The sequence below is a fragment of the Lontra canadensis genome, unplaced genomic scaffold, assembly GCF_010015895.1.
Source record: "Lontra canadensis isolate GAN:19392208 unplaced genomic scaffold, GSC_riverotter_1.0 scaffold2, whole genome shotgun sequence".
NCBI lineage: Eukaryota > Metazoa > Chordata > Mammalia > Carnivora > Mustelidae > Lontra > Lontra canadensis.
Window position 1 is genome coordinate 4399029 of NW_022630996.1, and position 61955 is coordinate 4460983.

Below are 61955 nucleotides of genomic sequence, written 5' to 3' on the forward strand. Positions count from 1 at the left end.
AAAAACCAAAAAACAGTAGAAGGAGAAAGGGAGAGTGATGATGATGGTGGTGATAGATTGATATGTAGATAGGCAGACAGACTTATCTACATCTATGTCTACTTATTTCCTCATGAGTTTCCTAAAGCCAGAATGCTATGTACACCCTGCTTCTAGGACCCCAGAAAGACAGAGAAGGCACCAAGTAGGAAAGCATCTGAAAGGATAAAATCAAGAGGGGAGAGGTTTGCTTGGTAGCCCATCAATAGTGAAAAAGAGAGATAAGAGAAAAATGCTTTTCAGGCTTTTTGTGCACAGTGTTCTGAGCTAGTAACTCTCGGAACCCACACAACACCCCTCCTTTGTTAACCTCAGCTAACAGTGAGGAGGCAAGACTTTGGAAGTGTTAAATAACTTGTCCTCACCCCAAGTCAAACTCAGCAAATAACAAAGCAAAAATTTACACTGGGGAGACTCTTCCTTATTTCACAGAGGATTTAAAAAAGGAAAAAACAAAAACAAAAAACTTTTTGAATATATAGTATGTATTTTTCCTAAAAGGAAGCACTGGAAGAAAACAGATTTCAGAACAATTTGTATCAATTCATAGACCAGAGGCCCATGACAGATTATTAAATCAAGCTAGGGAAATACATGCATATTTATAATTTTCTATATTTAAGTCCGCGGGAGACAATGATCTGATTTTTCTGTGACCTCTCCTGTGGTGCTTTTGTAAACAATAATACTAGATCAGTGGGCTTGGGTCTACTCTGGAAGACAATTCTGGCAGAAACAGAACCATCAACCAGGAGTTGTAAGACCTAGGCTCTGGTCTTGCTCTGCTGCCAACAGATAGCAGTGAGGCCCCAGGCTGGTTATGTGACCTCTCTGGGCCTCACCCTCTATAACAGGAGGATGTGGACCTTTGACCTCTCAGCTCCAGTCCAGTTCCACATTCTATGGAATCCTCACAACCCAGAGGGGCCTGACCTGTCTGCCTCTCAAATCTCTCACTGTCCAACCTCTTTTTAGAAGTGCTTTGACTATTAAAATGACTCTTCAAAACATCATTATTACAGATCATTTTCATTATTCTGCACAGCAAAAATCAAATCCCAGATCTGTATCCCCAGCCCAGTGAGGCTTCCAGTCACATCCAGATGTCCTGGGCCACCAGCCAGCCATTACTCTGTGGGTGCTCTGTGGAGCCTTATACAATTAGGAAAGCAGATCAGCCAGAACAGTAACAATACCAGCGATGAATGTCAAAGCTAAGGAGAAATTATTTTTAGATTTGTTATCTGAGCTTATCTGTATTACTGCTCACATCTACATGTCCTCAAGAGAAATGTCAGCAAAGGGAAATCTGAGGACAGAAATGCCTAGGAGAGTGTAGGCAATTTCTAGGCAAGGGACAGTGGGAGATATGGGGAAAGGGGTTGGGTATGTCTTATGTGTAGAGGATTTTTTTTAGGAGAGGTATAAATATGGAAGACTGTATAGTGGATAAGACCATGAACTATGAGAGGTTAGGTTGTTTGAACATAAAGCCTGCCGTTAGCACTAACCAGCTACATGACATTTAATTCCTTTAGGCCTCAATTTACTTGTTGGTAAGATGGGAATGCTAAGAGTTCACCTACCTCATCATGAGCATACTAAGAGTCACTAGAATTGAGTGAGTTAAATGTGTAAAGTCCCTCTGAGCACGGACCTACCAGTCTCTTACATGTAGCTGTTATTGTCGGTGTTATTAATCACCTGGAAATGAGAATATCTGCCCTTCTGCCCCTGGGGAGAAAGGTGGCTCACACAGGCCTTGCAGTGTTTTCCCTCTACAGCTTCTACTAGGGTGGAGCTGGACTTTCAATCAAATCACTGAAGTTTGGAAAGTGTCTCTTCCCCAACCCCCATCCAGCTCCTGGATAAAAGACATTTCTAACATACATTCCTAGGGTTTATGATAAATGCTCCTAAATATACTAAACTAAGTAGAAACATTCCTCAGTCGACATTTGATTGGATTGACCTACCTGGCTTGCTTTCCACAGCCTTGTTTGTAAAGCATGACGCACCTTGAATCTGTAGTTACTGGTGTCCCCGCCCAACCTTTCTTGTCATTTCTGTGCAGTGCAAACATGAAGGAAAAAGAACTGGATTGCTTCTGTCTCTCTGGCCCCCTCCCTGCTTCTTTAAGGAGATGAAAAGAAGGAAGTAGAGAAAGGGCAAGCTGAGGCAGAGTGAAGAAGGCCATGGTGGGTACTTCTTCAGTTTCACCCTGAGTCTCCAGGACAGCCAGGCTTCTCCCTCTTGTCCCCACCTACAGCTACAACACTCAAAACTTGATACATGACACTTGGCAAGGAAGAGGCACCCAACACAGGTTTGTTAAATTGGCTTAACAGATAAATACCAGCCAAAACAAACAAACAAACAACAACAACAAATGTGAAGGCTCTCAAATAGTTGGGAAGTGACTCTCCTCTTTGCACCCATGCCAAACCCCACCCAGCTCCTCCTCTGTAAGACTCCAAACTTGTGTTTGAAGGTGCTCCCCTCAGATGACAAGAAAGAACATGGAATGATACTGAAATATATAAACCACCAGATTTCTCCTCTCAAAAAGGAGCATTAGATAGCAAAAATCAAGCTCTTCCCACCCCTTCAGTTCTTCCACTGATTTACGTGTTGTCCTTAAACTGGCTTTATTGCTCTTGCGTTCTATGGTATAATAACCATGCACAAATACCACTTCCAACATTGGTCATCAACAGTGACTCAGAGGCACTAAGAGGAAATAATAGTTGAGCTTACAATTAAAGTTAATAAAAAAGAGATAAGGAAATAAAAAGAGATGTCATTAATAACTACTGGAAAGTCAAACACCATCCTCCAATTTGCCTCAAAGTCCTTATCAGCTCATGTTCCCCACTGCAGAGGTTTGCCACAATTGCAGCCAACCTACACACTCTCAAAGTTTTCCAAATGTTGCCTGCAAATGAGTCACCGGGTAATGCTGAGAAAGAAACTGTATTCAGTCAGCAAATTTGGAATGTACTGCTAACTCTGAAAGGCAAGTTAGAACAGATACGCATCACTTTTTCTCATGTTGAGAGAATATTAATAAAAATGTCAGGGACATTTTGTTCCTGATGCAACCAGAGAGACCTTCCCACTACTCATTCCCTGCTGCCTAAGTGTCTGCCTCAGCACCTGCAACAGAACTGGGTCTCTATTTAAGGCTAAATCAATACAGATTGACTAACTCATCCCAGTGACTTTTTTTTTTTTTTTTTTTTTTTTTGGCTACTTATGGGATCATGGGAAGTTCTACATTCAGCCTCAGGATTGCAGATTCTGTTCCTAGCTTTCTGTGAGCGGTTAAGCCTTCCCTAGACATGTCCCACCAGCTTTATTTTCCTTTCTAAAATCATGAGGTTGTATGAGATTATCACTAAGGTCTTCATCTGTATCTTGTTTTTGTGATTCTGTGACACACCACAGAAAGCAGCTCAAAGTGATAGAGTAGGGCAGGGAGGAGGAAACTGAAACAGGATATAAAGACACACTCACTGCCTTGAGGAGCTGAGGCTGAGAGCAGCATAATACTCCTGGCAATACAGGACCCAACAAATAACAACTAGGGTCTGAAAGCAGGGAATCCTTTGTAAGTGGAGGTCAAGAGTGATACACTGTAAGGAAAGGGCCTAAATTTAAGGCTTCTTTGGAAAAAGCATGTTGAGAATTCTAGTCCAGGAGGCAGGCAAAACTACACAAGTTAATAAAAGGCCAATATGAAGTGTGTGGGGGTGGGAAGGAGTGTCAGGGAGGCTGGTAATGCACCTAGGAACCATACCCCCTCTCTGCAGCCACTACTTCCTCCCACCCTCTAAATTCCATCTAGCCTTTCCTCAACCCGTGGGGCGGAGGAGCTATACCTTCAAGCTCTCCCTGTCCCCATTTCTTTCCCTACAGGTACCTCTGGGCAAGCCAGTGCATGGACAGCTCCAGAAATGCCACCATGCCCTGTGGCTTTCTCCTTCAAGGCTTCTCTGAGTTCCCGCACCTGAGGCCAGTGCTCTTCTTGCTGCTACTGGCCGTGCACCTAGCCACCCTGGGCGGGAACCTGCTCATCCTTGTGGCCGTGGCCTCAGTGCCCAGCCGGCCGCCCATGCTGCTCTTCCTGTGCCAGCTGTCAGCCATCGAGCTCTGTTACACTCTGGTGGTGGTGCCCCGCTCCCTGGCCGACCTGGCCGCACCAGGCCCTGGCGGGGGCAGCCCCATCTCCTTTCTTGGCTGCGCTGTTCAGATGCAGATGTTCGTGGCTCTGGGTGGGGCCGAGTGCTTCCTGCTGGCCACCATGGCCTACGATCGCTACGTAGCTATTTGCCACCCGCTGCGTTACACTGCAGTAGTGACCCCAGGGCTATGCACAAGGTTGGCCCTGGCCTGTTGCCTTGGGGGACTGGCAGTGTCCGTGGGGCTCACGGTGGCTATCTTCCACCTGCCCTTCTGTGGCTCCCGCCTGCTGGTGCATTTCTTCTGCGACATCACGGCACTGTTGGACCTGGCTTGCACACGGAGCTACGTTGACGAGCTTCCCCTGCTGGGCACCTGCCTGGTGCTCCTGCTGCTGCCCTCACTGCTCATCCTGTCCTCTTACGGCGCCATCGCTGCTGCCTTGCACCGCCTGCGCTCCCCTGGGGGCCGGCGCAAGGCTGCCTCCACCTGCGCCTCGCACCTGGCTGTCACCTTCTTGCACTATGGCTGTGCCACCTTCATGTATGTGCGGCCCAAGTCCAGCTACTCCCCGCAGCGGGACCGCACACTTGCACTTGTCTACACCAATGTCACGCCACTATTGTACCCACTCATCTACAGCCTGCGCAACCGCGAAATCACTGCTGCCATCCGCAGGGTGCTGGGGCGCGGGCAGCAGGGACAAGGTCTGTGTGGGCCCTGACAGCAGGCAGGGACCAGGCCAGAGGGGGCAGCTCTGCTCCTTAAAGTTTTCTCTGTCAGGAGGTGTCTGTGTCAGGAACGCCACCAGGGGGGACTCAAGGACTGGATTGGGGAAAGAGAACCTGGAAAAGTGTCCACAAAAGAAGAGTCTCCCAGCAGGTGATCCATCCTCCAGCCCCTCCTTTGAGGAATGGCCAAAGACAGTGAGGTATAGACCCTAGACCTAAAGACAGTGGCCCCATCAGCACTTGCTGGTTCTCGCCATGCACTGGGCCCTGTGCAGGGTGATGGGCTCACAGTGATGAAGAAGGCACAACTCTTGGCCACTGGGGCTCACAGATGGGAACAGAAAGGGTGAAGAGGCAGTGGATGGAATGGCTCCTGAGGATGAGTCCTGTGGTAGACTTTTTGAGAGGAGAGGGAGTCAGGGAAAACTTCTTGTAAAACAAGGGTAACTAAGTGGAGAACTGGAAGTTGAGTCGAGGCCAATCAGAAGAGGAGGATAAAGAATGGCCCAAGCTACAAGGGTCCAACAGGGGCGGGGACATTGGGGGAAAGACCCTGTAAACAGTGGAAAGAAGTGAATTCCCAGAGTGAGCTGTTGACTTGCTGTTCCTGTGTCCTCCCTCTGGCCACAGTATGGAGAAGGATCCAGGCACGTGGAGGCCTGTCTGGGGAGCTCTGCCCTATTACAGGAGAAAGGTGATGGAGTCTGGACAAGGTGATGGAGTCTGGACCAGAGGACTGACGCATGGGATTAGGGACATGGAGTCAAGAGATATGCAAGACGTGGAAACTACAGAACCTTGACTGGATATGGAGGCGTGAAAGAAAAGGGAGTTAAGGAGCACTTCTAATCTGGGTCACTGGGTACATGGTGGTGCCATTTGCTGAAAAAGAGAACACAGGAGCAGGAGCAAGTTGGAAAGGTGGTGATGGAGGCTTCTGGGTTGAACTTGTGGGGCTGAAATGATGCCAGGACAAACCTGTGAAGATGCTGATTGAGGCAGGTCCAGTAATCCAGAACACAGGCTCCAGAGGAGGGTAGACTTGAGTTTACAGATGTACACTGGGACCATGAAGTAGGTGATGTCACTCACCAAAATGTTAATAACTGTTCTCTATATGATGAGATTTGGATCATTTTTATTTTCTTGACTGTGTATCTTCCAGATTTCTAATCATTCTCAATGGATGTTACTTTTATACAGAAACAATTGTTACTTAAGAACAAGCATTTTGGGGGCCTGTTCATTGAATCATAGAGACTTCTTACCCTCCATCATGGAGATAAAGGCCTGCACCCGCTTGGCTAAAAACTGTCTCCTCACTAACAGTTTGTGAGTAGAGAGGAACTAGAGCAAGCTTTGCAAGGACAGGTCCAGTGTGTGGTACAGGGTAGAAATGTACCAAGGAACTTTAATCCACCCATGGTCTGGAGGAAATACTGCTGTCAAAGAAACGGGGAGGAGACACTGAAAGGAAGAACTACTAATTTAGAATTAATTACTAAAGAATTACTAATCTACATTGTGATGTAAAACCAACAAAAAAGATAAAGTCCCTTGATGTGACTGTTTCTAAACAATGTTACATTCGAATATCTTGGCATATTAAAGGGGAAAAACTGGCACAAAACCCTAAGTACAAATGTTAGGGTACACTGGGAAAATCCCAGAAGTTATTCATTTATCCATATGCGTAATAAATAGCTGTTTATTGAGTGATGGTTCCATGCCAAGAACTTAACAGTTAAGGATTCAACTGTGATCAAAATGCCAAGGATTTTGAGCACCTCAACCCAAATTACTGAAGGAATGAAGATGAAGCCCATGTGTAATTTGAAATCTATAGGGGACTCAGGCAAATAAATATGCATTGCAATATTATGTGACAGGTACCATGATGGGAAAAATATAAGACCCTGTGGGAAGAAATTAGCCTAGAGTTGGGGTGGTAGGGGCATCAGGAAAAGGTTATGATTAAGTGATATGTTAGGACCTAAGTGCAAGAAGGGATAGCTGAGCCAAACAAAGACAGCTGGGAAAGGAACATCGAGGCAGAGGAAAAGCATGTACAAATGCACCAAGTCAAAAGAGACCATTATACATTCCAGGAGCTTATTGATGGGACTGACTCTAATTGGTAAGAATGGGTGGTTGGAGGGCTAAGTATTTCAAGTATTAAGAGATTATGCTAGAGGCACTGGAGCACACAAGCCTTTCAAGCCATACTAAAAGTTTGGGCTTCACTCTAAAGAAAAAAGAGGAGAAAAGAGAAGGGGTGGGTGGGCAGGGAAGAGGTAAAGAAGGAAAAGCAGTAAGATGTTCAAAGGGGAAAGTGATATGATCCAATCTGAACACTGACTACTGTGTTAAGAAGGAACTGGGAAGGACATGACAAAAAATATATTTTCTAGGAAGCCTGGATAGAAGCACAGGTTGGAGATAATGTTGGCCCATTTTAGGCAAGTGGTACTAGAAATGGAGGACAGTGAACAGGGTAGAGAAAGATTTAGAAGGTAGCTATAACAGAATTTAGTGCAAATTGCTTAGGGATAAAAAAGAAAGAGGAGTCAGGGATGACACAGATTACCTGGAGAAGATGGCAGACCGGGCCCCCTGAGATGGAACGCAAAGAAAGAATAACTAGGTTGAGGGCCAGACAAGGTGGAGATGGTGAATTCAGTATGGATAATGTTGACATGGGGTATGGAGCTATATGGTTGGCAGGTGGGTATAAATGAGGAGAATGTGGGCTAGAGAAACATATTTGGAATTCACCGGCTTAGTAGCAACTGACACGGCTGTGAAGAACAGAAGAGACAGGAGGATCAGAGCAGTTCCAACAAAAGGACCGTGAGGAACAGTGGCACTGAAGGATGGACTGACTAAGCATGACACAAAACACATAATTTGTTAACTAGATGTAAAACAGCTTGATTCATGGGACACTACCTTAAACAAAATGAAACAAGAGATGAACTTCCATATCTAACATATGGAAGAGGCCCATTTCATAAATGCATAAGGAATTCTTGCCAACTGGTAAGAAAAAGATGAAGAATCACAAAGAAGAAATGGGCAAAGGGTATGGATAGACTGTCACAGAAAAGGAGAAGCAAGTGGTTTTTACTCATAGGAAAAGAGTTTCTACCTCATTCATGAGAGAAGTTCAAAATAAAATTTTAAAATGCTATTTGGAGCATTTATTTAGATGATACTCGAAGGGCAAACACACAATTTAAGGGTGAAATATGGACTCCCATACCTTGTTGCTGAAAGTACACAGTTGTTCAATTCTATAGAGGGCAACTGGACACATCAATTAAATATCAATTAGAATTAAAGGCACATATCATTTGTTCCTATCACTCTACTTCCCGGGTATGTCCTTACCAATGTATCTGTCTTACGGGCAAATATGTATATTCAAAAATATTCCTGTCAAAATTGCTTGGATCCAAAAAAAAAAAAATTTAAATAATAATATGTGACCAGTTAAGTACATTATGGTTTATCCATTTAATGGAATCCTATACAGTTGCTGAAAAGAAAAAGCAGTTTAAACAGTGACAGACATGGAGCCATCTCTTCCGTGTTGTCAAGTGAAAAAGCAAGGTGAATAGTATACATTGCAGTCATCCTTGATTCTGGCCTTTTTACTTGTGATTTCCACTCCTGGGCTCTTCCCTCAATTTTCAGAGACTGGCTCCTTGTCATTCAGATGCTGTCTGGACTCAAATACTAATTCCTTGTAGAAGGCTTCACTGATCATGCCATATAATATTGCCTCTCTGTCTTCCACCACATTATCATGCTTTAATTTCTAATCATCTCTCATTGTTTGAAATGATGTTTCTTTCTTTTTAATGTTTTAATTACCTGTCCCTCCCAGCAGAATATAAACTCTATGAAAATGGGTCTACTCACAACAGTATTTCCTGTTCCTAGACAGTGTCTGGCATGTTTAGCTTCTAGTACATTGTTGAATGAAAGAGTGAATAAGTCAGTGTTACGGTATGATAGCATTTATTTATAAAAACACATAGAATGTGCGCATGTACATATCATGTGTCTGCATATGTCCTGTATGTTTTACACATACATACACTATTGTAACCAAATTAAAAGTCTGAGGAACTGGAGCATAGGGTGGGACAGACCTTTACTCTTCATTGAATACCCTTCTTGCATACATATATTTTACTTATTCAATAAATGGTTTCAAAATAAAAATAAAGGCTAGGCAGAGAAGGTGGAATGCACAGATAATTTTTTTTTTTTAAGAGCAAGCAGGAGAGTAGAAGAGAATCAAAGAGAGTGTGGTGTCATGAAAGTCAAGGAAAGAGCATTTCAAGGATGGAGTGGTTAACAGTGCCAAATGATACTACTATTTCTAGAATAACATGGTACTGGCACCAGAGATGTCTTTAAGGATGTCTAATCCAGCCCATAGAGCACCAAATTCACCTGTACAAACCTCAGCAAAGGCCTCAGCACGTGCAAGTCCTGGAAGGCAAACAACAAACCCCACATCTAGAAATGCCGTCTACTCAGGGATCGTGCAATGTCTCCCAGGCCTCAGCCAACACGAAGAAATATGGAGAACCAAATCAAACCATGTTTAATCGCCTGCTGGAGTGGGAAGTAACAGTGGATTTCAAATGCTTCAAGATTTGCACCTGGGATTTTTTTTTCATCCGATACAGTAAGGTAACAGAGAGAGAGACAACTAGCCCTTGACAGTAGGAGTTTATTAGTTACAATTCCCAAGAGAAGGGATGCATCACACCATGAAGGACCACATGGGAAAGCATGGGTCAGTCGGGAGGCAGAAAGAAGGGAAAGCAGGGCCTTGAGACTTTCTTGTGATTTCTGTGGGAAAGAATGGGCAAGGCAAGGTAGGAAAGCTTGAGCTTTCCTTATTCAAGTTTAATTGGATAGTTTGAATAATTTCAGGGGGCTCTGATATATCAGAGGGGTCTCTAGCTGTCTGGTTTAGCTGACCTGGCCCTGGGGTTACAGGACAGGCAACTTGCTGGTTTGGTACAGGAAGAGTAAGATGAAGGGTGTAGTTGAGGATCTGGGTTTGGGACTGGTCAGTTTGCATATGAAAGGCACAGTCACAGGAAGCTGGTTTGGTATCTCAAGGAATTAGCTAGCTCTGGGAGGGGCAGGAGGCCTATCCTCAACCAGCAAGGCCCCCAAGAAGTCAGAACATAAAGTATAGAAAATAAAAGACACAGACTCTAAGACAGCATGTGTAACTTCTCAAATACAGATCTGTGAGCACTTAGAACTGCTGAAGAAGCTCTCACAGCTCTTCACATTGGTGCCACTGGAATTTTAACAGATTTAGACTCAGCCAGAAATTATCCTCCAACCACAAATACATCGATTTCAGTGGGTCCCTCACTTGGCTGCACACTGAAATCACTGGAAGTCCTTTAAAAATATTGCTGTCTGGAACCTGATACTAGGGATTCTGACTGAATTGGTCTTGTGAAGGTCAGGCATTGGAATTTTTAAAAGCTGCCCCCTAGGTAATTGTGAGGTGCAGCGAAGATTGAGAACTCCTGCTCCTCAATATGAGTGACTGCAGGCCTTCAGAGAGGTTGTCCCCCTCTCACTTAAATGTAATTCTTCCGCCTGAGTTCCAGGTCCCATTTCAAACACTCATACATTTCTTACTGCTACTCTCTGCCATGGCTTAAACTCGAGCATATAAACATCTTTAAGATAGGAAAATTCCCACTTCTCTGATGGCAAGAGGTCTTACCCTTGAAGTGGACAGTTCTAAGTGAGGGGAGGTGGCTAGATCACTAAGAATCACAGTTTGCTGTCAGTGAACATTTCCACAAGCTAGGCAGATACCAGGACAAGCAGGTTAGAAGAGGCAGAGGGGAGAGAATTAGAATGTGGTCATGCAGACTGGATAAAAGGAGGTGACGTAAACATGGAATATGCTGATTTACCTTTAATGAAATTCCTCTGCATGTGAAACTGTTTCCTACATCTAGTTTTAAGGCCCACTTACAGAACTAATACTCGTGTAGCTCTGTGGGGGCCACAAGTCTTCAAGAAATTTGAGACATAGATAACAGTTTAGCCATTCTATTAATGACTTAAATCTTTAGCTAGAGTTTCTGACATTCCAGTTCCACATGGTAGACAACTAAGATGTCTATGCCTCCTGACAATGGGTAAAAGCACCTTATTCATCTCATAATGATAGGAGAAGGCCTCACAGCCATATAATCTTCCTTAATCATCAGGTATTCACATCCCCTATAGGGTCGGTTTCCTCTTCTGGCTGTTGCTGGTGTGTTAGTCTTAGGGCCTTATCACAGAGGTCCACATTGCCTCCAAACTTCAGCTGCTCCCTATAGGAGTCACTATCCTTGTGGGAAACATCAAAGGAAACGAGCTTAATCCATTCTATCATTACAATTGAACACATATCCATGAAGAGGAAAGTTAAGCCTTTCACCGGAGCATTCCTGGAACATGGCAGCTATAGAGGCAAGGTAGACCCTCTTGGAGAAAAGTGGCAGCGCTATGACCATCACTGGGACATTGTGCCAGGCTACTTATGTCTGAATTCTGGGCCCCTGAATTCCTAACTGTGACCTTGGACAAGTTACTCTAACCTCCCTGGACCTGTGTGTCTTCACTGGATAATCTGGAATTGATATTAGTACCTATCTCACATCACCTGATGTAAAAATTAAAGTTAATACAGGAAATGTGCTAAAACAGTGTCTGCCATTAAAGCATCATTAATGGGGGATATCTTCTGACGGCAGGACTGAACACTGAAGTCCCAAAGTTGTTCTAGGCAAAGAACATCTGTACCCTTACACCTCAAGCCCTATACCCTGAAACGGCATACGCATATTAGAGGAAAGAGGGTGTATATGTAGTAGAGCATGGGCAAGGGGGTTGCTGGTTGGGATTACAGGAAAAGGAGAAAGCAGGCTGCATTCTACCCTTTTCATCTCTACTTGGGTATATCTTGGGTAGGTCTGTCTACAAGCTCTTGTATATTTGCTCTCATTTTTTGTCATTGTTTTTCCTGGATGAACTGAGAAGCAGTTTTTGTTTTTCTGGACTGCTTTCTGCCTCTCTCCTTACATAATAAGGGAGTTCTGAGGTAAGAAGCCTAGTAAAGTGAAATGTCTGAAAAGACTGAGACCTGGCTTATGGATTGAGGTTGAGATCAACAGGTAGATCAGTAAGCATTTTGGTTGCACTAAAAAAAATAATAACAATCCACTACTGTAATTTAAGCAATTTAAGCAAAAAAAAAATCATTTGTTATGGCTATTGAAAGACCTGTAGAATCCCTAGGAGGGCTGTAAAGTTGGGTATGTTGTCAGTGAAGCCAGAAACCTACCTACACCACACAGCAGACTGCTTTGGTGAAGACTGCAAGCCTCTGCTTCTAGGATAGACCACGTATGATGCTGGGCACTGGATACCAGACCTGTCCTGAGAACCTGGATCCTTCCATCATCTCCTTCTCTACATGGGATGCCTGCTTCTTCACACTGCTCTTTCCAGAAACAAACTAATACATGGGCATCTGGCTGAGGAAGCCTAGGCTATGGGGAAAGAGGTAGCTATAATGGGGAAAGGGATTTCAAGGAAAAAAATCAAAGGACATTTAGGGTGATTTTTAGAAAGGCTTGCTGTGTGACATATGAGGTAGCCCTCACTTCCTCAATTTATCACACTCTACAGTGAAATCAATCACCTGTCAGTGCACTGGGATTTACAGTTCATGTGGTGGATGCAATCCTTAGAAAAGGAAGTCTAAGGAGTTTCAGGTATGGTGTGATTATATTTGCAAAATATGGGCTTATTTCAGCTTTGTCTAATGTCACTTCTAAAACTGAAACTAACTTATCATCGATAAAAATGTTTTTGCTGCATGAGTAGTTGAAATTAAAAGCTTCAGCAGAAGAAATTCACACTTAACTATTTCAAAAAATATTTACCTATGATATTCCTGGCAATTTACATCTTCAGGTGGTGTATCATGCTATAAATTACATTTTCCTAAAAGAACAGTATTATCAGCAGATAATTCTCTATCCAAAAATTGTCACTAAATTAGTCCTCTATGTGGCCAAAAATGGATCATAAAATAAAAATAAACAAATAATTAATTAAAAATAAATAAAATAATTTACTTAAAAATTTTTATAATTCATAATTTTATTATTATATATGATGCATAATACACACAATTATTTTATAATTTAATATATTCTATGTAATATAATAAATACAAAATTTATAATATAATAATAAGATAAATAATAAGTAAATAAATAAAAATAAAAAATAAACTTTCTAAACAATTTGATGTGGTGAAATAAATATTCTAAAGTCTTATTAAATGGGTATAAACCGTCCCTAATTTGAATGTAAGGCTCCCAACCATAAAAGGCACATATAGATAATTTAAAAAACATAACTTATGTGACATACTTGATTTTTAAAAATAATATGGTAGCTTTAATAGTGTTTAATAAACAGTCTTGTTGTTTTTCTTGGAAAGAAATTTGGAGTAAATATTTGGACAATCTAGGTATCTTAAAATTGCTTTTCAAGGGTGTTCAAAATAGGTATCTTTTTTTTTCTTTAAATGAGTATCTTTTTCGTAAGCAGAAGCCTTCAAAATCATTCCACCGATCTTATTGCTACCTCAAACTGGTAGTGTAGGATTTTAAACATGTTTGATGGTGTGGTGGTAATAATGATTATAGTACTGCTCCCACTAGATTCTTAAAAGAGCCAACCTACGTCCATCAGTAGAAGGACAGATAAAGAAGATATGAGGTAGATATAATGGAATGTTACTCGGCCATGAAAAAGAATGAAAAAAAAAAAGAATGAGACCTTGACATTTGAGACAACATGGGTGTACTTAGAAGTTATTATGCTATGAAATAAGTCAGAGAAAGACAAATACCATATGATTTCACCTATATGTAGAATCTAAAAAATAAAAAAAATATTAACAAACAAAAAAGCAGAAACAGATCCATAAATACAGAGAACAAAATGATGGGGGGATGGACAAAAATGAGTAGAGAGCGGGAGGTACAGGCTTTCAGTTATGGAATGAGTAAGTCATGGGGATGAGAGGTACCCCATAGGAAACATAGTGTTATTGTAATAGCATTGTATGGTGACAGATGGTGTCTACACTTGTGGTGAAAAAAGTATAACGTACAGAGCTGTGGAATCACAACACTGAACACCTGAAACTGCATAACACGGTGTGTCAACTATACTTCAACTTAAAAAGAAAAGAATAGACTTTTCCTAGATGGTTGGATTTGGCCATTAATAAATGCAAAGATCCAATCGAATGTAAGCTGGAGTCAGAACCCTTGGAGTCAGATTTAGGAAATATTTGACCCTGGAAAAATTTATATAGCCCAATTCAGCCTCGATTTCTCCTTCCCCAGTGAGATAGTGCTGATGAAATTCCTGGAAAATAATTCAATACAATGCAAACGAAGTTTTTTCCTTTTTTATGATGAGGAGAAGTTGAACCCCCATCTGCAAGAACGGAGTAAGAAAGTCAGGTGACTTTCTTATGGCAGCTGAGGGAATTCCTTTGGATATTTTTCGCCCACTGGACTTGGAGATAGATGGAGAGAGGGAAGAAGTCTATAAGGCAGTTTCTAAGACAGACCCTTCCATCTCCATCCTTTATGACACCAGCAGTAAGTTCACTGTTAATAGGAGCAGGGGCGAGATGAGAAGGGGTTCTTATCTCTGTGGATAGCTTCTGGACCCATATTTGCTCTTTGATAATCATTCCCAGCCCCTATACTCATTTTCTTTTATAACTTCCCTGATGCCTCAATGTCCCCATACCCACCTCACCTGGCTGGAAGAAGGCTTCCTGAGCTGGAATCTAGCCTCTGCTTGTGGGCTAGACCCAGCTGCCCTCCACAGCTCCATGAGCCAGGAGTTCTGAAGCTTTCTGCACTTAATGCAAAGTTTGAGGGGTAACAAAGCCATGGAAGCCATGGAAGCTTCTAAAAAGATACTTCCAAAATGTCTCACAAAATCCCAAACTCAGCATAAAACACTTTGATTTTGATACAGAGAACTGTTGGAACAGCTTGTATTTTGCAAAAGGGAAAACTAGAAAAAATTGAGTTTACAAGGCTCAACAGGATAGAAGTAAATGTGCGAAGGAAAAATTTTACTTTCTATTTGTAGCACTAGTTTGACTAGCACCTTTCTTCTAAAGTGTTGGTGGTAATTTTTCACAGAGCTAGAACAAACAATCCTGAAATTTGTGCAGAACTACAAAAGACCCCAAATAGCCAAAACAATCCTGAAAAAGCAAAGCAAAGCTGTAGACATCACAATTCTGGACTTCATGCTATATTACAAAGCTGTAGTCACCAAGACAGTATGGTACTGGCACAAAAACAGACAAATGAAGTAATGAAATGGAATAGAAAAGCCAGAAATGGACCTACAACTGTATGATTAATCTTTGACAAGCAGAATAAAATATCCAATAGAAAAAAGACAGTCTTTTCAACAAATGGTGCTGGGAAAACTGAACAACAACATGTAGAAGAATGAAACTGGACCAGTTTCTTACACCATACCCCAAAATAAATTCAAAATGGATTAAAGACCTAAATGTGAGACAGAAATCCATCAAAATCCTAGAGAAGAACACAGGCAATAACCTCTTTGACCTTGGCCATAGCAACTTCTGCTACATATATGCTGCCAGAAACAAGAGAAACAAAAGCAAAAATGAGCTATTGGGACTTCACTGAGATAAAAAGCTTCCAGGGGCACATGGGTAGCTCAGTCGATTAAATGTCTGCCTTCAGTTCAGGTCATGATCTCAGGGTCCTGAGATGGAGCCCCACGTTGAGTTCCCTGCTCAATGGGGAGTTTGCTTCTCCCTCTCTTTTTGTCCCACCCCCTCCATCTCGTGTTCTCTCTTTCAAATAAATAAATTAAATCTTAAAAAAAAAAAAACATAAAAACCTTCTAGGCAGGGAAGGAAACAATCAACAAAATTAAAAGGCAGCCTACAGAATGGGACAAGATATTTCCAAATGTCTTATCAGATAAAGAGCTAGTATCCAAAATCAATAAAGAACTTATCAAACTCAACACCCAAGAAACAAATAATCTAGCCAAGAAATGGGCAGAAGACATGAATAGACACTTTTCCAAAGACATCCAGATGGCTAATAGACACAAGAAAAGATGCTCAACATCACTCAGCATCAGGGAAATGCAAATCAAAACCAAGATGAGATAGCACCTCACCCTGTCAGAATGGCTAAAATTAACAACACGGGAAACAACAGATGTTTGTGAGTATGTGGAAAAGGGGGAAACTTCTTACACTGCTGTGGGAATGCAAACAGGTGCAGCCGCACTAGAAAACAGTATGAAGGTTCCTTAAAAGTTAAAAATAGAACACCCTGGAACCCAGAAATTGCATACAAGGTATTTACCTAAAAGATACAAAAATACAGATTAGACAGGGTACAGGCACCCTGATATTTATAGCAGCCTTATCAACAATAGCCAAACTATGGAAAGAGCCTGAGTGTACACTGACTGATGAATGGATAAAGAAAATGTGGTGTGTGTATGTGTATATGTGTGTATGCATGTATGTGTATGTATACACATACATACACATACACACACACACACACAATGGAATACTACTCAGCCATCAAAAGAATGAAATCTTGCCATTTGCAGTGACACGGCTGGAGCTAGAGTGCATTATGCTAAGCAAAATAAGTCAGTCTGAGAAAAACAAATACCACATGATTTCACTCATGTGGAATTTCGGAAACAAAACAGATGAATATATGGGAAGGGAAAAGCAAAAGAGAGAGAGGGAAGCAAACCATAGATTCTTAACAAACTGAGGGTGGAGGTGAGCAGGGACTGGGCTAAATGAGTGATGGGCATTAAGGAGGGCACTTGTTAGGATGAGCACAGGGTGTTATATGCAAGTGATGAATAAATTCTACTTCTGAAACCAATATTAAACTGTATGTTAACTAACTTGAATTTAAATAAAAATTTGGAAGAAAAATTTAAATATGAAGTGTAGGCAGTATTTCAAACATAAAAATATCTCACATTTGTTGAGGGTTCACCATAGACTAGACACCGTGCTCAGTGCTTTACATGGACTACCTCGTTTAATCCTCACGAAAGCCCCACAGTCATGCAATGGCTGCCAGGTCCCAGCCAATAGTGAAAAAATGTGGAGAACCAACTCAAATCATGTTTAATCACCTGCTGGAGTGGAAGTAACACTGGCTTTCATTTTATCATTCTTTCCTTTTGACATCTGAGGAAACTGAGGCAATAGAGACTTTAACTTGTCAAATGTCATAAATGTACTGGAGGAGAGCCAAGATTTAAATGTATGCATTCAGAGTTTAGAACTTATGCCTTTAGTCAGCAGGCATTGGTACCTCAGCCAGGCCTCGGTCTGCTAAGTAAATAAAACAACCTTGGCTACACAGAGTCTCTCTGAGCCTGAAACAGGTTTGATAGTCTTGGGAAAAGGTCATGGCCAAGATGGAATTCCAAGCTTCAAACCACAAGATCTCAAGTCTATCATATTCTGGAAACTAAGAAATGGTTAACTGAACATGCTGAATTCTCAGGGTATAAGCCAACTAACTTTATTCCTTTTGACCCCCATACTCTCAAACCTACACCATGGGGATAGTTCTTCCCCCATTCCTGAACCAAATCCACAACATGGAGCATTGATGCCCTGGCTCCTCTTGGAAAGTTAAAAAGCTTTCCAGGTGCTTTCAGTCCCCAAAATATTATCATTTCAGTATTAAAAGTAGCTTTTTATAAAGATAGATAGATAGATAGATAGATAGATAGATATAATACAAAACATAATAAAATAAATATGACTCTCATTCCAAGTCGACACTTCTCTTCACCCTCAACTCCAGAAGCCTACATTAGGAGGGTCTGCTTCTTCCTCTTCTCTAGACTTCTTCCTCACTTCTGTCCCCTGACTGGTCTTCACTAGACTGCTCCTGACTTTTCCTAGGCTGGAGCAGGGGAAAGATACCAGTAAGAGGGGGAAAAGTCTTTCTTGACCAGCAATGGTGCCCTTTGAGAGCAGATTCCCAAAGTCAGCTGTATTCAAAAGCACCTTCACAATTTCCTCAGAGATTCTTCTCTGGGCTCACTGCAGTTCCCTTGATGTCCTCAAAGCTTCTGCTCTCCCCAACAAACATTTCCCCCTTCTCCCCCAGCTCTGGTGACCACATACAGTCTCTCCCTAAATCTCTGGGTATCTGAAGGTCCATCCTTCTGTTAGGGTCACATTTCCTCTCCAAGTAGTCTCTTGGGAAAGAATCAAAGTGATACCTGGCTGACTCACTTCCACGGAGCCCACTTCTGATCTACAAGAAACCCTCAACCATCCCTGTTGTACCTTCAGGTGAGAGCCCATCTACTGCCCTGCAGCCCTCTTCCTTTTCTGCTTTGCCTTCTCTAGCTTCTCTAGCCATGGCTCCTCTTACCAGTCCTTAGCTTCCCAAACTCAAGGGGTACAGATTAACAGGTATAAGACAATGAATGGCCTCAAGTGGGAGGGAAACCCTCCCATTCTTTATGCATGGAGGTTAGGGATGACAAACACTAACAAATACCAACTCTCTCCAAGAAACTCTTTTCTTCAATCTTTTCTCCCTCCTCTTCAATTTCAACCCTTTCATACTGGGCTGGGGGGATGGGACAAGAGCCACCAGTTGATTTTAGAAATCCTCTCTGAAATCTCTGCAAAAGCAAGAAAGCACTTCTCTTTGGAAAGTATGGACATAAAGCACTGATCTGGTTGTTCTCACACAGAGGCAAAACAGAAATGGAATCCATTTTACTGTTCTTTTATACAAGTTGCAAAGCCTTTGGAAAAACAGGAGGAAGCAGCTGGGGTCTTCATAAGTAGCTAAGATGATGTAAAATGCCTCTGGGACTCAGAGAGTCAATAAGTCCTTGAGCTATTGTGACTTGTGTCCTGAAACAACCCAGATCAGTGGCAAAGGAGGCAAGAAGCTGAGCACAGACATGCCTGCACTCCACACTTACCACATGAAAGGCAGGAAGATTGAAGTCAGAAAAAGATGTGTTGATAGAAACAAGAGTCAGAAGTGATATGAGGAAGCAGTCACGAGTCAAGGAAGGCAGGTGGCCTCTAAAAAAGGCAAGGAAAGTGTTCTCTTCTGAAGTCTCCAAAAGGAACAAGCCTTGCCAACAGCTTGACCTGAGCCCAGTAAAATTGGTTTTGGACTTCTGACACTCAGAACTGTAAGATAATAAATTTGTTTTGTTTTAAACCACTAAATGTGTGGTCATTTGTTTTAGCGGCAATAGGAATCGAATACAGATTCTCATCTCTTTCCTAACTCTTCATCCCCAGGTTCCCCTGCCATTAATTCACAATTAATAATGTTTCTGATTTGTTCTCCATACCTTGCCTTGTCTTCTTACATCTGACCTTCTGCCTCTCCATCTTTGTCCCTCAGACTGCAGACTCTGTTTGTGGAATTTTCTGATCATCTTGTCCCCCAACAGACAGTACAAGTTAGGAATTCTGCTTTCCTCAGAATAGGTGATTCCTCTGCCAGTCTTAGTTCACGTTGAGGGACACTTCTTGCTGCCTCAGTTGAGAAGGGGCTCTAGCATCTAGTGATAATATGGGGATATTCAGGACCATCCCAGATAATCTCCCCATCTCCGAATTCTTAACTTAATCACTTAACTCCTCTGCCATAGAAGGTAAAATTCATAGGCTCCAGAAATCAGGATGTAGACATTAGTGGGGAGATGGGGGCATTATTTAGCCTACCACAGGATCCAAAGTGTTAAGGCAAAATTGAGGCAAATGTTTAGGCCTAGAAGTGAGTCAGAAGACTTCAAAGGAAAAAAAAACAAGTCAGTTTCCTCGTATAAAGGCCAGGAAGCAACCATATCTAAGAGTAGCAGGAAACACCCAGTCAGAAACATTTTCCCTGCTCCTTTTGAGTATGAAGAGATATGGTTTAGCTTAATTGGGACATGGAAAAGATTCTGAAGCAGAAAGATACTGCCTCCCCTTCTGCATATCTCTATGTAGAGAATTTCAGAATGTCAGAGCATCAAGAGACCTCCACATTCTTCCATTTGCAACCACGTCATTTTAGAAAGGGAGGAATGGTGGAGGCAGTATGGTCTAGTAAAAAAAAAAGCGTAAGATTTGACATCAGACATATATTGATTCTCATCTGCACTGGTTCTTTACCAATTATCCAGCTCTGGCCAGGTCTGTGCTTACCTGAATTTGACAGATTAATGTTTCCCTCTCTCATTCCTTAGGACACGGCACATACCCAGTCCCCAAGCTGGGGCCAACCCCATATCAAGCAAGGGGAACTGAGAAGGGCCTCTCAAGAAGATTCAAACAGGGTCTTTTAGCAAAATATTTCACATACCTTTTGCTTAGTGATCACAATCTGATTGTCATGTTGTTGCTTAGTCCTGCAGTCAGATATGTTGTGGCCACATCCCTCCATCCCCTCCACCCATATGGTCCATGGGCCCAGTCAGTTGTAAACATGGAAGAACAGAATGGAACAGAATGGCTGGCAACCCAGGCCAAAGACCAAGAAGAAACTGTATTCTAGATCATAGCTGGGATGCATATGGAGCACAAAGACTAAAAGAGCCCATGGGGAGAGAAGTGAGGAGAATATCCTCAATGGAAACTGAGGGAGTTGAAAATGAAGATCCAACTTGTCCAGTGGGGGCAGGTGTGATGAGCTGAACAGAGAACAGAAGAGGTACCTGATTCCTCCTGAAAGATGGGCACTATGTGAAAAATAGTGGGTATAACAAATAATACTTTGGCATTATTAGTTTTTTGTTTTTTGTTTTTTGTAAGAGGGGCAGAGGGAGAGGGAGACAGAATCTCAAGGAGACTCCACACTCAGCATGGAGTCTGACGTACTGGGCCTCATCCTACAACCCTGAGATCCCGACCTGAGCCAAAATCAAGAATCAGACACTTAATCAACTGAACCACCCAGGCACCTGGGTATATCAGATTAATATAGTTTAATCTTTATTAATTCCACACTCCTTATTGTCCTGAAGCACCCAACGTCTTTGGATTTGAATTATCAAACTGAGATTTTGATAAACTAAGAGCACGGGGAATTCAGGATAGGATATAGGGGGTGTCCCTACATTCCTTAGAGGAGAAAAACCTTTCCCTCTGACACAGGTATGGGAAGAAATAAAGGAAGAAAAAATTAATGGAAGCAGAAGTCTAATATATGTGTCCTGACCATATCTCTGAGGGACAAGTTCCCCAAGGATAGAGAAGTGATAGGTGAGGAGAGGGTCAAGAGTGGAAATACTTTCCTGATCCCCCACTGGAGACCTGTCAAGACATGATTGTTAGAGGTAGCTCAGAAACTCCAAAGAGGTCAAGGGATTTCAGAGCAGCAGTGGAGGAGCACACCAAATAGGTCAATCTGAGACATGTTCCTGGCAACTATGTTGCAGGATATATGTACCAATTCTGCATGCCTCCAATGTGAGGTATAGAATGAGACAACCTGCTAAGGAAGGATCAGCATTTTAGAAAGGAGGGGCAAAAAAGTGAAGTTCCTTAGCCAGGGCCCCAGAAGGAATTGGAGTCGGTTCTTGGAGGGGGGTGCTGGTGTGGTGTGTGTGTGTGTGTGTGTGTGTGTATGGGGGAATCGCATCAGAAAACCCTGATGGGGGACCATTTCAACACAAAGATTGCCACTGAGCCCTGACAATGCCACAGACTTCCAACAGTGATGTCAAGGGCAAGATTTGGATTCTCAACAGAAAGGCTATGTACATATTCATAGATAAGAGTAAACGCCCAACTACAAAGAGAAGCACCAGTATGAGCATGAGATAAGAGTGATTCTACACCCCCAACCCAAGTCCTGCCATATTCCATAGTATCAGTTTTCTCTTCTACACAAAAGTCACCTCAAGAAAAGGAGAAAAAGAAATAAACCATTCTGATCAAAGGTTAAATTTTGAATTAATTAAATATTTACTTGGAAAAATTATTTTAAGTTAAAAGAGTCTGCACTGAAGGAAACTAAGATATTTTTAATTGGTATGCTATATTGTTTGCTTCCCCCCCCTTTCCATACTACCCATCAGGATGTAGACTTAGATAAGATCATTACTGAAAACAAGGAAGGTATATTTTCAGTGAACATCCAAGAAGAATGTATTTAAATTTGTTACCCCAACAAAAGGCAAGCTGATCCTTTTTTTTTTTTTTTTGGCGAGTTGATCTTGAAATAAAGGTTGTCTGGACGTCCTGTGTGCTTTCAATCTATTAAGGAAAGACTTCTTTTCCAGACAGGAGCTGTACTGTACCTGTCCAATGTCAATACACAGTAAGGAAATTATATAAAGTTCCAAGGAGATGCTTCTTTTTTCTTTTTTAGGATTTTATTCATTTATTTGACAGAGATCACAAGTAGGCAGAGAAACAGGCAGAAAGAGAGGAGGAAGCAGGCTCCCTGCTGAGCAGAGAGCCCGATGCGGGGCTCGATCCCAGGACCCTGGGATCATGACCTGAGCTGAAGGCAGAGGCTTTAACCCACTGAGCCACCCAGGCGTCCCCAAGGAGATGCTTCTTATACAGTGTTTGGTACTCATTAAATATTAGTTGCCAAATCTTCCTTTCTCATCACATCTCCCCCCCACCCAACTTAAGGGGTTTTCCCCAAGTTGCATATTTGCTTAGGCACAGAGAGAAGATCAAAGCACAGAAATACCATTTAAGCAATGTTACTGGGGTGCCCCTAGGTGGTTCAATCAGTTAAGCAACCCACTTCTGATTCTGGCTCAGGTCATGACCTCCTAGGTCCTGGGATCAGGCCCACCTCAGGCTCCACTCTCAGTGGGGAGTCTGCTTGAGATTCTCTCCCTCTTCCTTTGCCCAACCCCCACTCAGGCAAGAGTTCTTTCTCTCTCTCTAATAAGTAAATCTTTTTAAAAGTGTTTTGCTAGTGTGTAGAGAGGTAGGACACTAAAGAGTATTCAGACCCTCTCATGACAGCTAATTAGTGATAAGCTGTATCCAAGGCTATTAAAACTGCCATCAAGTACAGCAGTCATCAGCGTTCCTGTCAAGGTGCCTCTTGACATTTCACTGGGGAAAGACGGGAAAAAGCTAATTCTGGTAAAAAACAAAGAAAATAAGACCAACCAAGTGGAAAGAAATGAATGGGAAATGTGCATAACTGAAAACCAGATATAGTAGTTCAATGGAAGTGAATAAACTATTCATAGCAACAGGAAATTCTTGTGGCAAGGAGATACTGGGTGGAGAAGTAGGGGATAGGGAAGTGGGTGAGGGTAGTGCAATTCCAAAAGAGTAAAGAGAAAGATCTGACAAGCAGCAGGTCTGGAGCTACATAGACAGTGCAGGAAGTGAATTATCTCCAAGGGCTAGGAGTCCCAATAGTATATAAAATACTGATTGCCAATGAAACTCCTGGTGGGGATCAGGCTCAAAGGAGATAATTACTCCTAGCTCCTCAAGACCATAGTCTGGAACCCACAGCAGCCTATTCCAGCCTCAGGCCCCATATCCAGGATGAAAGCAGAATACTATCATGTCCACACTAGTAAAGAGACTTCTAGAACTGCAGGATCCTTAGCAGTCTAATACAATCCCTGTTTCACAAATGATGAAACTGAGATCCAGGGAGTTAAAATGACATGCCCAAAGTCACAGAGCAATTTATACCGAAGCCAGAGCAAAAAACAATTGTCCTGTCCCTGGTCCAGAGTGTCTACCACAATAGGCTATTTATAAATCCAACTTACATGGTCTAAATTACATAAAACCTGCCATCATATCTACTTTCCTGAGACAGAATTATAGTGATACCTTCCTTCTACCATAATACTCACCCATGTTACTCAAAGGCCACTCAATACTGGTAGACTTGAGCCAGTGAACTGATTTCCCAGCATTCCTGTCTCATTAAGCTACACCTATATCAATAATAATCTTTAAAACATCACTGAGATTCTTATTAGAAAAAATATTACGTTTATTGTAGACATTTTTCAAAATACAGATGAACAAAAATAAAAATACCTGCAAACCTATTACCAGAGATAACTTGTTAATATTTTTGATCATGCTTCCAGTTCTTTTGCATTTCTAACTTTAAATACATCAAACTGTATCTATATTATTTTATACAATATAGGATCATACTGAACCTATAATTTTCTAACCTTATTTTTTTTCATCCAGTTACAGACACCTGTGTTCAGAAAAGTAAGAAAGATGCATTTTTATTTTGCCAGCAAGGAGATATTTTCTTTAGATGACCATACACTATGTCATCTGGGGAAGATGGTATCCAAAAGTTCTTTTCCTTTATGCTTAGCTCCTCTACATCAGACCATATTGAGTCTACCTTTGATGTGCATCACAAGGCCCACCTGGCAGGGGTCACTCTCTCTTCTCCCTCATGGTATCCTCAGACTTCTACCTCTGTCATCCTCCTCAACTTTTGGCCACAGCTCTCAGACAGAAGGTCACATCAGCTTTTGCTCTCAATGGACCTTAAGGTTAGGGCAGCTTCAGGTCCTTAGTGTTCTGAGCTTTGCTGTGTGATAGGAGGAGCAGAGGTGAACCTGAGGGAAGAAGAAATAAAAGTACCGTCTCCCAGCCTATTGTCATTAGAGTAACAAATCTTCAAAATAATTAAGTCTTTATCTTGTGGATATTGATTATTGTAGAAAAATTCTAATGAGTTACTTGCTAATAACTTCTCTGTTTAAAAAAATTTTTTTTAAATGTGTTTTTTGTTCCTATCTTCTCAAAGACTTATGTTCTATTGCACAGAACCAATAGGTAAGTACTGGGAATAAAACCCCATCCTGACCCATTGTTTTCTCTGCTCCTTCTAAGTAATTTCAGTAAAGAAATTAAAACTTTGTGGAAGATGATAAAAAACCAGGAAATCAAGCTTAGTGAGACGTAGGAAAACTTCTGGTGGTATGAAAATATGCAAAGGAAACACAACTTGACAGAAACGTGATACTGGAGACCACTGAGGAGTCTACAGAAATATTTTCATGACTGTGAACTTGGAACTTCTCAGTGGCTTCAAGGCCACAGACATGGTGGTTTTACTGTGCAATCTTACTCACCACTCCCTGGTCACTAAAACTAGGTATGTGGAAAGAGGGGAGAAGGTGCACTCATCTTCTTCCCTTAGAAAGACCGAGCTCTGAAATTTTAGCTCCTCTTCTCTTTCCCAATTAATTTCAGTGCCTTACCATCAACTCAGAGTAACTGTTTTTGTCTCCTGACTCATCAAAAGTCCTCAACAATGCCATAGCCTTGAAGGGCAGTGAATGATCCAAAAGTCAGAGAAGGAAGGGCTCATTAGTCTGAGAATTAGAAGGACAATTAAAAATGGAGATAAAATGTGTTCAGAATGTTTATCCCATAGGGAACTAAGAAGAGTGGGGAGCTGTGGTTGCAGGGAAGTAGCTGGGGGCAGGGGCGAATAAAGGTACACACCAAGAACAAGTAATTGGCCTCTGGGGATTCTCATGTTCTAAAAAGTTACCAGCTTAGACTGAGAAAGTAAAAAGTCCATCCCCAGAAGAGAATGGACTACTGCTTCAAGGCTTTCTAAGAAATGTGCCACTTCCTCATTCAAAAGGAATTATGTACATGAGATGAGCACTGAACCTCGGTGAGTCCCCTACAGGAAGGTTGAGAGGAGGTGGTGAGAAAGGAGCCCAAATTCCTGGGAGCAGTTAGGACTGCCCTGGGATCCTCCCTTATGTTTTTCTCACTATTATAGTTGGAGGCTCTTTGATTTTTCCCATGACCCAGAAAATGCAGCTCATTGTTTTCCAGCCCCTCAACGGAGTCCCGGGTCTTGGTCAGTCACCCAATCAACAGTATAAACTGAAGTGCTCAGTATATACAGAGACACATTCAAAACACTCAAGAGTGGAGGTCCAAAGGGATATGTCTCTTTTCTTAACCTCAAGACATTTGCATATGTTGGAGATAAGAAGGAATGCAAAAGGGCTGAGCTTCATTACTATAAGAACCAAACTTAGACATAAGCTTATCTTTTTTTGAAAAAGAGGAAGGTGAATATTCTTATCCATTAAGAAGCATAATGCTTTGGGGAAGGAAGGTAGGTATGTTAGGGGTCATCCTACTCTGGGAATTCCCTGGGTCCAGCTTTGGAAAGAAGCTTTGACCCAAGCGGATATTCCATTTCTGTCTACAAGGCTCCTTCCCTATTTCCTGTTCTGGTTTTCAAGTCAACCTGATCCCATTCAGTGGCACTTTCCCCAACAGTTACTTGTGATATGAATGCTTTGATCCCCAAACCCAGTAACCTATAATATCTTAGTGCCCACAGCCTCACTAGCTATGCATTCTTAGAGTAATCAAAGACTGAAGGATTTCTTTTCCCCTCTTACAATGCTTTAAAGTATAGCTTACATATATTCACTTTCTGCAGACCTTTAGAGCTGGAGAAATCTTGGTGTCCACCTTACTTGCTCATTCTGCAGATGAAGAAAATATGCTTCATAAAGGTAGGGATCTACAATGATATCTAGAGGGTTTGTTGATACAGGTAGAAACCCAAGCCTCCTTACTACCAGTCTACATGAGCCTTAAACTGCAACTACTTTTTCAAAAAGCAAATGTACTGGTTGTTTCTTTGCTTCAACTTTATTATTTCTACATATCTGCCTGGTTACTTACATAGTCTGACTTTATGTCTCCAATTACCAGACTTGGTAGCTTCCTTTGAAAACTCTGGTAAGTCATGATAACTCACCCTCTCTATCCTTTGGCCAGGCTGAATTCTTGGAGAGGGAGACAAGGCTGCAGTGATCTTGTTACCCAGCACCTGCCACTGGACCAGGCATTATTTGGGGCTCAGTAAATGTTCTCTAAGTAAATCTAAGTGGAATGAAATTCTCTAATCCCAGAAAGCTGAGAACAAGACCATCTATTAGTAAATAATAGTTTATAGCCATCTAAAAACAGCATATTTCAAATTTTATTGGGAAAAAATACATTGAGTTCATACTGCTTGTAGAGCACAGTACTACCCACTGGGTATAAACAAACTCACTACCTTAGTTCTTTGCTTATTGGAACAGGGTCTCTATAAGTAAGTTATTTAGGCACTAGAATGTATTGCAAAGGGGATTTATAGTTATTTATATACTGTTAACTTTCTGGCCTCTACAACACATATTCATACTGTTTCTTGTCTCTGTATCACTGGGAAGAATTTACTCCAGTGAAATTGACTTGCTGAGTATAACAATAGCCAGTTATGTTTACTTAGTACTTTACAAAACACATTCGTGATCATTTCTTCATCTAATCTTACTCAAAATATTGTGAGGTAGGCATTATTATTATTCCCACATCTCAAATGAAGAAACTGAAGCTCAGGGAGGTCAAGTAACTAGCCCAGGACACTTAGCAGGTTAATGGAAGAGGCAAATTAGAACTTGGATGCCTTGACTTCTCATCCAGAGCTTTTCCCACTCACTACACAGTATTTCTCTACATGGCAAGATAGCTGTGCTGGGCCTCTAATCTAAGATTCCTCAGGTGTCTCCCTTCCTAGTCCATATCCTTCCACAACTCCTTCCCACCCCTCACTATGGGGCTTAGTGGGAGCTGAGAATGTGCCATGCACACTTAAAACTTGGCACCAGCTTGGTTCCCAGGAAGATATGACACATGGGCCAACCACCTTACTCCTGTTCTTTGGTTTCCTCATCTATACAATGAAATGAATGGAGTATGTGATCTGTATGGCTCCTTTCGCTTCTCACATACTTGATTTTCTTATATAGTAACCAGGCTCTTATGAAGAGAATCTGAATCCATGACAGTAACTCTGAAGGGTTGAATTCTGGATGCTTGGCAGAGCATCTGATCATAGAAGATCAGAGTGGAGCTATTTCCTCTGGCTGATACAAGGACTTGGCTTTTGGGGCAGCCAAAGTCTCCCTGGGGTAGTATTCAAAACCCAGCCACCAACCACCATCTTCTGGTGAATGGGGCCTCCAAACCTGAGAATCTAGTGTTAATTTCTATTTTTTTGTTTCCGCAGTGATGCCCTCTGGCCACTGCAGGACCAGAGCTGAAGGGAAAGTGAGAGATGCCTGCTCCTCCCAGGTTCTCTGCTCTCCACAGGCCACTGTTACCAGCCAGAAGAAATCTCAATCAGATTACCCTTTTCAGTTCTATTGTACTTGATTCTGTGGATCTACTCTGGTTTCCTTAATGTTGATGTATTCCTTTTGTCCTTTCTTTGGCTGACTCATTTGACAGTCACAGATTTTATTTTAAAGTTTCTTATTTGATTCTTTTGCACTGTTGATTTTCTAAACATAAGTTCCTAACATTGAGAGGCATTATATGCTAGAAGTTGGATGAAAGCATAGTGCCTCATAGACTCAAATATTTTTACTAAATGAATTAATTTATTAACTGTTTTAAGAGCAGAAAATACACCTTGAGATTATATTCTATTAAGAAAAACTGGTGGCATTTAATTCTATTTTTATTGTGGGCTGGTGAACATGTTGGAAGGGAGATAATCCAACACAATCCTAGCTAAGAAAGTAGAATTCATTCCCTCTGAAAGATTCAGTGGATTTCAGTTAGTTCATATTCAGTAGTAATATGATCATTGGTTTCCAAAAGCCCTCATTGCATTATTTTGTTAATCATTTATTTAAGCATCTAAATAAATATCTGCAGCTTATTCTGTAAATTGCACATTATTGAGAAGTAAGACATAACCAGTGGTAATTTAATTATAGCCACAAATTTAATTAAACTAGTAACCTTGTTCTTCTCTTTCAAAATACTTAGCACAATTATACTTAATTAATTTTTGTAATTATTAATTTAATCTTGGTGTTGATTAAATTACAAGAACCAAGAAAGCAGGACTCACACTTCCATCTTTCTTGTTCCCAGGCAGGTGTCTGATATCTAGCATAGGCCCTAGCATGCACAGAGACTAAACAGATGCGGGCTTCAAACCAGATCTGCCTTTCTTCCCTATCTTCCACTTCCCTCCTTTTCTGATGTCCAAACTTTCTTCCTTAGTTTTTCTTTGTTTTTTAACTTTCTTTCTTGTCTTTCCTTCTTTCCTTTCTCTACCACTTTTTTTTCTTTCCTTGTACTGTGAATGATTACCTCCTCTGTAATTATAACCATGCTGGGTCCTAGCCACAAAAGGATGACCAGAACAGGGACTTTGTCCTTAAGAATCTCAATCTAGTTGAGAGTCCAGCTGTCCCTTCCTCCTAAAGCGAGACCTTTACTTACCCCTCTCTGCCTTTGCTCCTCTCCTGGCAGCCTGACCCACCTGCTCCATGAGGAGGGACAACCTGACCTGGGAAAGTGAGTTTGTCCTCCTGGGGCTCTCCAGTGACAGGCAGACCCAGGCTGGACTGTTTGTCCTATTTGGGGCCATCTATCTGTTGACACTGCTGGGCAATGGGCTCATCATCCTCCTGATCGGACTGGATGCACGACTGCACCTGCCCATGTACTTCTTCCTCTGCAACCTCTCAGTGGTGGACATTTGCTACACCTCTAGCGGGGTCCCCCAGATGCTGGTACACTTCCTGCTGGAAAAGAAGACCATCTCCTTCACCCGGTGTGGGACCCAACTCTTCTTCTCGCTGGCCCTGGGGGGTACTGAGTTCTTGCTGCTGGCTGCTATGGCCTATGACCGCTATATGGCTATCTGTGACCCCTTGCGCTATGTGGCAGTGATGAGCCCAAGGTGCTGCATTGGGCTGGCAGCTGTCTCTTGGTTTGTAGGCGTGGTGAATTCTGTGGTGGAGACAGTGGTCACCATGCGCCTGCCTACCTGTGGACACCACGTGCTGAACCATGTGGCCTGTGAGACACTGGCATTCGTCCGCTTGGCCTGCGTTGACATCACCCTCAACCAGGTGGTCATATTGGCCTCCAGCGTGGTGGTGCTGCTGGTGCCCTGCTGCCTGGTCTCACTGTCCTATGCCTACATTGTGGCAGCCATTCTGTGGATCCACTCTACTGGGGGACGCCGCAAAGCCTTTGGGACCTGTGCCTCCCACCTCACTGTGGTTTCCATGTCTTACGGGATGGCCCTGGTTACCTACATGCAGCCCTACTCCACAGCCTTGGCTGAGCAGGACAAGGTGGTGGTGCTCTTCTATGGTGTGGTGACCCCCATGCTGAATCCACTCATCTACAGTTTACGGAACAAAGAGATGAAGGCCGCCCTGAGTCGAGTTCTGCTGAGCAGTTCTGAATCAAAACTTTAGTATGCAACTTTGTCTTAAGAGGCCTCACTCTGAAGACCATAGATCTTGGAGTGTGTGTCCTCAGCATAATGTATGCATGTGTCTGTGCATGGGCATGGTGTAAGGGAGCAGGTAGGAGGACCACAGTCTGTTCCACTCACTATCGTTTGAGGTAACAGGGAAATGGATTATATCCCTGGGCTCTATTTTTGGTCCCTGACTTACTCAGAAAATGTGAATTACAATTTACAAATACATACACACTACAGAAACTAAAAAAAAAAAAAAAAAAAAGATACCCCAGCATATATGAATTAGAAAAGAAGATCAAATCAGAAGTCAGGTCAATGCACAAAACTTATGCCAGGAAAGTATATTTCCTTCAAAAATCTACAACTATATGTTTAAGCTTTCCTGTAATCAATGAGAAGAGAGAGGGAAGGCAGGAGCTGTAATTTACAAAATTCACTGTGCCCAAGGGATGGAACAGGCATTGAGCCAGAGGTGCAAAGGTCACCCATGTGACTCACACATGGTCCAGCCCAGCTCAGCAGGGTGGGGAATTCACACAGGGACATGGAGCCAAGGACAGTAATAATCCGCACAGCCCTGATGAACAGGACTGGACTGTGCATGAGTCATCTGCACATCAGTCTGCATGCCTCCACGCTCTCGGGCTTGCAGTGGTGGCAAATGGCTGGCCAAAAAGTCAAGCCTTCAGAACCTCAAACACATACTTTCTACACACTCAGGTCTAAGGATGTACCCTTCTGAAAAAAGAGATGTGTTCAGAATTCACAGTTGACTATCATGCCACACACCATCAGAGGTGAGCCAAGTGAGCTACCCAGCAAGGAATCTGTTTCCAAGTTTGCTCTACTCTGGTAACACACAATGAGTGACTGAGCACTAAACATTCTAATCCGGAAAGTGAAATAGAGATAATTTTGTCCAGAAAAATATTTAGAACATTTAAAAATTAAAGTATCTCTTACCTAAATATTACAGATATCTGGTTTGTCTTCCCATAAATAAATAAAAAAACATAAATTGAGGGGCGTCTGGGGTGGCTCAGTCCAATAAGCGACTGCCTTCGTATCAGGTCATGATCCCAAGGTCCTAGAATGACAGCCCCACAACAGCATCTGGCGACCTACCCAGCAGGGAGTCTCCTTCTCCCTCTCTCCCCTCACCCCACTAATGTTCTCTCTCACTCTGCTCTCTAAGAAATAAATAAAATATTTTAAAATTTTTTTAAAAAAAACATAAATTGAGAGTAATTCAAACTTCTAATCAATCTGCTGAGAAAAGTCCAAAAGTTTGTGGAGGAAGAAATGGAGTATCTTTTTATTTTTTTATTATTTTTACTTTTTTAAGTAGGCTCCATGCACAACATGGAGCCCAATGTGGAGCCCAACACGGGGCTTAAACTCAAGACCTGAGCTGAGATCAAGGGTCAGACGCTTAACCCACTAAGCCACCCACGTGCCCCTGGAGCACCTTTTTAAATTCTAGTAAAACCTTTTTTTTTTTTCATCAAGATAAAATTCACGTAACATATGAGTCATGATTCTTACCATTTTAAAGTGTACAACTTGGTGGCATTTAGTATATTCACCATGTTGTTCAACCTTATGTCTCTCTAGTTCCAAAACATTTTCATCACTCCAAAAGGGCACCTCGTACCCTTTAAGCAGAACTTCTCCATTCCTCCCTTCACCCAGACACTGGCAACCCTGATCCGCTTTCTGCCTTTATGGATTTGCCTGTTTTCGATACTTAACAGAAATGGATTCAATGCCCTTCATCCCTTCATCAGCCTCCCTTCCTCCCTGCTCCCGCTCCCATTGAAGGCACTCAGCCCCATCTCCAGTCAAAATGTTTTAACTCATCATCACTTTTAGATTCTTCTGGAACTATTAAGTTCTCTTCCCAAGTCAACAAATTATCTTTTCCTTTCTCTAGTGCCTCCGTGTTTACGTGTTTGTCTGCTCTTTGCCCAGGGTCTGCATTTTGCACAGCAAGGAAACCTCAGTTTTTCTCTTTAGTTAGTAAGGAAGAACAAATCACAAGCTCTTACAGTTTAATGTATTCTCTTTTATCTTCATCACATACCAATGGAACATCTAGCACCGAGCAGTGTGATACCCTAGCCTACGATAAAATGGAAGGAGGTCAGGTATCTAATGAATGGGGCCCCCAGGCGGCCGGCCTCTCCAAACCACTCTTCAGCCAGTTTCCTTGCATCACTTTGCAGCAGCTCCAAGTCCCCCCAGAGCAGCATCTTAAGCACTACCCCTTTCCCGACATCACCCTCCCCCCCACAAAAATCAAACCTGTCACACAAATCATTTTGTGGGTGTGCTGCTCCCCACCACCTGCTGTGATACACACACACATGATGTAGCAGGAAGTGATCACACACATGATGTAGCAGGAAGAACATGGAATAGGGTCCTCTGATTCCAGACCCAGTTCCAGCTCTGAGCCTAGCTGGCAAAACCACCTCAAAGAATCACTCCTGCTCCCTGAACCTCAGTTTCCTCATTCTGTAAAATGACAAGGTGGACATGAAGATCCCAAAAGTTCCTTCCAGCTTGTTTTCCCTTCTGTACTCATTTTGCATTTCATTCTCTTCCCTGGTGAGAATTTCAGTTAATGGTGTTCTGGACACTCAGGAGCCACATTTGGGAAGTAAAGTTTGGCTACTTACTGCAGTGTTGAAGGAAATAGGTTCAGGGGGAATGGGGCTCCATCCCAGGTGCAGGGCTCAGAAAATCAGTGGGGTACCCTGCCAAAGCCAGTCTATTCTTAGCATTTTCTACAGTGACACCTTCTGGACACAGAAGGACTGAAAGGAGGGAAAGCATGGGTTCCAAGTAGCTAGACAGAGGTGTGTCTAGGGATTCCGTGCTCTTCACCCCCAACCAGCCATGAGCCTAATCTTTGAGTCAGAAAGAGAGCCTGGTTAGAAAAACTTGGGTTGAATTGTTTTCATTTCCATATCATTGGATTCTGTGACTCATCTCTCATTATCTTTCATACAGATCCTTCTCATTTAGATAATGCTCTGAAATTTATGAGGGCTTTCTCACACACAATCTCACTTGATATTTACTACTTCTTCCCAGGGTCTAAGATACTCTGAAACATTGTTTTTGGGCAAGACCTAAGAAAGTAAGACTAAGGGAAGACCCAACACACACACAAAAAGGCAACATATCAAGGATCACTTTTTCACTGATTCAGTGGAATTTCAGGCAAATCATTGAAACTCTCTTGGCCTCAACTTTTTCTAACAAAGAATGAGAAGTTTAGCCCAAAAGATCGTTCCTCCACAAAAGCTTTCCAGGTTTATCTCAAAACATATTCCTCTCCCAAAAAGAATATGTCTTGAATCTTCAAAAATAAGATTAAAAGGTTCTGTCTAAAGCAGTGGGTCTCAAACTTAGCTTCACATTTTAATTGTTTGGGAAATGTTAAAAGTTACAAATATACTAATATCTGTGTGTCACTCACCTGAGACTGTGACTTAATTGCTCTGGAGTTTTTTCCAGGCTTCTGGAGTCTTCAAAGCGTGCCAGGTGGTCCTACTGTGTAGCTACTGTGACAGGCACTGCCTTGGTGTCCACCATGGGTTGTGTGGGATTTTCATAGGCAAATCCTAATATGTATAGTTTTTTCCTTCCATCTCAAGCTTCCCTAGTGAGCATCCAAATGGGCTTTTCCAGCAGTCAGACTCTTCTCCATGTCTCTGCGGTCTCTCCTTATTCCTAAACTAGCCAATAATGCTATCTCCTCCCACCATGTTGCAAAGACACACAATGTAAATATGGCAATGGAGCTAGGGGGACTTGCTATTAATATATAGATAAACAAAGATTATAAAATTGCTTAGTACATTTGTACTGAGAGAAAATATGACATCTTATCCTTTGGTAGAGGCTAAAGACCAGCAAAGTAAACAGGGAGGTGTACCAAGGGCAAACCCGCCTCTGCTATGACAGAAGGATTTACACATAACAAAGCTCAAAGGGTTTCAGAGGCACTCCCTTACTGACTCCATCTGTGGGCACCTTCAGGTTCCAAATGCTATCACTGCAAATAAGTGATGTATGCATTCACCTTTTATAAATCACTTACTTTACCATTCAAATAAATGCCAGCATTTCACCAAGGAAATAGCATAATCACAAGAAGTTGGGACATAATTACAGTTAATGTAATTAAGGCCCTGATCTTATCAACCCAGGAATAAGCCTTATTAATCAGTACACTGAGAACAAAGTTGAGCGATTTTCTCTGTCACTGACCTAGCCTGGCTTATGGGAGGAACAGGAAGAACCATGAGCTCCAGTGTGAGCAGTAAGGACAAGGAGGAAGTCCAGAACATAAGTCCTATATCTTAGGATCAGAGAATAATCCTCAAGGCCACTGCTTTTAACTTTTTTTTTTTTAATTTGTGTACTCAACAAAAATTTTATTGTGAAACATTTGTTAGGAATCTTTGCATACAAAGAAAAATCAGAAGGGCATCTGGGTGGCTCAGTTAAGCCTCCAAATCTTGATTTTGACTCAGGTTATGATCTCAGAGTCCTGAGATTAAGCCGTGGGTGGGACTCCATGCTGGGTATGGAGCCTGCTTAAGGTTCTCTCTCCTTCTCCCTCTGCCCCACCTCCACCCTGCATGCACTCTCTCTGTGCCTCTCTCAAAAAAAAAAAAAAAAAAAAAAAAGAGAGAGAGAGAGAAAGAAAGAAAAAAAGAAAAGAAAAGAGAAAATCACAAAAGATCCCTGGTTTCAAGAGGCTCAGAGTCTAAGAGAGAAAACATTCAAGTTCTTGCAGTTCTGCTTAAAGTCCTTTGTTCAGGCGCAGACTGAATTCTGATTGATTCTGGCCTCTCTGAGCTACCTTCTCTTGCTGGCCACCTACCCCACCTGCTTCATGAGGAGGGACAACCTGACCTGTGAGTTTGTCCTCCTGGGGCTCTCCAGTGACAGGCAGACCCAGGCTGGACTGTTTGTCCTATTTGGGGCCGCCTATCTGCTGACCCTGCTGGGCAATGGGCTCATTGTCCTCCTGCACCTGCCCATGTACTTCTTCCTCTGCAACCACTTGGTGGTGGACATTTGCTACACCTCTAGCGGGGTCCCCCAGATGCTGGTGCACTTCCTGCTGGAAAAGAAGACCATCTCCTTCACCCAGTGTGGGACCCAGCTCTTCTTCTCAGGGGCCCTGGGGAGTAATGAGTTCCTGCTACTGGCTGCTATGGCCTATGACTGCTACATGGCTATCGGTGACCACTTGTGCTACATGGAAGCTGTCTCTTGCCTTATAAACCTGGTGACTTCTATGGTGGAGACAGTGGTCACCATGTGCCTGCACACCTGGGGACACCACGTGCTGAACCATGTGGCCTGCGAGTGTCACACACACACAGTTGTAATGGTGGCTCCAGTGTTGTGGTGCTGGTGGGGACCAGAGCTGAATGCTGGGCGGAAGTTAGTTGTGTTAACAGAGAAATATAGGCAAGCTGAGAAGGGGAAAGAGAAGGCTGCTTCCTAAGGACAGTGAAACTTGTACTAAGGGAAACAGTATTTGTGCAACTGTGCACATGTGCGTGTGTGAAAAATGTACTCTTTGTTTTTGAAGAATATAAATAATGACAAGTTCTGAAATCTTTGTAGCTCTGACTAGTTCTCATCAAGACTCAAAAGCAGTTTACACCAATCAGAAATGTTAAACATTTGTTGACTGGATGAACATCAAAATAATCCCCACAACCATTTTTACCCTTGCCCTAAATGTCAACTTCATCTTTACAGTCAATCACCAAATACCACATTTAATGAACACCTCTTCTGTGCCCAGCCGGAAGCCCTTCCTCACCTCAGTTATCATCCCGACACCCTCCTCCCAGATTCTAGGAGTATGATGGACCTGGCACACCATTCAGGTCTTAGAAAGAAATATCAATCAGTAAAAAGATTTGTGTGCAATACACCACTCCAGGTACCATAAGAGACACACAAAGTTGGATAGGAGATCCTTCCCAACAACCTGGAGACTGTTTAAAAAGATAAAAGATAAGTGCCAAAAAAGAAAAAATAACTTAAAACATAATCTAACAATGCAAAAAGTTAAATAAGGGGATATTTGGTTAATTACTAAATACAGGATATACATTAAAAACCCCCACTGAACTCATGAAATTCTCCCATGAAGGGGAAAAATCTGGATAGTTTGCAAAGGGATTAAAGGAGGAACACCTTGGTGACTCAGTTGGTTAAGTGTCTGCCTTCTACTCAGGTCATGATCCCTGAGTCTGGGAATCCCCAGGATGAAGCCCACGTCTGCTTCCCCCTCTAACCCTCCCTGCTCTCATGCTCTCTCTCTCAAATAAATAAATTCTTTAAAGGGGGGGAAGATTAAAGAAGAAGAAGAAACTATTTGGGGCCTTAGAAAATGGTCAGATTTGGACAGTTGAGGGAGTTGAGAGAGAGATCTATTCTTGCAGAGCGGGGGAAACAACACAAATGAAGTGAGGAGGTTGGAAAAACTGAGGTTTGTCTGGGAAAGAGTGAGCAAACCAGTTTGGTTAGCACAAAGTCTTCATTCTGAGGATTTATGAGACAGAAGTAAGGCTGGAAAGAGGGGGTGGACTTCGTAGGGGTCTGAAAACTAGGCCAAATAATTAGTTTTAGAGGCCCTGGCATAGGAGAGTTTTTGATATGGGAAAGTAACACATCTTACAGGGTGTTCCAGAAGCTGTCCTGTTTCTCTAGAGCAGGACTGTTAGACTAACTAGACAAAAACAAGTAGCACAGACTTTTTCTTCCCTTAGTCCAACAAATTCTCTATTTCATGCTTAACTAGAGGGAGTAAGTGAAACGGCTATTCATAATTCAACTTCCTCTAATTAGGGCAGACTTTGTAGAGCAGGTAGATAAGGTTTCAAAGACCTAGAGTTTGGAAGAATATAGACTAGAAATTATTTAAGAGATAGGGAAATGTTAAAAGTAAAAGTGAACAGATCTTGAAGTTGAGACTGAACAGAGGGTGTAACTACAAAGTGCCTTCTACTTACCTTTTTTTTTTCTTTAAATGCAAAGTTAGCCATTCCATCTGATTAACACTCTGAAGCCTGAGTAAAAATAAAGAGTTTATTTGGTGTTTTTGTAAGTGGTGACAACCCTGTTTTTTCTGATCTCATGCCATATCTCAAGAGGTAACACTCTGGTTAGACAAGTCCCACTCTGGTTAAGGAGGGATCTGGAGTCTGCTTTTCTAATATTGATTCACAAAACGGGTCTGAGTCTCGCCAAAAGCACTAGCCTGGCAAAGTCTTCATACTTTTATCTTTTCTCATGGAGAATAAGCCAATGTGTGAAGAATAGGAGAAAAAAACTCAGGTCTGAGCTGGGAACTATATATTAGGGGAGTATTTCTAGAGTCACCCAGAGACAAAGGAAGGAGTAAATGGGCATGTGGGAACGTTGTTCCGTGGCCATCCTGAACAGACCGGGGAATTTCATGGTAGAGGATCCCTGATAGTAAGACCTCCCTGCTTTGTCAGGAAAGCACACATCCCGTCTCTTCCATGCAGAACAAATTCACCTACTACTAAAGCACTCTTTGCTTCACACTATCACACAGCCAAGATACCACCAGAGAGAATGCTTCCCAGACTGGAATTCACTGACGGGTTTCCAGGTCTACAAGCACCTGGAATTGTGTGTTCTTAAATGTCATCTCATCCACAATGTTATCACCTGCTGAAGCATTTGTAGTGATATGCTCATTTGTATGACTAGACACTTTGCCGGGCTCTCCACGAGACTATAAACACTATGGGGATAGAAACACCATCTGTAATGTCCAGTACTTTATCCTCAGCACAGGGCGTGTCTACAGATAGACACCCCAAAAATATCTGCTCACCAAATACATTCTCAAACAATCTGTGGCCCTCTACATTGTTAACACATCGTGACTTATATATTGTTTTGCATTATGTTTTTAAATTTTACAAAATGTTTTCTGTGAAACTTTTGGCAGTGATCTGTGATATTTGTCATGGATCGATAAAGACAGGGATTTTAGTTAAGCTTTCCTGACACCACAGAACTGAATTTGCCATTAGGAAATTTGCTACCAGAAGAGGGCTGAGGAAGGTCTAGCACATGGTCCAAAGTCCACCAATCAATCTGATTTCCCGCTGGTTTAATCTCCAATACATTTTCTCAGCCTTTTCATTTCTTTTCTCAACAGCTCAATATAGTGACATGACAATGCATAATATAGAACATAGTTTAAAGACAGCTAGATAATGTTTAGTAACTCTTACTATTCCTATCTGGTTTTTTCCTTTCTCTTTTATGTCTTCAAAGAAAAAACACAACTCTTAGTTCTTTCTTTCTCTCCCTTAGCTGATGTCAAAAGCTATTGAAGTGCTAAGCAAAATAAGTCAGTCAGAGAAAGACAAATACCATATGATTTCACTCCTATGTGGAATTTAAGAAACAAAACAAATGATCAGGGGTGCCTGGGTGGCTCAGTCAGTTAAACTTCCAACTCTTGATTTCAGCGCAGATCTTGATCTCAGGGTCATGAATTCAAGCCCTGTATAGGGGCTTGGAAAAAATTTTAATGAAAAAAGGGGAAAAGAGAGAGAGAGAGAGACAAACCGAGAAACAAGACTCTTACTACAGAGAGCAAACATGATTAGCAGAAGGGAGATGGGTGGGGGGATAGGCAAAAGAGGTGATGAAGATGAAGGAGTGCACTTGTTGTGATGAGTACTAGATAATGTATAGAAGTGTTGAATCACTATATTGTATACCCAAGACTAATATTACACTATATCCTAACTAACTAGAATTTAAACAATTTTTTTCAAGCTGCTTAAGTGAATTGTTTTCTGAGAGTCACCCACCCAGTGAGTCTCCAGTGACCTCCTCAGCATCAGAATCCCTTCTCAGTGATTCCTTACCCACCACAAGTGGTTTTTCTTTGTCTCACTCATATTTAACATATTGTCCTGATTTAGTAGTTGAAAAAATTAAAAGAATGGGGAAAAAAACAAGAGGAGTTAAAAAAAAAAAAACAAAAAAAAACAAAAAACACTAATTTTTCCTGGTGTCTAGAAAGGTCCTCACCATACTTGGGTTTCTCAACTTTCTTCATACTGATGCAGATACAGAAAATAATTTTTAAAAATAATATTAACTATCTAATACTATAATTATTATTGTTAATAATATGAAGAACACTAACATGTCATGCACATATATTACCTACTTTAGTCTTTGCAATTACTTCGAGACAATTGTTATTACCTCAGTGAATATGCCAGGAAACTAAGGCATAAAGGGTTAATTATACATAAGAATTCACATCACATCATGTAAAAGGTATGTATTTTAAAAAATTACAACACTACTGAAAGTAATAAAAGAAATCATGACTAAATGGAAAAGCATAACATATTTTTGAACAGAAAGATGTAACATCACGGATATGTATGACTCCTTATGTTGAATTATACATTTAGTTATATCCAACTTAATTTTCCTAAAAAGGAATTTTTGTTTGGGACCAGACACTATTATATTTTAAATAATGGCCAAGAAAGTTAGAAAGGAAGATTAATGAAGAAAGACTAGTTTACCAGTCACTGAAACATCATAAGCCTAAAATAGGCAAAATGCTGTAGTACTGGCACAGGACTAGTGCACATCAAGGTAGCAAAACAGAATAGAAAGTCTGGAAATAAACCAACATGTATAGGAATTTAGTAATAATAAAATGTAGGATTTTAAATCAATCAAGAAAAAAATTATATAATAAAAAGTGTTAAGGCAACCATTAAATGGTTAAGCTAAGCATTTTGGGGAAAAAAATTATGCATATAGTATATCTTGTATCAGAATACATCCCAGAAGGGTCAAGTATTTAAATATAAAAATGAAAGCACTAGAAGAAACCAAAAGGCAATTTTTTTAATATCACAGTGAGGAATACCTTCAAACTATGAGACAAAATGCCAGCCTTCATTATTGTTTTAAATAAATTCAGCAAGGGATGCCTGGATGACTCAGTCAGTTAAGCATCTGCCTTCTGCTTGGGTCATGATCTCAGGGTCCTGGGATTGAGTCCCACATTCAGCTCTTTTCTCAGTGGGGAGCCTGCTTCTCCATCTGCCCCTCCCCCTGCTTGTGCGCACGTGTGTGTGTGTGTGCGCGCGCGTGCACTCTCTCTCTGACAAATAAATAAAATCTTTAAAAAAAAAACTTTAAAAAATATATAAATAAATTCAACAACGAAAAAAAATCTGCATGATGAAAGCCATTGTTATACACTCAAAAAACAGATAATCATGTCAAAAAATGGGCAGAAGACATGAACAGACATTTCTCCAAAGAAGACGTACAAATGGCTAACAGACACATGAAAAAATGTTCATCATCATTAGCCATCAGGGAGATTCAAATCAAAACCACATTGAGATACCACCTTACACCAGTTGGAATGGCCAGAATTAATAAGACAGTAAACAAGTTTTGGAGAGGATGTGGAGAAAGGGGAACCCTCTTACACTGTTGGTGGGAATACAAGTTGGTGCAGCCACTTTGGAGAACAGTGTGGAGATTCCTTAGGTAACTAAAAATAGAGCTACCCTATGACCCTGCAATTGCACTACTGGATATTTACCCCAAAGATACAGATGTAGTGAAAAGAAGGGCCATCTGTACCCCCAATGTTTATAGCACCAATGGCCACAGTCGCCAAACTGTGGAAAGAACCAAGATGCCCTTCAACGGACGAATGGATAAGGAAGATGTGGTCCATATACACTATGGAGTATTATGCCTCCATCAGAAAGGATGAATACCCAACTTTTGTAGCAACATGGATGGAATTGGAAGAGATTATGCTGAGTGAAATAAGTCAACCAAGAGAGTTATCATATGGTTTCACTTACTTGTGGAGCATAAGGAATAACATGGAGGACATTAGGAGAAGGAAAGGAAAAGTGAATTGGGGAAATTCAGAGGGGGAGACAAAGCATGATAACCTGTGGATTCTGAGAAACAAACTGAGGATTTTGGAGAGGAGGGGGTGGGGGATAGGTGAGCCTGGTGGTAGGTATTAAGGAGGGCACATATTACATGGAGCACTGGATGTGGTGCATAAACAATGATTCTTGGAGCACTGAAAAAATAAAATTAAATAAATAAATAAATAAATAAATAAATAAATAAAAGCACCAAATAAAAATGCACAGGAAAATACTGGGAGAAAATTTAAAAAAAAAACATTGTTATAAAAGTAAAAATAAAAAATAAAAAACACATGGAGGGTACAATGCAAAGGGGGAACACGAAAGAGTTCCTTTGTGATGATGGAACAGTTCTGTGCCTCAATTGTGGCTACACAAACTATACATGGAATAAAATTGTATTAAATCACACACACATGAACGCAGGTTTGAAAAAGGGGAAACTGAATAATATCTGTAGACTTCTTATTGTAATACACCTGTATCAGTTTCCCAGTCTCACTATCATACTACGGCTATGTAAGACACTACCATCGGGGGATGCTAGCTGAAGGGCACCTATGGCTCTATACTGTCCTTACAACTTCCTGTGATTCTATAATTACTTCAAAATAAGGAAAGTTTTAAAATTAATATTGGTATCACGAAAAATTAAAATAAAAAACACTGAGGGTAGGAGAACGTTTTGCCACTCATATCAAAAACAAAGAGCTAATTTCTCTAAGATATAAAGAGCTCCTACCAGCCAATAAAAAAAAAGCAAAAACTGGGGCGCCTGGGTGGTTCAATGGGTTAAGGCCTCTGCCTTCGGCTCAGGATGTAATCCCAGGGTCCTGGGATCAGGCCCCGCATAGGGGAGCCTGCTTCCTCCTCTCTCTCTCTGCCTGCCTCTCTGCCTACTTATGATCTGTCTGTCAAATAAATAAATGAAATCTTTGAAAAAAAATCAAAAATTCAAATCTAAAAGTAAGCAAAGATATAGACTGTCTACAGAAAATACACACACAAATGGCTCTAAACATATAAAATAATAATTAACTTTACTCAAAATAGGAACCATACAAATGACAACTATACTAATAGGGCCATTTTTTGCCTAATAGATTGGCAAAAAAGAAAGTATGAAAATAAGTGCACTCCTAAATTGCTAATGGGGAAGTAAATTGATCCAAACCTATTTAGGGGAATCTGTCAAAATTCGAAATGCAAGTTGAGGCGATGGGGTCACTGGGTGATGGGCATTAGGAATGCATGTGGTGTAATGAGCACTGGGTGTTATATGCACCTGATGAATTACTGAACTCTATATCTGAAACTAATGATATACTATGTGCTAATTAAATTTAAATAAAATAAGTTAATTAAAAATATTAGAAATGCACGTGCCACTTGACCCAGTAATCCCATTTCATGGAATTTATCCTACAGTTAATTGGCACATGTGCAAGATTACTTATGTAGAAGATTTATTCAACAGTGCAGCATTGCCATAATAGCAAAAGACAAGAAGCAACCTAAATGACCACAGACCAATCAAAGACACTGTGGTGCATCCTTGTCAAAACAAAAAACAGAAAACCTCAAAGTGAGGAAATGCTGTGTTCCCACATGTGTAGATCTCCAAGATATATTAAGTAGAAAGAGCAAGGAGCAGAAGAGCACGCATACTGTGCAGCCATCTGTGTAGAAGGACACAAGGAGAAAGAATATAGCTAATAAGTTAGTTAGTTAGTTCCTGGTGTGGAATACATAAGTACGTACATAGGTAAGTTAGTTGAGTGGTCTGGTAGTTAACTATTAGTGGCTTTCTGCTATAGAATGAAATATCTCTAGAAGGACAGATATAAAACTCATGAGAATGCCTCAGAAGGAGAAGGTAGGAGGGAGATTTTTTATATATACTCTTGAGACATTTTGGATTTTTAACCATGCAAATGTGTTACCTATTAAAAAATAAATGTTTAAAGTAAAAATATGGAATAATCTCCACAGAGATTTTAGTTCATGAGTGTACTTCCACTCAGCAGCATATACCCTAATCAGTAGGGAAATAACTTACACTCTCAGAGGACATTAAAATTTCTCTCTACCAGGCAACCAGATGCAAGTCAGATTCTGAAATTTGAACACTAGTGCCTTTGAGCAAAAACTTTTGAGCCTGCCTTAGAGGCACCCCACTGTAAATAGAAGCTTTTCTAAAATTATTTCTAGAAATGTTTGTATAATAAATGGAGCAAGCTATTTCAAAATAACTTTTAAACATAAGATTTAATAGGATGATTCTTAAAAACAAAAAAAAGGTTAGTTTTTGGACACAAACTAAGTGAAACTCTTGAGTCTTCTTTCAGAACTCAAAGTACATGTTTATTCAATTCACATGTGACTTTGTGACTTGCTTGAGGAAAAACAAAAAAAGTTCCAGAGACAATTTGAAAATGTGGAAAATCACAATGGGTAATTCTAAAGAAGAATAAACATGGAAAAATTCTGGCTGCCACTTAGACCTCAAAGGGGAGAAAACTGAAGGCAGAACAATGGAAGTAATAATGAGAAAAGAGATGGGTTGGTATAAAGAAACCTTCCAGTAGTTTTCATAAAATTAAAACCAAATTCTCCAAGAATGGTGAAGGAAAAAGAATCTCCACAGAAGGGAAGGCTATTAGACATAACAGCTCTGAGCACTGTCAGCTACATCTACCATCCTCTGGGGCTCCCATGGCAACCATTACATTATCTTCAAGAGGCATGCTCCTTCCCTATCCACAGTTCAGCCATAGACACATTTTCTCTTCATTCCCTGGGAGGCTACTGAGATCACATGTACTGTTAATCAAGACTTTTTAACCTAAAGCTGCCACGTAATGAAGGGTATACAAAATAGAGAGTAGAAAAAATTTTATATTCTGAATTTCTGAACAATACTGGCTCTCTGAGCCCTGTGTGGCCCTATTTTAACAGCGTCCCAAGGAAGGAATCTCATTCAGAGAGAATGCCCAGATTTGATTTCCCTCCTCTCCTTCCCAAAGGAAGAAGCCCAGAGTAGAATCCAGTGGATATCTGCTTGTGAATGTATTTCCATGTAAGTGGGCACTAACTGGTTCAATCATCATCCAGGGGTTTGGACAGGACCATGACACCTAGGACAGCCGGAAGCCCCTGGCCAACAGAAGTAGCTACCTGCACACCCTCGAAGCTGGAGGTTGCTGAGAATGAGGATGTAGCGATGGACAGAGGTGCACAGGTAGGTTAAAATCTGCCATGGCCAGTACCAGTCACTTTCTGAGGAGAAGAAACCCACAGCATCAATGACCAGAGATGCAAAAGACAGAGCATAAAGAATGAGGAAGGAGATGAGAGACTTCAGAGCTCTAGTGTGAGCCTGGCCACTGGGGTCCTGCGGGCTATGGGCGCTGCGCTGCATTCTCCCTGTGTGTCGCCTCAGAGAATCAACAGCGCAATTGAGAACAGAAAGACAGAGCAGGGAACCAACGAGGTGATAAGTTTCAGGGACAAGAAATAGTGAATTTCCAGCCTCCTGCTCCACTGCTTGAAGGTCATGTTCCCAGGAAATTTTCTAATTAAAAATCTTTGATACACAGCATAGCTTCCCCAAGAGAAGAGCAGGGTGATGCTGAAAGAGATCAGGAGAGAAGCCATGAAGAGCACTGACCCTGGCAACCTCCACTTCAGCCAAAGGAAGGTCAGGTGGGTGAAGTTAATAATCTTTTTTTTTTTTTAAGATTTTATTTATTTGACAGAGAGAGATCACAAGTGGGCAGAAAGGCAAGCAGAGAGAGAGAGAGGAGGAAGCAGGCTCCCTGCAGTGCTGAGAGTCCGATGTGAGACTCGATCCCAGGACCCTGAGATCATGACCTGAGCTGAAGGCAGAGGCTCAACCCACTAAGCCACCCAGGTGCCCCTGAAGTTAACAATCTTCATGCAGAAGAGGACACTGAGCCAAGAGCTGAACCAAAAGGTGGCCGAGTTCAGGGAGTCCCAGTGGAGACCAATGAGCTGCCACCGCAGGACCACTGCTGTACTCATTCAGGTAGGGGAAGTAGTAGAAGCTGTTCACCATTCCAACCACTGCAGGCAGAAGCAAGAGGCACCCAAGCTAATGAGAATCATGTCAGAGGGAAGTAGCCTCCCACGCCACGTCCTTTCCCTGCTCAGCACCAGCACAATGAAGCCATTGGCCAGGATTCCCAGGAGACACAGAAGGACAAAGAGGAGCATGAAGAAGGCTGAGAGTGCTGGCTGCATTTTGGCCCCTCCCATCATCACCACTCTGAGCCTTGCGTCTTGCTCCCTGGCCTCCTCCCTACCCCTACCCACAGCCCCTCTTTTGATCTTTCCGGGGAGTGTGAGAAGACTGCTCAGCCCTACATCTGAACCACAGCTCACTTAGAAGGCAAATACTCAGGCTACAGGGGAAAGATGAGCTCAGTTCAGTGAGGATGCAAATTTCCCATGGGTTCAGTTACCAACTGCCCCTGATTTGCCTTCTCTGGTTTTGCCTGCATGCTACCATCATTAGCATCAATGTAGAAGGTTTTTCAGTGTCTCTGTGAGTGAGTTCCATCCTTTTTATTTCCCCTTTGGGCCCTATAAACATAACCTCTCCCTATCAGATCATTCTTAAGATGTCAATCTATGGAGACACTTCCATGGCTAAGACCTAAGCAAAACAGTGATGATAGACAAGTCTGTCTCCAGCTGAGCTTCTCTGTTACACATCCACCCTCATCTACAGGTAGTCATCCCCTTTAAGGTCAGAAGCCTTGGTCCACATTTCTACCATGTAGAAATCCTTCATGAACTTAGATCTTTCATGGACTCTGAGGTATAAATGATTGATAATGGTTTAATCTGGTTTTGTGTTCCAGTGAGAGAATTCATTTCCTTGTGGTTGTGGAAATGTGGTCCACATTTCCTTGTGGTTCCTTGTGGAGAGAATTCATCTCCTTGTGGTTGTTCCTTGTGGACTGAGAGCCATCTGCTTCTTGCTGTGTGTTGGTTGAAGGCTGCCTCAGATCCTGGTGGCCACAGGTGGTCTTTGCCAAGTGGGCTGTTTCAACATGGCACCTTATTTCATAGACACCAAAGACAGTCTCTAGACAGAGCTGGCTAGCAAAACGGACTCTTAAATAGCACAGTATAATCACAGAAGTAACATCATCTTTGCCATAGTCTATTGGCTAGAAGCAAGTCACAGTCTGTAGGGACACTCAAAGGGTGAGGTGTTACAAAAAGGTGCAGATCCCAAAGCTGGAGGTCATGGGAAACTAACTTAGAGTCTATCTGCCACACTAAGATACCATAGCTTAGAAGGTGTGTGTGCTGTCCTGTCTTCCAACACCAACATTTAAAAGAGATCCCTATGAGACCATCTTAAAAAGCAAAACTATTTTTTCGAAAGAAAATATAGTCAAGTTGATCTATAGTCAAAGGTTTTCTATTTAATACTTCAAATTTGTCCTTTCTCTACATTTATTTGAAACTTTTTTTATGTATTTCCTTTTGGATTGTGACCTTGTAATGAAAGAAAAATCATTATGCAAATAATGTAAAAGTTGTCACAACCACAGTATCAGTGTAGAATTATATTAAAATACATAATCCACAATAAAAAGAGAGATCTCACTGAAGTTGGGTGACTATGCATTTCTCCCACTCTCAGATCTATGTTGCTCAGTTTTTACACATTCACTCAGCAAATATTTGTTGAGCACTTATATACACAGAGTACCTATTCTAGTCATTGCAGATAGAGCAATGAACCAAGGAGATGGGATTCCTGCTTCTATAGAATTTGCAGTTCAATGGAAGGTAACTGACAATAAGAACACACATGAACAAGATGCTTTCATGTGGTAATCAGTGCTGTGAAGAAAACAGATGAGTAAGATTGCCAGAGAATATTTGGAGAGGGAAAAGTTGCTCCTTCAGACCTGTAGGTCGGGGAAGGCATTCTTAGGGACATGTGCTAAGGGACCGAGCAAGTACAGTCTTTGCCATGTATGGCTGGCTGAACTCATAATATTATCAAGTCATAATTTCATTCATTCTTAGCCACCATATCTTCTAATTTTACCAAGTGAGGCCTTCTCCTGCCAGAGAATAAGGACTCCAGCAGGCCACATGTCTACATGTCTTACAAAACAGATTGTCCCAAGATCACTTTAAGCTACAAAAAGACCTCAAAAGAGAAACTGGGCATTTCTGTCCAACATATGAATACAAAAATAACAAGACGGCTGCAACTTCAACCCCTCTGGGATTAGTTAATGCAGGTAGAGAATGGAAAAGGGGCAGGAAGGGTCTTACCTGGACTAGTTCCAAAGACTTGTACTTTTCACACCTAGCAGATATTGAATGCTGATGTTCCTTCATGGGGAAATTTGGGGGCTCTGGAGGTTTCCCACTGGGCTATATCTCTTGCAATTCCCTTTGATGGGGAGAAAGCATCTCTATTTGGGTGATCCCTTGATTTGGTTGATCCCTTGAGACTCCTTCCTCAGCCCCTAGACATTTGCCACCAAATTACTGCTTCTGGCATTTCCTCACTCCACTAGACAGTCGTATTGGTCAACCCTTAAGATACTCTCACACACATGCTCTCTCCCTTGGGGCCCACAACAGGGCCCTAGCTCTGCTGCCACAGTTCTAATATGGCCACATTCTCCTGACTCTGCCCAAAAAATAACTAGTCTGTTTGTCTATCATTATCTTAATCCCACAAGCAGTAGAAAGACCTTAGCTTACTATACCTCCCAACTGAAGCAATAACAAAGCAAGTTTTATAAGTGGCCGCATGGAAGGTCTAGAGCACCACCAGGTTTGAGATAAGTCCTCCTTGGTGGAAGATGGACTGGGTTTCATTACATAGCTTTTCTATATATTTATTCCTCACAAAATCCTTTCTTTTCTACTCTCTAACCCTTTCATTTTATCAAAGTGTGCCAGGAATTATGAAACAGGTTTATACCCATTTTCTTTGAAAACCTGAATATTGTGAACTTCCGAAATCTCCTATCACTAAATCTTTGCACCTAGAAGAAATATCAACTTTTACTCAAAGGGCAAGATCAAGAAAGTCATGTTGGTCATGGTAAGAAATTGGAATGTTATTGTAACATAATAGAAAGCCATTAGAGAGTTTTAAACAAGGGAGTAGCATAACCTAATCTATGTGGTTTTTTTAAATATTTTATTTATTTACTTGACAGAGATCACAAGTAGGCAGAGAGGCAGGCAGGCAGAGAGAGGGGGAAGCAGGCTCCCCGCTGAGCAGAGAGCCGGACGCGGGGCTCGATCCCAGGACCCTGGGATCATGACCCGAGCCGAAGGCAGAGGCTTTAATCCTCTAAGCCACCCTGGCGCCCCCTAATCTATGTTTTTAAACAGATCCTTTGGAGAATGGAATTGAGAAGGCAAAAGGATAGAGGAGAGCAGTCAGAGGCTATTGCATTAGTCCATGCATAGGCAGACACAAGCTTGATCCCAAGTGGGAGCACTGGAGGTGGTGAGCAGTGATAAAATGCTGGCATATTTCAAAGACAGATTTAGTAGGATTTGCCTGATATGGGGATGAAAGAACAAGAGGAATCAAGGGGTGCCTGGATGGCTCAGTCAGTTAAGCATCTGACTTCAGCTTAGGTCATGCTCCCAGGGTCCTGGAATCAAGACCTGCTTCAGGGTCCCTGCTCAGCAGGAGTCTGCTTCTCTCTCTCCCTCTGCTTCTCTCCCTCTGCCCCTCCCTGCAGTGTGCTCGATCACTCGCTCTCTCTTTCCTCAAATAAATTAAAAAATCTTTAAAAAAAATAAGAGGAATCAGGATGGATCCCAAATTTTTTGCTACAGTCACTGGGAGAATTTATGGAGCCATCTACTAAGATGAGGAACATGTTTGTGGGAGGAACTCAGTTTTGGTCATGTGAAGTTTGAAACAGCTCTTAGTTATCTAAAATGAGGCATGTGGCAACAATTAAAATATAAGTCTGGATCTCAGTAAGGCTGGAGTAACAGGTTTGGGAGTCATCAACACTTACTTGGTATTTAGAGCCATTACATTAGATGAGATCTTGTGGGAAAAATGTATAGATGGAGACTACAAGAGGCTGGGAGTCAGCTTTCCACCTTCAGTTTTGAGGGGCAGAAAGCCAAAGGATACAGCAGAGGAGATTTGGTTGAGACTGATATTCAAAAGCAACTCCGCTCTCCAGCCTCATGCTCAGGACCAAGAGGAGGAGGAAACAAATGGTGAGGAGGGTGATGCAGGAATGAGAACTATGCTGAATAGATTCTAGTTCTGCAGGGTGATCTAACCAAGGGTTGCATGCTGTGTGTTCTGGGGAGATGCCCTAAGGTAGATACTATCAGTGTGTTCTAACTTTGAGAGGGCCTCTAGTCAGGACCTAAGCCAAGTCCAGTAGAATGTCAGTGTTGAAACTGTGCTTTACCCTCTTACTGCCTCAGCAGAGAAGTTCTACTTATTATTCATCCATTCAACAAAATCCATTCAGCAGGTATTGTCCATCAGGCACTGGGCCAGGCACGTAGGCATGAAGATAAAGAACATCTTTTGAGGGAGAAGGACAAGTAGACGTATGACAATTTCATATAATAAATGATAAAATAATAACTAATATTTACTCAGTGCTGCTATGCATGCCCATGTACTTCTAAGTGCTTTACATATGTTAATTTTTGATACTCATAAAAACTCAATGAGTATCAAAAATGGTGCTGAGACACTAGAAATCCCCACACGAAAGAGTGAAACTGGACACCATACACAAAATTGAACTCAAAGTGGATCATAGGACCAAATATAAGACCTAAAACTTTAAAACTCTTAGAGGAAAACATAAGAGTAAATCTTCACGACCTTGGGTTAGACAAACCCTTCTTAGGACATCAAAAGCACAGGTGACTAAAGGAAAAATAGGTAAGATAGGTTAAAAAAAATTGACTGGATTAAAGCAAAGTTAAAGACTTTTGTACTTCCAAGGATACCATCAACAAAGTGAAAAAAACAACCGTAGATTGGAAGAAAATATTTGCAAATCATATATCTTCTAAGGAACTCTCATCTGGAATATATAAAGAACATTTATAACCCAACAATAAAAGGACATAACCCAATTTAAAGTGGGCAAAGGATTGGAACAGACACTTCCCCAAAGATGACATACACACAGTAAGATGACAGCCAGTAAGCATATAAAAGATGTTCCACATTATTGGTTACTATAAAAAGGCAAATCAAAGCAATGACATACCACCTCACATCCATTAGTGTGGCTAAAACCAAAAGGATGAGCAAGTGTTCAAAAGAATAGAGAGGAACTGAACCCTTCATGCACTGCTGGTAGGATTACAGAAAATGGTGCTGCTGTCTTGGAAAACTGCTTGGGTGCAGCTCCTTACAGTATTATACACAGTTACCATAAGATCCAGAAGTTCCATGCCCAGCTATACAGATTATCTTCAATTTACCATTATCCTCAATCAATGGGGTTATGTCTGGATAAATCCATCATAAGTGAAAAATAGTGCAAGTTGAAAATGCATTTAATACACCTAATATATCAAACATCATAGCTTAGCCTAGAAAGCTCCAGGTGGGCAAAACTATCTAACACAAAGTCTATTTTATAATAAAGTGTTGAATATCTCATGTCATTTATTGAATATGGTCTATTTATTTCAATTTCAAAAGACCATATTCAATATTTATTGAATATGGTCTATTGAAAGTGGAAAACAGAATGGTTGTGTGGACATAGAATGGTGTTATCAAAGGAGTCAAGATGGTGGAGGAGTAGCAGGCTGAGATGACATCAGGTAGCAGGAGTTCAGCTAGATAGTTATCAAACCATTCCAAACACCTACAAATCCAACACGAGATCAGAGAGGAGAAGAGCAGCAATTCTAGAAACAGAAAACCGACCTCTTTCTGAAAGGTAGGACTTGCAGAGAAGTGAATCCAAAGCAATGGGAACATAGACAGCAGGGGGAGGGGCAACTCCCAGCAAGTGGTGGAGCAACGGAGCACAAAATTACAACTTTCAAAAGTCTGCTCCACTGAGGGACATTGCTCCAGAGGCCAAGTGGGGATGGAGCCCTTGTGGGGACAGGATGGTCTCAATTCCAGCAGGGTCACAGAAGGATCGGGGGTGTGTGAGTGTTGCAGAGGTCATGGGTATTAGAGTGGGGAAACCGGCTTCAGAGACAGAGCTGAGGAGTGAGCTCTCAGCTCAGGGTAACCTTAAACTGTTATCCGTGGCACAGTCAGACCGCTCTTTGAGCAGGGACCCCACAAGTGGCAGATCCGGGAGAACCCCCTGGAAGAGCAACAGGGATCTGCTGGGTTTGGACACTCCAAATGGGGCTGTGCGCCAGAGACAGAAATGCTTGGTCACAGGCCAGGTGAGCTCGGAGCACAGCTGGAGACCAGGGAGACAGGAGTGATAGAGTACTTTTCCCTGAGGGTGCACTGAGGGGTGGGGCCCCAAGCTCTGGCTCCTCCACCATTTTCACTCCCATCCTCCAGAGCTCTATAGTAAGCGTTCATGGAACAAAAGCTCCCGAGAGCAAACCAGAACAGATTACTTAGCCCAGCCCCTGTCAAAGACAAAGCAATTCCACCTCAGCAAAGACATTTGAGAATCACTGCAAGAGGTCCCTCCCCCAGAAGATCAGCAAGAATATCCAGCCAAGACCAAGCTCACTGATCACGGAGAACAGTGGAGTTCCAGAGGAGGGGAAAGCAAAGCATGGAATTCGTGGCTTTCTCCCCACGATTCTTTAGTTTTGCAAAGTTAATTAAATTAACTTTTTTTTTCTTATTCTAATTTTTTTTAACTTTTACCCTTTCCTCTTTTAACTTTTTTTTAACAACCTCAATGTGAGACAGGAATTCATCAAAATCTTTGAGGAAAACACAGGCAGCAACCTCTTCAACCTCAGCCTCTTCCTAGGAACATCACCAAAGGCAAGGGAAGCAAGGGCAAAAATGAACTACTGGGACTTCATCAAGATAAAAATCTTTTGTACAACAAAGGAAACAGTCAACAAAACCAAAAGACAACTGACAGAATGGGAGAAGATATTTGCAAACTACATATCAGATAAAGGGCTAGTACCCAAAATCTATGAAGAACTTATCAAACTCAACACCCAACGAACAAATAATCCAATCAAGAAATGGGCAGAGGACATGAGCAGACATTTCTACAAAGAAGACATCCAGATGGCCAACAGACACATGAAAAAGTGCTCTATATCATTCAGCATCAGGGAATTACAAATCCAAACCACAATTGACATAACACCTCATGCCAGTCAGAATGGCTAAAATGAACAAGTCAGGAAACGACAGATGTTGGCGAGGATGCAAAGAAAGGGAAGCCCTCCTACACTGTTTGGGGGAATGCAAGCGGGTGCAACCACTCTGGAAAATAGCATGGAGGTTCCTCAAAAAGTTGAAAATAGAGCTACCCTATGACCTAGCAATCACACCACTGGGTATTTACCCTAAAGATAACAAATGTAGTGATCCAACAGGCCATGTGCACCCAAATGTTTTTAGCAGCAATGTCCACAATAGCCGAACTATGAAAAAAGAACCTAGATGTCCATCAACATATGAAGGGATAAAGAAGATGTGGTATATATATACAATGGAATACTACGCAGCCATCAAAAGAAATGAAATCTTGCCATTTGCGATGATGTGGATGGAACTAGAGGGTATTATGCTGGCGAAATAAGTCAATCAGAGAAAGACAATTATCATATGGTCTCCCTGATATGAGGAAGTTGAGAGGCAAAATGGGGGGCTTGGGAGGGGCAGGGAAGGAAAAAAATGAAATAAGATGGGATTGGGAGGGAAACAAACCATAGGAGACTTTTAATCTCACAAAATAAACTGAGGGTTTCTGTGGGGAGGGGGGTAGAGAGAGGGTGGTTGGGTTATGGACACTGGCGAAGTTATGAGCTATGATGAGTGTTGTGAAGTGTGTAAACCTGGCAATTCACAGACCTGTACCCCTGGGGCTAATAATACATTATTAAATTTTTTTTTTAATTTAAAATTTTAAAAATTTAAAAAAAAAAAAAAAAGAACGGTGTTCTCCGTTGCTTACATTGTCATCATGTGGCTGACTGGGAGTAGAACTTGTATATTCTCACCAAAAAAAAAAAAAAAAGGTAACTATGTGAGGTATTGATTAACTTGACAGTGGGAATCTTTTCATAGTGTATACATAACAAATCATCACATTGCACACTTCATATATATTACAACTCTTTGTCAATTATACCTCAATAGAGCTGGAGTCAATCAAAAAATAACAATGAATATAGTGGAGAAATGGAGAACACTTTGTTATGTGATAACTATTGTATTAGTTATGTCCATGAGATACACAAACACATGATCTGTGCTTATAAAAGAGAAAGAGAACCACTAATACTTTGGATGGAAAATAGAAGAGTCATAATAAATGTCCCTCAAGTGACAGAGAATCAGCAAATATGATCCTTGGAACATTCTTAGATAATTCTTAGATAATAAAATTATCTATAGTGGTTAAAAATAGTAAATATAAAGTCAGTATACATTAAAGCATGCTCTTTGGTACACAATGTTAAAATGCAGAATAACACTACCTGAGAATCTAGGGTAGAACTGACCCATGATTCCCTCTTTGAAGAGAGGAAATGGAATGTTTAAAATGACAGCACAATATAGATTGCAAAATAATGAGCAAGGATATAAAAACAGTGCCTGCAAGAAAATCTTCAGAACCTGTGCCTTTTCAGACAGTCCTGCTGAGTTCTGGAGGGAAAACACCACTGTGTGGGAATATGGAATGACATCACCAAGTTTATTGTGTCCTGGTTCCATTTAAAATTACTGTAAAAGACTTAAAATTTTGCTTATTCAGCAAAGTTATTGAATCAAAGATTTTTACTACTAAGCTTTATGTTTTTCCATATTCTATGTCATACTTCCCACACAAAACATTTGAGTGACCTAGAAAAGTGCCATCTGTGAGAACAAATGGTGATTCTTTTCTGAAAAGTTAATAATTATTTTGTTCATTATTTTTTTAAAGATTTATTTATTTATTTTAGAGAGAAAAAGAAAGAGACAGATAGCAAGTTGGGGGAGGGGCATAGGAAAAGGGAAAGAAATCCCCAAGCAGACTCTTCACTGAGGGCAGAGCCCAACACTGGGCTCAATTTCAGGACCCTGAGATCATGACCCAAGCCAAAACCAAGAGTACAACACTTTACCGATTGAGCCACCCATGCCACCCGCATTTTATTCATTATTGATCATTTTATTGTTCATGCTTGTTCACATATAAACATCATAGTCTCTTTCAATATTTATCAAAAGTCTTTCTTATGTCTGTCATGACAGAAAAAGGAAATAATCATAATATCTTGTATTTATTTATTATTCCAATTTTATAAAAAGTTATTTAAATATGTGAAATATTAACTTTATTTGTTTTTGTGTACACTTACACATACATGCAATTCTATGTAAGGAAATGTCTAAAAGGAATAATGAGTGTTAATGATAGTTATCTTGGGTAATAAAAGTCTGAGTGATTATTAAACTTCTTTATAATATTCTATATTTTCCAAGTTCCTACAATAATCATGTAATATCAAAAAGAACAATAAAAAAAATTTAAGTTTTAAAACTAATAAATCATTTGTACACAAAGTAAGGGAGACCAAATAACTCTACTTTATTGCCAACATTAAGCTTAGCCTATAAGAACCTATGATTTGAGACCAGTAAGAATTGATTCATTTGGTATAGAGCAGGCAACTTAGGGAAGACAGAGCAGGATAGAACTAGAGTCAGTGTTCAAGATTCTACTAGTACACAGAGTTATGCACTTATCTTCCAAAGACTGACTTACTGCTGTTTTCCTACAGATCTTCTATATAAATACTAAGCATTTAATTAATAGGTCCAATGAACTCTTTCAGTACATCTGCCCCTCTGCCCCTCACATACATATACCACCACCATCAACACCAGCATTACCATCTGACCTCCTCCATCACAACCTGAGGATCTCACCCTTTTCTCCCATCCTATAGTAAGAAAACTGAGGTCCTGGAAAGGTAATTGACTTTCCCAAGGCCATAACATTGATAAAAGGCAGAAAAGAATGAATTCTTAAATTCAGATCTTTACTCCAAGATCCTGCACCATGTCCCCCAAGAGCCTTTATGTCGTTGGGTTAATTCTTAACATCATCAAAAGTTTCATGCCTTGGAAGCCCTTTAAGTTCCAAGATAGAGACCAAAACTGGGATCTTAATAACTTCCACTACCCAAATCTCTGCCAGGAGAAGAGTCTGCAGTAGAACACAGGGTGTGGGGTATGAAAGCAGTGTTAGTGTTTGGTCCTCACTTGTACCTTGGGAATCAGTGATTAGGTGGACAATCAGCTGTGATTAGGACTCTTGACAGGCTTATTCCAAATTCCCAGGTTCTGACTCCACAGGATTTCCTAAATTCATGGAAACCATTCACAAATTTTAAGTCAGAGAAAAGGAAAGAACCTTCTTGAGGTTTTGGTGATTTCATTTCTCAGGGCTGGGTTATCAGTTACCGTAAACCAGGCTGACCGGGAGAAACTAGGGTGGAATCCACACTGGTCCATAAAGTTTGATGCTGTCTAAAGGCAAGCACAAGGCCAAAATAGACCAGTCTTGTGAGTCAAAGACATAAATTGCCCACCTAGAACAAACTGGGTAGAATAGGCCAGCAGAGTCCTCCATGCAAAATCAAGTCACTTTCCAGATGTCTCTACAAGAACCACTGCAAAACCAATGCAAGACTTGGAGTCCAAAGTTTAAAAGAAGCAAAGAAATGTGAATAGATAGCATAGTTAAGCAGAAGAAAACATATCAAGGTTTAATCTAGTTTTTACCCAAGGAAATAAGCTACTGAATTTAGGATAGAGACTGACTGCCTTGAATTCTGTGCTTTTAAAGCCATTCTTGATGTGAGCGAACTAGAGTTTCCAGCATGTGTGCTCCAGAGGGGAGTGAGGCTCCATCTATCGGTGCCTCAGCCTGCCACTGCCTCTGGGGAAACTCTAGGTTCTAAGGTATTGTTCTACAGAGCAATGGCTGAGCAGCTCCCCATAGCTGAAGGACAATGACATGTCACATTCTTTATAGCAAAGATACTACAGTGTGTCTTTCACGGCTCTAGGTTTAAAAAAAAAAAAAGATGTTATAAAGAAGTTTCTGATTCTTTCACCCATCAGCACCAGTAAATATTTTTTTTATTTTTTATAAACATATATTTTTTCCCCAGGGGTACAGGTCTGTGAATCGCCAGGTTTACACACTTCCCCGCACTCATCATAGCACATACCCTCCCCAATGTCCATAATAACCCCACCCTCCCAACACCCCTCCCCCCAGCAACCCTCAGTTTGTTTTGTGAGATTAAGAGTCACTTATGGTTTATCTCCCTCCCAATCCCATCTTGCTTCATTTACTCTTCTCCTACCCCCTTAACCCCCCATGTTGCATCTCCTCTCCCTCATATCAGGGAATCATATGATAGTTGTCTTTCTCCGATTGACTTATTTCGCTAAGCATGATACCCTCTAGTTCCATCCACGTCGTCGCAAATGGCAAGATTTCATTTCTTTTGATGGCTGCATAGTATTCCATTGTGTATATATACCACATCTTCTTTATCCATTCGTCTGTTGATGGACATCTAGGTTCTTTCCATAGTTTGGCTATTATAGACATTGCTGCTATAAACATTCGGGTGCACGTGCCCCCTCAGATCACTATGTTTGTATCTTTAGGGTAAATACCCAGCAGTGCAATTGCTGGGTCATAGGGTAGTTCTATTTTCAACATTTTGAGGAACCTCCATGCTGTTTTCCAGAGTGGTTGCACCAGCTTGCATTCCCACCAACAGTGTAGGAGGGTTCCCCTTTCTCCACATCCTCGCCAGCATCTGTCATTTCCTGACTTGTTAATTTTAGCCATTCTGACTGGTGTGAGGTGGTATCTCATTGTGGTTTTGATTTGTATTTCCCTGATGCCGAGTGATATGGAACACTTTTTCACGTGTCTGTTGGCCATCTGGATGTCTTCTTTGCAGAAATGTCTGTTCATGTCTTCTGCCCATTTCTTGATTGGATTATTTGTTCTTTGGGTGTTGAGTTTGCTAAGTTCTTTATAGATTCTGGACACTAGCCCTTTATCTGATATGTTGTTTGCAAATATCTTCTCCCATTCTGTCAGCTGTCTTTTGGTTTTGTTAACTGTTTCCTTTGCTGTGCAAAAGCTTTTGATCTTGATAAAATCCCAACAGTTCATTTTTGCCCTTGCTTCCCTTGCCTTTGGCGATGTTCCTAGGAAGATGTTGCTGCGGCTGAGGTCGAAGAGGTTGCTGCCTGTGTTCTCCTGAAGGATGTTGATGGATTCCTTTCTCACATTGAGGTCCTTCATCCATTTTGAGTCTATTGGTGTAAGGAAATGATCCAATTTCATTTTTCTGCATGTGGCTGTCCAATTTTCCCAACACCATTTATTGAAGAGGCTGTCTTTTTTCCATTGGACATTCTTTCCTGCTTTGTCGAAGATTAGTTGACCATAGAGTTGAGTGTCTATTTCTGGGCTCTCTATTCTGTTCCATTGATCTATGTGTCTGTTTTTGTGCCAGTACCATGCTGTCTTGATGATGACAGCTTTGTAGTAGAGCTTGAAGTCTGGAATTGTGATGCCACCAACTTTCTTTTTCAATATTCCTTTGGCTATTCGAGGTCTTTTCTGGTTCCATATAAATTTTAGGATTATTTGTTCCATTTCTTTGAAAAAAATGGATGGTACTTTGATAGGAATTGCATTAAATGTGTAGATTACTTTAGGTAGCATAGACATTTTCACAATATTTATTCTTCCAATCCAGGAGCATGGAACATTTTTCCATTTCTTTGTGTCTTCCTCAATTTCTTTCATGAGTACTTTATAGTTTTCTGTGTATAGATTCTTAGTCTCTTTGGTTAGGTTTATTCCTAGATATCTTACAGTTTTGGGTGCAATTGTAAATGGGATTGACTCCTTAATTTTTCTTTCTTCTGTCTTGTTGTTGGTGTAGAGAAATGCAACTGATTTCTGTGCATTGATTTTATATCCTGACACTTTACTGAATTCCTGTACCAGTTCTAGCAGTTTTGGAGTGGAGTCTTTTGGGTTTTCCACATATAGTATCATATCATCTGCGAAGAGTGATAGTTTGACTTCTTCTTTGCCGATTTGGATGCCTTTAATTTCTTTTTGTTGTCTTATTGCTGAGGCTAGGACTTCTAGTACTATGTTGAATAGCAGTGGTGATAACGGACATCCCTGCCGTGTTCCTGACCTTAGCGGAAATGCTTTCAGTTTTTCTCCATTGAGAATGATATTTGCGATGGGTTTTTCATAGATGGCTTTGATAATATTGAGGTATGTGCCCTCTATCCCTACACTTTGAAGAGTTTTGATCAGGAAGGGATGCTGTACTTTGTCAAATGCTTTTTCAGCATCTATGGAGAGTATCATATGGTTCTTGTTCTTTCTTTTATTAATGTGTTGTATCACATTGATTGATTTGCGGATGTTGAACCAACCTTGCAGCCCTGGAATAAATCCCACTTGGTCATGGTGAATAATCCTTTTAATGTACTGTTGAATCCTATTGGCTAGTATTTTGGTGAGAATTTTCGCATCTGTGTTCATCAAGGATATTGGTCTGTAGTCCTCTTTTTTGATGGGATCCTTGTCTGGTTTTGGGATCAAGGTGATGCTGGCCTCATAAAATGAGTTTGGAAGTTTTCCTTCCATTTCTATTTTTTGGAACAGTTTCAGGAGAATAGGAATTAGTTCTTCCTTAAATGTTTGGTAGAATTCCCCCGGGAAGCCGTCTGGCCCTGGGCTTTTGTTTGTTTAGAGATTTTTGATGACTGTTTCAATCTCCTTACTGGTTATGGGTCTGTTCAGGCTTTCTGGTTCAGTTGTGGTAGTTTATATGTCTCTAGGAATGCATCCATTTCTTCCAGATTGTCAAATTGGTTGGCATAGAGTTGCTCATAATAAGTTCTTATGATTGTCTGTATTTCTTTGGTGTTAGTTGTGATCTCTCCTCTTTCATTCATGATTTTATTTGGGTCCTTTCTCTTTTCTTTTTGATAAGTCTGGCCAGGGGTTTATCAATCTTATTAATTCTTTCAAAGAACCAGCTCCTAGTTTCGTTGATTTGTTCTATTGTTTTTTTGGTTTCTATTTCATTGATTTCTGCTCTGATCTTTATGATTTCTCTTCTCCTGCTGGGTTTAGGGTTTCTTTCTTGTTCTTTCTCCAGCTCCTTTAGGTGTAGGGTTAGGTTGTGTACCTGAGACTTTCTTGTTTCTTGAGAAAGGCTTGTACCGCTATATATTTTCCTCTCAGGACTGCCTTTGTTGTGTCCCACAGATTTTGAACCGTTGTGTTTTCATTATCATTTGTTTCCATGAATTTTTTCAATTCTTCTTTAATTTCCTGGTTGACCCATTCATTCTTTAGAAGGATGCTGTTTAGTCTCCATATATTTGGGTTCTTTCCAAATTTCCTCTTGTGATTGAGTTCTAGCTTCAGAGCATTGTGGTCTGAAAATATGCAGGGAATGATCCCAATCTTTTGATACTGGTTGAGACCTGATTTAGGGCCAAGGATGTGATCTATTCTGGAAAATGTTCCATGGGCACTAGAGAAGAATGTGTATTCTGTTGCTTTGGGATGAAATGTTCTGAATAGATCTGTGATATCCATCTGGTCCAGTGTGTCATTTAAGGCCTTCATTTCCTTGTTGATCTTTTGCTTGGATGATCTGTCCATTTCAGTGAGGGGAGTGTTAAAGTCCCCTACTATTATTGTATGATTGTTGATGTGTTTCTTTGATTTTGTTATTAATTGGTTTATATAGTTGGCTGCTCCCACGTTAGGGGCATAGATATTTAAAATTGTTAGATCTTCTTGTTGGACAGATCCTTTGAGTATGATATAGTGTCCTTCCTCATCTCTTATTATAGTCTTCGGCTTAAAATCTAATTGATCTGATATAAGGATTGACACTCCTGCTTTCTTCTGATGTCCATTAGCATGGTAAATTCTTTTCCACCCCCTCACTTTAAATCTGAAGGTGTCTTCGGGTTTCAAATGAGTTTCTTGTAGGCAACATATAGATGGGTTTTGTTTTTTTATCCATTCTGATACCCTGTGTCTTTTGATTGGGGCATTTAGCCCATTAACATTCAGGGTAACTATTGAGAGATATGAATTTAGTGCCATTGTATTGCCTGTAAGGTGACTGTTACTGTATATTGTTTCTGTTCCTTTCTGATCTACTACTTTTAGGCTCTCTCTTTGCTTAGAGGACCCCTTTCAGTATTTCCTGTAGAGCTGGTTTGATGTTTACAAATTCTTTCAGTTTTTGTTTGTCCTGGAAGCTTTTAATCTCTCCTTCTATTTTCAATGATAGCCTAGCTGGATATAGTATTCTTGGCTGCATGTTTCTCTCGTTTAGTACTCTGAATATATCATGCCAGCTCTTTCTGGCCTGCCAGGTCTCTGTGGATAAGTCTGCTGCCAATCTAATATTTTTACCATTGTATGTTACAGACTTCTTTCCCGGGCTGCTTTCAGGATTTTCTCTTTGTCACTAAGACTTGTAAATTTGACTATTAGGTGACGGGGTGTGGACCTATTCTTATTGATTTTGAGGGGGGTTCTCTGAACCTCCTGGATTTTGATGCTTGTTCCCTTTTCCATATTGGGGAAATTCTCTCCAATAATTCTCTCCAATATACCTTGTGCTCCTCTCTCTCTTTCTTCTTCTTCTGGAATCCCAATTATTCTAATGTTGTTTCGTCTTATGGTGTCACTTATCTCTCAAATTCTGCCCTCGTGGTCCAGTAGCTGTTTGTCCCTCTTTTGCTCAGCTTCTTTATTCTCTGTCATTTGGTCTTCTATATCGCTAATTCTTTCTTCTGCCTCATTTATCCTAGCAGTGAGAGCCTCCATTTTTTATTGTACCTCATTAATAGCTTTTTTGATTTCAACTTGATTAGATTTTAGTTCTTTTATTTCTCCAGAAAGGGCTTTTATATCTCCTGAGAGGGTTTCTCTAATATCTTCCATGCCTTTTTCGAGCCCGGCTAGAACCTTGAGAATCATCATTCTGAACTCTAGATCTGACATATTACCAATGTCTGTATTGATTAGGTCCCTAGCCTTTGGTACTGCCTCTTGTTCTTTTTTTTGTGGTGAATTTTTCCTCCTTGTCATTTTGTCCAGATAAGAGTATATGAAGGAACAAGTAAAATACTAAAAGTGTGGCAACAACCCCAGGAAAATATGCTTTAGCCAAATCAGAAGAGATCCCAAATCGTGGGGGGGGGGGGGGGGGGGGGG

The 61955-nt window shown here is 41.2% G+C and overlaps 3 protein-coding genes and 1 pseudogene across 3 annotated transcripts; 3 read left to right on the forward strand and 1 right to left on the reverse strand.

Annotated features, from left to right (window-relative positions):
* Positions 1-3979: 3979 nt before the first annotated feature.
* Positions 3980-4945, forward strand: LOC116872761 (olfactory receptor 10AC1-like). The gene has a single exon (XM_032866267.1). The coding sequence runs from the start codon at positions 3980-3982 to the stop codon at positions 4943-4945; it is 966 nt and encodes a 321-aa protein (XP_032722158.1).
* A 24518-nt stretch (positions 4946-29463) lies between these two features.
* LOC116873219 (olfactory receptor 2F1-like) lies at positions 29464-30446 on the forward strand. Its single transcript, XM_032866943.1, has one exon. The coding sequence runs from the start codon at positions 29469-29471 to the stop codon at positions 30408-30410; it is 942 nt and encodes a 313-aa protein (XP_032722834.1). The 5' UTR covers positions 29464-29468; the 3' UTR covers positions 30411-30446.
* A 4887-nt stretch (positions 30447-35333) lies between these two features.
* Positions 35334-35954, forward strand: LOC116872769 (putative olfactory receptor 13C6). Its single transcript, XM_032866279.1, has one exon. It carries the CDS (start codon positions 35334-35336, stop codon positions 35952-35954), a length of 621 nt encoding a protein of 206 aa, XP_032722170.1.
* An 8634-nt stretch (positions 35955-44588) lies between these two features.
* On the reverse strand, positions 44589-45714 carry LOC116873225 (annotated as a pseudogene).
* Positions 45715-61955: the final 16241 nt, after the last annotated feature.

What these genes read in the sequence shown, in the direction of transcription:
- LOC116872761 (XM_032866267.1), top strand. Translation starts at nt 3,980, where the DNA reads ATGGACAGCTCCAGAAATGCCACCATGCCCTGTGGCTTTCTCCTTCAA.
- LOC116873219 (XM_032866943.1), top strand. Translation starts at nt 29,469, where the DNA reads ATGAGGAGGGACAACCTGACCTGGGAAAGTGAGTTTGTCCTCCTGGGG.
- LOC116872769 (XM_032866279.1), top strand. Translation starts at nt 35,334, where the DNA reads ATGAGGAGGGACAACCTGACCTGTGAGTTTGTCCTCCTGGGGCTCTCC.